This window comes from Microtus oregoni, unplaced genomic scaffold (genome assembly GCF_018167655.1).
Source record: "Microtus oregoni isolate MIOR12 unplaced genomic scaffold, Mior012 000002F_ref0000024, whole genome shotgun sequence".
Lineage (NCBI taxonomy): Eukaryota > Metazoa > Chordata > Mammalia > Rodentia > Cricetidae > Microtus > Microtus oregoni.
The window spans coordinates 3,620,013-3,692,101 of NW_024543061.1; positions in this window are offsets into that span (position 1 = coordinate 3,620,013).

The window sequence follows — 72,089 nt, forward strand, 5'->3', positions numbered from 1 at the left end:
ATTTGACAGTGAACCATAACCATCACAACCACGTTCCCCAACATCTTCAAAGTTAATTAGCTAAAGATATTTTTTTTCTCTCATCTGTTAAGTTCTATTTGGTGACACAGCAATGAATGCCACAGGCAAGACTCATGCGTGGTATGACATCTCCTACTTTAATGGAACTATAAGAACAATGTGCAAAATAGTGAATTTAAAGCACTGAATAGTATTGGATTTCAAAATTGATGACTGAATTGGGGATTCTGGAGAGAGATGTTGGTCACTACGGTGGTGAAATTTTAAATAGGAAGATCAACTCAGGAGACTCACTCCTTTAAGGAGGGTGAGACAGCATGAAGGCACAGGTAATTGAGGTAAGAGATCTCTGTTAAAAGAAAGAGATAAATGGTAAAAATCTGGATTCTTGTAAACCTTATGAGGACTCTTACATCTTGCTTAGGAAGGAGAGCAGTTAGTGGGGATGTTAGAACCATTAACAGGGGCAGGATCTTGCACAGGGTTCTATGGGGTGTATTCAGGGACAGGTGGAAAATATTCAAACAAGTAATGTAGAAATATGAATTAAGGCCAGGCGGTGGTGGCGCATGCCTTTAATCCCAGCACTCGGGAGGCAGAGGCAGGCGGATCTCTGTGAGTTCGAGACCAGCCTGGTCTACAAGAGCTAGTTCCAGGACAGGCTCCAAAGCCACAGAGAAACCCTGTCTCGAAAAACCAAAAAAAAAAGAAATATGAATTAAGATTTGGAACAATCACAATATTTGCTATGTATTGAGAACAGAAAACACTAGATTTGTGATTGGCTGGCTGTGGTGGTTTGAAGGATAAATGTGACACAAAGACTCAGACGTTTGAACACTTGGTCCACAGTGGCTGATAGTATTTCAGGAGGATTAGCCTGTACATTGTTATCAAAGGAAGTATGCCATTAGGGTCAGACATAGACAGTAGACACAATACCAGACTTTTTTTTTTTTTTAGTTCACCCTCTTTGCTTCACACTCGAATTTGAATATATATTCAATATATATATATTGAATTGAATTCAATATATATATATATATATATTGAATGAATATATATCTCCATATACATGAATATATGCTACTGCCTTGTCTGTCACTTGTTTTCCTATCTCTCCTCCTACAAAGACTCTTTCTGGAAGAGTCTTCTGGAAGCAAATCCAAATAAACTCTTTCTTACAGAAACTGCCTTGATCATCTCTTATTTTTAGATCAACAATGAAAATGTAACTAATACACTTGCAAAGAAGATACAATACCAATTCTTGTTGTTGTGTCTGCATATTTAAAATCGCAATCTATTTACTCTATGATATATTTTTTTCTTACATTGTGAGTTAAGGCTTGAGTCATATCTTTTATTATTCCACTGTTTCCTGAATTATTTGTACTCTCAACAACCATTTAGATCATTTGCTCAATGGCCAAATAGCAAAAAATCCTTACCTATTAGTGTCTATCACAATGCAGTTCATCCATTTCCTTAGCAGTTGGCACAAAGAAGATTTTATTCTGTCCCCGAGACCCTAAAACACTGACTTCTGTCTGTTCCTCCCTTAAAATACCTTATTCTAACATTAAAAATCCATACAGCTTTTGTGTTAAGTCAGCTGAACTGACCTTGACTTAGGATTCTAATTTTATCAGGATGCTAACATTTCCTAAACATGTAAAGTTCAGTATTAAGTACAATAGTATTACATCAAACACATTTTTAGTAACTTCTTTACCTACTAAGCATTGTTCTCTTGCTAATAAAGATCCTTCCCCTTCTATTCTTTTCTACTAACTCTTCCAGGATTATTATATATTTTGACTTCCTCATGAAGATCTCTGCAACTTTTGCAATAAAGAGATAATTTTTGTTTCTGTAAACATGAATAGTTTCTTAACATATTTAAATGAATAATAAATAGAATTTCTGTGTTATCCCAAATTTGGAAATCAAGATTTAATCAGTTATGTTAGAAACTAAAAGTTTGGAAGGAAAAACAGTATAGTACCATCATATTATTCAGAAACTTTCTATAGTTTAACAAGTTTCAAGAAGACAATTGCCCTAATAGGAGAGGAGTGATTTAGATAATTAAGTTGTGAATGAATGGATATATGCTGGCTTTTATTTATGTCAACTTGACACACAAACTAGATTTATCTCAAAAGAAGTGACGCTTCCATAAGATCCATCTGTAAGACATTTTCTTAATTAGTGATTAGTGGTGGTACCCACCCATTGCAGATGCTACAGTCACTGGGATTTTGTAAGAAAACAGGTCGATTTCATCCCATGCTTATTCAATCCCAGTCCCGCTGGCCTTGGTGATCAATAGATCAGTTCCACTATCACAGTGGGTGGGTGCACCCCTCGTGGTCCTGACTTCCTTGATCAAGTTCTCCCTCCTTCTGCTCCTCATTTGGATCTTAAGAGCTCAGTCCAGTACTCCAATTTGTGTCTCTGTCTCTATCCATCGCCAGATGAAGGTTCTAAGGTGATATGAAAGATACTCATCACTATGGCTATAGGATAGGGTCATTTCAGGTTCCCTCTCCTCAGCTGCTCAAGGTACTAGCTGGGGACATCTCCCTGGACACCTGTGTGCCCCTCTAGAGTCAAGTCTCTTGCCAACCCTAAGATGGCTCCCTTAATTAGGATATGTATTTCTCTGCTCCCGTGTCCACCCTTCCTTTATCCCAACCATCCCATTCCCCCAAGCTCCCCCCATTCTCCCCTTCTCATGTTTCTCACCCCATTTCCTCTTAGCCCCATGCCACCCGGACTTTCTGAACGTGGAGGACAATGAAGGCTGATGAGAAGCCAAGGACAATGGCAAGGGGTTTTGATCCTACTTCATGTCCTGGCTTTGTGGGAGCCTAGCCTGTTTGGATGCTCACCATCCTGGTCCTGGATAGAAGTGGGAGGACCATGGACTTCCCACAGGGCAGGGAATCTGGACTGCTCTTCATTCTCGAGAAGGAGGGGGAATGGAGTGGGGGGGAGGGGGAGAGGGGTAGGGGAGTAGGGGGAGGGGACGATGTGTGCGAGGAGGGGGAGGGAAATGGGAAACGGGGAGGAGGCAGAAAAATAATAAAATAAAATTTATTCTCAAAAAAAAAAAAAAAGAAAAGAAAACAGGTAGAGCAAGCTATGAGGGGTAAGCCAATAAGCAGCACTCCTTCTGGGCCTCTGCATCAGCTCCTGCCTCCTGTACTGTTTGAGTTCCTGTCCTGATTTCCTTTGATGATGAACAGTAATCTAGAAGTATATGGCCAATAAACCATTTCTTCTCCAACTTGTTTTTGGTCATGTTGTTTCATCACAGCAATAGAAATACTAAGGAAAACAATATATTTGTGTTTCTGAATTAGTTCTGTGTTTATCATACATCAGGCTTTTGGGTGGAGTCATTTTTTCCATCTTACTGATTTATTACTCCAAAGTTCTCTGTCTTTCAACATGCCTTGAAAAATATTTTCTCTCTTCTTCCCCCCATTTCACCCCCACAAGAAGAGGATTGGGGAGATCTTGGAGGAGTGGGATGGTTGAGATGTAGGAAGGGTGGATATGGGAGCAGGGAAGAAGATATCTTAATGAAGGGAGCCATTTTAGAGTTGGCAAGATGCTTGGCTTTAGAGGGCTTCCCAGGTGTCTACAGGGATGTTCCAAACTAGGTCCTGGGGCAGTAGAGGAGAGGGTGCCTGAACTGGCCTTGTCCCATAGTCAGATTGATGGATATCTTGAATATCACCATAGAACCTTCTTCCAGCAACAGATGGAGATAGATACAGAGACCCACATTGGAGCACTGAACTGAGCTCCCAAGGTCCAATTGAAGAGCAGAAGTAAGGAGATGAGCAAGGAAGTCAGGACCAAGAGGAGTTGGTCCACCCACTGAGACAGTGTGCCTGATCTAATGGGAGCTCACCAAAGCCAGCTGGAATGGGACTGAATGAGTATGTGATCAAACTGGACTCTCTGAATGGCTGACAATTGGGGCCTACTGAGAAGCCGTTGATAATGGCACTGGGATTTGTCTATACTGCATGTACTGGATTTTTGGGATCCTAGTATATTTGGATGCACACCTTCCTAAGCCTGGAGGGAGGGGGGAGGGCCTTGGACTTCCCACAGGGCAGGGTACCCTGCCCTCACTTAGGACTGGAAGGGGTGGGGAGAGGAAGAGGAGGAAGCAGGACGAAAATGGGAGGAGGGGAGTAAGGGAAAATTTTGAATGGTATTATTTATAAAGCAATAAAAATAAAATAACACATGAACAAAAATACATGAAAATACTTTCTCATTTTGTTTCTGTGGTGGTCAATTTCATGGCTCACTTTAGTTATGATGTTCCTCTTTCACTCCAATATCACAACAACTAAAAGAGATGCACATTGAGTGTTTGATAAATAATTTTAGGATAAATTTAAGTCATCTGTGTTGCAATTGAGTATATACCATTTAATATGTAGTATTTTATGCTGAGGATTTGCATTTTAGCTAGAAACTCAGCAATGTTAATTAAATAGTAAATATTGTCTACCTCCAGCTTCATACAGCCTGTACATGTTCACTACCAAAAGCAAAATTCTTTTTTTTCACAATACCAGTACATGAATAAAGGATAGAAAGCATGTGAAAAATGAACATTGCTGCAATGTAATTGATAATAGAAGAAAAAAACTAAATTTGAAGGTGGGAGACATCAATTGCCCTGTTAGATAAATTTGATAATTTTTGAAAAAATCCTAATATTAGAAGGTATAAAACAATCTGAAACATGCTGGGATATAATACTGATATAGAAATTATTTTGAAAATAATCTAAATAGTCTGTCTCTCCAGGGTTTACTTATATACTAAGCACATATGTCCTAAAATGGATTGTGATAAAAAGAAGCACAATGAGAAAAATTTGTCAATTTTTTCTTTCTATCATTTTTGTTGTGTTTTTAATATCTGGGTACTATATTTATAAAGAAAATGAAATGTTTTAGGCTAAGCCAGCATAGTTCTATAATGGTGGTTAATTATAAATCACAGTAGGTATTTGGATACTCACCAAGACCAGCTGGCCTGGGTCTGAAAAAGCATGGGATAAAACAGGACTCCCTGAACATAGTGGACAATGAGGACTTCTGAGAACTCAAGAACAATGGCAATGGGTTTTTGATCCCACTGCACATACTGGCTTTTTGGGAGCCTAGGCAGTTTGGATGCTCACCTTACTAGACCTGGATGGAGGTGGGTGGTCTTTGGACTTCCCATAGGGCAGGAAACCCTGATTGCCCTTTGGGCTGATGAGGGAGGGGGACTTGATTGCGGGAGGGGGAGGGAAATGGGAGGCGGCGATGGGGAAGAGACAGAAATCTTTAATAAATAAATAAATTTAAAAAATAATAATAATAAAGAAGAAAAATACATATAATAATACATATAATACCTATCAAGCTACCTGAGTTATTTAGGAAACCTTACACAATATTCATATACATTAAAATGTTCCCTGTATTATATAGGGTTATTTTATTCTCAGACCATGTACTTCATTTTAACTTCTTAGGCCCAGAAGTAAGCTTTGTCATCTTGTCTATGCCGTGTAATTCTAATAAAACACTCTACAAATTATCATTTCATCTATTCTTTTTGACATTTCTACCAGGTATGAAAATGTCTCACCCAATTTTCCCTTTAACTGATCAAGATTACTGTTATTTTGACAATTTTGTATAATATAAAATCAACATTTCTAGATTTTGTTTACAGACATCATAAAGCAGACTGAATTTTTGGATCAGCTGTAATATATCATTGAGATAACTCTGCAAAGGCATTTCCTATTATTTTCTCCAGTGTCATTTTCTTTCCTCTTTCCAGTGACTTTATATCAACCTACGAAGTTTTTCAGAGTGCAAATGCTGAACATATCTACTGCCACTCTGAATATTCTTCACAGCAAAACAAATTTATAATCCTATATTATTTATATTCCACACAGTAGTTATAATAAAATGTTATTAGATAAGCATTAAAAAATAATAATAAAGGATATGCTTTATTGTTTTGGAATATTTCTTTGATATTAAACTACATTTCCTAATAATGCTTTATGGTAGCTACCAATCTTTATAGGCTTTAAATTGAACAGGTTTACATTTTATATGTTTTATTATTTTTCCTGTTAATAATAAAGATTTTGAAACTTAAATCTTTATCAAGTCTACTTTTCCAAGAGATACGAAAGTTACTTTTATTGAATTTTATTCATCAAAATTTTGTTGAAATGTATGAAACCAAAACATATTCTTTCTGTGATGGAGGAAGGTCATTGGTTAAAAAAATAGAGAAACTGCTTGGCCCTGATAGGTAGAAAATTAGGTAGGCGGAGTAAACAGAAAAGAAATCTGGGAAGAAGAGTAAGTGAGTGCAGACTCGATAGCTCTGCTCTCTGGAGCAGATGCGATGATCCAGGATGGACGTAGGCTAGAATCTTCCTGGTAAGCGCACCTTGGGGTGCTACACACATTATTAGAAATGGGTTAGTCCCGGTGCGAGAGTTAGCCAAGAAGAGGCTAGATATAATGGGTCAAGCAGTGTTTAAAAGGATACAGTTTGTGTGTTGTTATTTCTGGTGTAAAGCTAGCCATATGGGAGCCGGGTGGGACGAAAAGCAGGCCCGCAGCTCCCACAACATTTCTGTATTCAAATAGCAATATTGTAGAAAAGAAATACATGAAACAATACCATGTAAAATAGTCTCAAAAATAAATTATAATAAATATAACTTAGGAAGATTATATAATAAAAAATTAAGACATGAAGAAATAAATTGAAAAGTTATCAGAAGATGGAAAACCTCCTATAGTCATTAATTGTTAGGGATAATATTGGGAAAGAGGAAATCCTACCAAAAGCAGTCTCAGATTCAATTCAATCACCATCAAAATTCTAATAAAATTCTTTATAGGAATTGGAAAAATATCTCTAAATATCATATTGAATCATGAAAATATTTAGGATAGCTAGAATAATGTTGAATAATTAAAGAACTGTTGATATATCAGGGTTCCTGATCTTAAGCTCTGCTACAGAGTGATAGTGGTGTAAATAGTATGTTCTCAACCTAAAAATTAAAAAAACATCAAATGAGGAACCCGGACTGCTCTGTGGACTGGAGAGGGAGGGGGAGAGGAGTGGGGGGAGGGGGAGAAGGGTGGGAGGAGGGGGAGAAGGGTGGGAGGAGGGGGAGAAGGGTGGGAGGAGGGGAAGGGAAATGGGAGGCTGGGAGGAGGTGGAAACTTGTTTTTTGTTTATGTTTTTTTTTCTTCTTTTTGCAATAAAAAAAAATCAAATGAATAAAACTGATGAATTATACATACATCCACATGTATGATTCTTTACAATGAAGTCAAAATTACATGTTGAAGAAAAGACAGTGTCTTTTTAAAAAAAAATGGTGTTGCCTATGCTAGGTAGCTGCATGTATAAGAATGAAAGTAGATCAATGCCTCATACCCTGAAATATATTCAACTCCAAATGTTTTAAGTTTATCAACATAAGACCAGCTACCCTGAATCTGATAGAGAAAAAAGTAGAGAAATCCCTTCATCATAGAGAAACAGGAAAGGACTTTCAAACAGGACTTATGTTAACAAGGGCCTTTGAGGTCCAGCCCTGAGTTCCTTTTCAGGGTTCAGATCAGACACTACAGGAAGTGAAGGAATTTAGAGTTTCTGAGGGTGAATGAGCTCTCTTACATGGTGCTGTTCCAAACAAGTCTCTTTATTCTTCTGTTTCTATTCTAATTCTTCTGTCCTAAATCTCATTTCTCTGAGTTTCTTCTCCTCAAAAAGAGCTTTTTTTTTTCCTACCACAAAAGCTCTTTTGTTCCAGGAGGCTTGAATGGAATGAAATATTAAAAGAGCTACCTCTTATTGGTCAAAAGCACTTTCTTAAGATAAGTCATAAGAAGCTGAGTCATTTACCATGGCAATAAAATGTTCCCAGGTTATAGGAGTAGACTGTGACCAGATTGGGGGAGGGGGACAACACAATACCCAGTGAAAAATGTTGGAACATAGGTCAATTGTCAGCAGATTTAGTAAATGAAGAATTGGCATGCTTTTCCTAGGGTGTTCTGTGAGCAACCTTGGTTGGACACATGTAACTCTGACTCTGTGCATAGTTGTAAAGTCTTAAACTTATGATCTATTTATAAAATGTCTTTGGTCTATTTTAAACTTTCCCTGAGGTGAGCTAATTGTGTGTTATAAAAAAACAGACTTAGTTGTCTACAGTCTTCATGAAACAATATATCTGGCTATAAAGCATATCCTAGTATATTTTCTATATATCAAAATTGTATAGATAAATAAAAGTCATCTCTCTGACGATCCACAGATATATGTGTCTCCAATAGATGAAATATTTTCATGAGATTAAACACACAAGCACTGGGAAGACACCTGAAACTGTTATTAAGGAAGAAGTAAAGTGGTACATAAGAGAAATTGCAGATACAGAAAACCAGTTTTCAGAGTCAGTGGTCTTGTAAGTCTTGCTAGACAGCATTGTCTCCTTCAGAGCCTGAAGGGTTGATACCTGAATTATCAATTATCATATGTTGTGTATTTCCTTGGCCTCTGAATTAACAGAATTCACAGTGACAAATAGAACAACATAAAACTAAAAAGGTCCTTACAGAAAAGGGTACCATTACTGAGTGAAGGAATAGTCTAAAGACTGGCAAAAAAAATCTTTGTCAAATGCACATCTGATAGAACACAGGTATCTGGAACACACAGAACTCAAAAACAACATTAATAAAACAATTAACACTACCTTTAGATTTCTTTATTCTTCTTTATCTTTGCTGTTGTTTTGGTTCAGGTGAGTGGGTTATTTCAAGGGTTTTGTTGAAATCTCAATAATCTTTCTTCTTGATCAAGTCACAAGCTAAAATTCTATAGTAATGGGTGGAAGATATGGCTCATGCTTGAAATAATGTATTTGCTCTTCTGAAGGACCTGGGTTTGAGTCCTAAAATCTAAATCACATAGATAACCACCTGTAACTTTATCTCCAGGGAAGTTTTAATGTCTAGGCCCCTACCTTCACAGATAGATCGAAACTGACACACAGACCCGTCATTAAAACATATAAAATAATCTTGCCATTAATATCTATTTCATACTAATATAATATCTAGCTATAATTTTTTGTTTTCTTTCCTTTGCAAATCTTCTCTCTTGATACCCTCATTTTGCTCAACTCCACGTTTTTATTTTGGTTTTATTTTAAAAATGTCAAATTATATGCTCTAAAACAAAAACCTACTAAGTGCTAGAAACATAATTTCAGTTCACTGTGTGAGTCAAAGTGTAAATTCTAATCACAAGTGTTATAATGAACACTTTGAATGAAAGTACAGAAATTAGAGCACGTTTTAACTAGATTAATAAACAGTAAACGTGAAATTTTTCTGAGAAAATTGGATGACCAAGTGTGCTTGATTTTAAATCACTGAGGCTACACTGCTTTGTATCCCTGAATTCATTAATTGAAAGCAGGTATTGAATTCCGAATGAAGTATGAGTGTGCATATCTGATTAAAATTAGGAATATGCATAACTAATTATGACTTGCACACATTTGAATAGATTAAAAGATAAGTGAAAGAGAAATCTTCCACATGATAAAATAACAAGTAAATTATGTATCTTTTTAATGTAAAATTTAAACCAAAAAAGAGAATTTGAAAATTAGTTACACTTCATAAGCCATGATACTTTTTGTTTCTTTCATTTTGTTTGAATTAAGAACAATATTGGTGATGACATCATCTTAAATGCAATCCCTAACCACATACACACTCGGCATTTAGATATTTGTTTGCACTGAGACAAATGTTACTCCATGGTGAAGATTAGAAAGGTCTTCTGGCTTCTTTAGTGATAAAGAAAAAAAACAAACAGAAATTATTAGAGTTGAAAAAATATCAAAGAATTTTCCAGAACCTGTGAATGAAGGCAAAATGCAAATACTGTTGCTACTGGAGAATATAATGTGGAAATTCTCCACTACTAGGAATGGAGGACAGTTAGCAACAAATGCTGAAAGAAATGGGTACATTCTAAATATATGTTTCTATGTTGTTTTTTTTTAAGACCATCTTTACAAGGTTGGACAAATTAAATGATCTAGTTGAAAATCTGTATTTGATAAAATGAAGACACTTATTTAATTTAGTGCTATTACACTGACACTTAGATTTAATTAATTTATATGTTACTTAGCAAAAGCTCACACTAATAATATTAGAACTGGACATAAGAAAACTTTATTCTGGGGTTGGAATTAAGAACATTGATAGTCCTTTTTAAGAGTACCAAGGTTTGATACCCAGCACCTACATGATGACACACAGCTGTCAGTAACTCCAGTTTCTGGGAACTGGTGCCTCTTCGAACCTCTGTGGAACACTCGACACAAAAAAAACATGTAGGAAAAACAGCCATACACAACATATTAATAAAACTATTTAAAAAACAAGAACAGTTTATTCTCATCACTGTGTATACTTTCCAAGTTCCACTATTTATTTCTTTATGTACTTTTTCTTTTGAGGACTTTATACGTGAAGTAAAATTGCATCAAGGAAAACATATGAAATAATGAAAATATGTTCTTGAAAAAGCTCTCTGTAATTATAATTTCCATTATCACAATTAAATGTTTCAGATTAAAGCGCCTACCATTAGAACATTAGGTACTATTTTGGTTACCCTGCAATGTTTCATTTATAATTTGAGAGTTTGAGATAAGTAACATAATGAAATATTAAAATGTATTTTTAGTTTTAACATATTTAAAACACATCAACATTTAACACAAATTGCATGACTCAGACTTTGTTCTGTCATCTAGAGGCTCTTTTGCAGCATGAATGGGGATACACATTACTGCAGTTAGCAAGAAATCTATGTGATTCATTCATTTCACACTATCACTCTAAACAAAGCAGATTAACTGGAAATACTATATGCATGCGGAGGCCCTTTATTTCCCTTATTCATATGTTCAGTACGTATTCATTCCTTTTTACTTCAAATGAATTCTGGTTCTTTAATTTTAATTTAATTTAATTTTGAATTCTGCTCAATGAATTCACAAAGTGAGTATTTAAAAATAGGCTTCATTTTAAAGTTTTAATGTTTCCTGTATCACTTATACTTTTTTTTTTTTTTTTGAAAACAATGTTTCTTCCTATCTCCTATTCCTTTATTTTAGTCTCTGTCAGTTGGTAACTTGATGTTAATTGTGTGGCTTTTCACACTCTCAATTGTTGTTGCATATTCAGAACATCTCTAATAATACATCTAAATAAGGAAGTCTCATCTCTTCTGCCCTTCAGATAAATAACTATAACAAATACATTCAAAAGAACAATAGGAGCAGTACACTGAAACCAATTTTATGATGGCATTGAAGAACGTTATACTTCTTAAAGAGTGTACTTTCAACAAATAGGAGTTTGTGTTTGGAACTGTAGCAACTTGATCAGATGAAATTGTGTTTCTGGGGCAAAATGAATATAGAAATATTTTGGCTTTTACCATTAGTTAAATACAAATTTCCATGGGTTGTTTTACAAACACCAGTCTAGGTGACACAAAATAACAGATTTTTTTTTTTTTCTCTCAGAGTGCTGAATGAAGTACCGAATCTGTTTTAAGTATATTAGTCATAATTCTTGAGAGGAACAGAACCAACAGAATGAATAGACAAATACTAAAATAATTTACTAAGTCAGTTTACACTGAAATAATAACAACAGTTGAATCACACCTAAGAATCTGAACCTGACAGTTGCCGGATCCTTGCAGGTGAATATCTCACAGTCAGAGTGGTTCCACGGTGGTTGTTTAACAATGAAGTTGTTACAAGTCAGCAATATCAATTTGTTATCCAAAAATGTAGACTGTTTCTGTAGAGCCTCTGGTCCTTAGTCAAGATGGAAACTGGTAGACGCTGTTTATGATATCAGGTAAGGAATCAGAAGCCACAGAAACAGGATAAATTTAACTCCTTGGAAAGGAAAAACAAGTGAACAAAGGTGAATGAGTGATCATTCTTTCACCTTGACTATTTTTACCTTTTCAGCTAGCTGAAGATAGAATGCATCTTCCCCCACTCATTAAGGCGTTTAAGAAAGCTCCTTCATTGAGTCTTCCTACACAAGTGATTCTAATTGGTGGCAAGTTGACATTAACAACACACATCTCATTATGATTATTTTTTTTCCTCTCATGCTGACTGAGATTGTCCTTGTTGCTGCTCTTTTAGATTCAGCAACCCACAGGATTTATATGCTCTTCATAGACACATCCCTCTGATCCTTGCTTCTATCATGATGATTAATTCCTCTCCATGTCTGCACTTCATATAGCCTTTTCCATAAGGACACTGACATTTCATTTAGAACACACCCAAATCCATTATGTACTTGTCATGACTAATGACATTTGCAAAGACATAGTTTCTAAAAACAGTTATATTCTGTAGCTTTCAGAGGACATGGGTTTTGAATAGACATTATTTTAAACTATTTTTTTAATGAGGTCCCATTTTTAATTTTTTTTATTAATTTATTTATTTATTAAGGATTTCTGCCTCGTCCCCACAACCGCTTCCCATTTCCCTCCCCCTCCCCCGAACTATTAGAAGCTAAACTCTTAAGGGATTTTTGAGGGTATTTTTAGTGTAAAACAGTTAAACATTAAATTACTAGCCTATAAGCATTTTATATATTAGTAAACCAATATTCAAATTTTTCTTATGAAGTATGTGGTTTGTGAATTATATGATAAAATAAAAAATAAAATTAAAAAGTAAGGATAACTTGCCTTTCAAAAATCTGTTATATTTCTAGGGTATAAAAATAGTCTATCCAGGATTTGACATTTTCTGTGGGAAACACTGAAAGATACAGTGCACTTTATATGATGATGAGAGTTCTTATATAAGTTTGTAACATGTGTTCAGTTATTATTTAAGAAATTCTCTGTCATTCAATGTCACATAGACAGGTGCCACTATGAATAGTAATAATGAGAAAGTCCATTACTACAACACAAACTCCTGGAGTTAACAGAGGGACTGTGACATATCTTGATTATTCTTGTAACCCTGGACTAAAATAGTACATGACCAACATAAAACTCGGTAATAGTTGCTTAATTAAGAATGAATATTTCAGCCATAATTCTTTTAAAAAATACAGGTAAAAGTATTCTAAACTTTGTGTTTTAAAAAATAGTTACAAATGCTTCATTCCAGTTTATGACAAATAACTTAAATTCTAAATTGATCACTTTCTGCTAAAGTATCCTTTATTCATTAGATGCAAAAAAGAAATTTAAAAAGTCTAATTTAAGTGAGTACAGAAATAATTTGATATTTTGGTTTTTATATCAATTATATATGGAGTTTTTAAATCAGAGCTCTATCATCTTAACGAAAGCAGATAACTTTCATATTCACAATTCAATCCATCATTTAAAAATAGGTATCTGCATGTTATTGAACTCCTCAGCACTTAGAAAGAGGAAACACTAGTAATATTTTCCAAAATGTCTGAGTAGTCAAGTCCCTTAACGTTTCACCAACAAAAGTAAGTACATGTTGAACAAATAATTTTAACCAAATGCATTGTTATATACTAACAGACACTAAATAGTACTGTAGTGAGTTCTTCTTAGGAACATTTTAGACATCAAAGCGCTTGCTCTATTTTCACTGTGCTATTTCTCATGTAAGAAAATACACCTTCACAAATTTCTATTTAGAATAGAAATGTGGAATATTATGTTACTTTTCATACAATTATTAAAAATATTAAATGGACTTTCTTAGAAACTGACATTCCCAAAGCTCATTTTCAACCTGCTCTAAACACTACGTTAATTGAATATTTCTATGTTTTGGAAGTAATGTTAGGTAACAAGTTAATTCATAATGATTTATTTATAATTGAAATTTGACCCAAATTAAATTCTCCCTTAGAAAGTGATTATTTTTGCAAACTTAGCTACACTTGGGATCAGTATCTGAAAACATAATAGATATTGGTTTTAAGAGCTTTGTACACCAATTCACATATTTTCTACATCACAAGAAATAAACTGGTTACAGATGTTTTAAGGTATAAAAATATATAAATATAAGTAATATATAGTATATATTTGAATATAATTACACCATTCCATCTATTAATGAAATAAATGTACAAGTTCATATAAACACAGCATAGGCTCAGAAATTCTAAATGTTCTTCCTTTCTCTGTGTTCTTTGTACTGGGAGCAGATCTCCTATGTGGTCCCTCACCTTGAAAGTGTAGACCTGAGACAGTGACAGGAGAGACTCCCAGCAGGTTGGCTGTTTCACAGGCCCTGACCTTACTCATCACTAGAGGACCTTCTGCACCAGCTCCATTTCAATGAACACTGACATACAGCTACTGGGGCTGCAGCTGCCAAAATTTGGTGGCTAGCTGTGGGTTTGGGATTGGGATTGTTGGAGGAACATTGTCATTGTTATGCCAGGACAACAGCTCTTCTGCTCTATTCTGGACATGCCTTACAATAGGTAATGGTGGTCCCCTTTCCTAGTGGCAGCCTTTCTAATCCTTTTCTCCATGTGGAGCAGCCATCTCTTTTACTTCACCTCACATACTTATTTCTCCCATGTTTGCAATGCCCTGTATGTTGCATTTCCCCTATTTCCACAAAAAGTCTAAGGGAAGTATTTGGCTGGGGGATTGACTGAGAGAAGACAAATAAATACATTTGTAATTAAAGATAATTACAAATACAATTATGGTGTGGGAGTTCCTTCTGCCTATGTGTTGCTTTTATTGGTTAAGGAATAAAGAAATTGTCTTGGTCTGTGGTAGGGTGGAGAAAACTAAAGTGAATCTGGGAGAAAGGAGGCAGAGGCAGAGAGACGCCATGTAGCCTCACAGGAGCCGGATGGAACTTTACCAGGTAAGCCACAGCCAAATGGCAATACACAGATTACTAGAAATGGATTAAATTAATATGTAAGAGTTATGTAATAAGAAGCTAAAGCTAATGGGCCAAGCAGTGATTTAATTAATACAGTATCTGTGTGGTTAGTTCCTAAGTGGCCAGGAACTAACAAGCAGCCTCCTCCTTAGTACAGAAGTATACATAATTTCATAATTTTAATTTCTAATTTTTCCATGATAAAGATATATCTGTTTCATTGATTCTGCTTTTATTTGAGAGAAAGCGTTTTTAATCAACATATGCACACATTGATACAATGGTTAGACAAGCAACATTGTCCTTCCAAAGATAATTATTGTGGGTTTCGTTTAAGCTCTTCGTTATGTCCAGGCCACAGCAATATGTAAGCCTGGTCACATAATAGAGTTTTCTTTGGTTATACTAGGCATGTAGGCCAAAGACAGATGCCCCAATGTTGCCAAGGAATTTTGGGTGATTGTCCAGAAAGCCAGGTGTTTCTGTCATTTCTCACAATTTATGGAAGTCACTTGCTTGCAGTTCCTGCCTACTCAGTATTATTTCCTTCTTGCATCTCTGAGGGAGTTGAATATTAGATAGTTATAGTTTACTAGACAGAGAGTCATGAGAGAAAGTAAATTATGTATAAGGCTTTGGACTTATCAAGATAGGATAGATATGGAGTATTTTCTCTAAATTTATTAAATGCAAATGGAATAGACATTGTTGATGTACTTATTTCCTGAATATATTGTATACAGTCATTGTACTCTTTGCATATAGTTTTTTATTAGTTATAGACTTTTCCTTTTGATATTAGATTAAAAGGGGGAAATGTAGCAATATTTCATTTGTATTTTTAATAAATAAAAATTGCCTGAAGTTCAGAGAGTAAAACAGTTGCACTGATCAGCCTTATAGACCAAGTAGTGGTGACACACACCTTTAATTCCAGTAGTCACACTACTTTGCCACAGAAACCAGGCATTAATTGTGTATGCCTTTAATCCCAGAACTAGAGAGGAATATAAGAGTAGGATACAACTTTTACATACAGTTTCATTCTGAGATTCCTGGAGGCAGGATTACTATTTTGACCTTAGGTAGAGGTAAGAACCAGTGGCTGGTTGTTTTGCTTTTTTGAGCTTCAGGTTAAACCCCAATATATTTTTATTAATCATACTACATTCAAGGCCATATTTTGGGCATTTGGATAATTAGTAAATGTTATACTCATAGTCTTGTAACCATAGAGTGTTAACTTTAGAATCTGACTTTGCTATTATTCTACAGTATAGTCCCACCTATCTTTTCCTTTAAACATCGATAGTCATGTTCTTCCATGCAATAGTGAATGTTTTGTTTTTAAGCTAGACTAGATTGAGAAGGGCCTAGGCTATTAGCAGAGCACACCCATCATATCTGTGAGGTGACATCCTCAAATAATTAACCGAGGGCAGATCTTTCATGAATATATACAGCACTAGTCCACAGATGGGGCACCAGGAGAGGAAAGGGGGACAATAAGGCCAGCCATGAGCACTGACATTCTGTCTCTTCTGCCACTCCTCTGCCGTGCCTTCAGTAGGCTGCACCACATGGTGTCACCATGAGTTTTTACATCCTGAGCCTTGTGTTGTTTATATTATTTTCAACTTGATACAAACTATAGTAACCAGAAACAAAGGAAACTTGATTGATTTTAAAAAAATCAAATAGACATGAAAGCAAGGTATTGTTTTGTGTGTGTGATTGATGGTTGAAATGGAGGAAACATTTCTCTAATAGAGAGAAGTGTTGAATATTTTACATATTTATTTTTTTAGACATTACATATTTCTTCATTTGAGTAAGTGTTAGTTCAATTCATTTGACAATTTCTAGAGTGACTGCTTTGGTTTATGTTTATTTATTAATTGTTTTAATGATCCTGGAATGCATATATTAATTTTCTGCCCAATTTATATTTGGCAAATGTGTTTTATCAATCTGTAAAATGTTTCCTTTCATTGCTCATTGTTTTCTCTGTTGTGTATGAGAATAAATTTTTGTTTATTTTGTTTTGTTTGTGAGGAAGAGGGAGATTTTGTGAATAGAGTTTTATTTTAAGAATTTTGAAAGAATATATTCTGCGCAAAAATATGTTTTGAAGTACTTTCCTCTGGAAATTGCACATTCAGGTCTCACTTTAGTTCTCTGAACTTTTGAGAATTGATTTTTTTCTACATCCATCCTTCTACATGTAGATATCCAATTATCCAAGCACTGTTGATGAACAGACTGTACTTTTAAAGTGAATACTTTGAACCAGTGTCAAAGATGGATTTAGGTGCCTTTATTTTAGGGTCAATTTTCTACTATATTTGCCTGTATGTCTGTGTTTATATCACTGCCATGCCATTACGTGTTACTGTGGTGTTACAATATAGAAAGATGAAATACTAAGACATGACATTCCAGCATTTCCCTTTTCACTAAAGATGACTTTGGCTGTTGCTCCTGTGTGTGTGTGCCCATCTATATATTTTTAAGAATTATAGAATTGTCTTTTTTCTGGCTCTGTAAAGATTACCATTGGAATCTTTATGGGTCTTACATTGAAACTGCATATAATTCTTACCATAAATTTCTATGCAGTAGGTAATTTTTTGTCAGTCATTGAAACTATAATACTAAACATGCCTAGCAATATGTTGAGATAAAATATTAAATTATAAAACCCACTTTTACTTTTATAAATATAATTTTTAAAAATAAAATTAAAAATAATCCTTTTAAAAGGTCAGGATACTGTAAAATGAAAAAAAAGATTTCTGAAAAATATATTAAAAATCTATACTTTGCTGTTTCCTTAAGTAAGAAAAGAAAGAGTGAAGGCATAAAATTAAGAAACAGTCATGAAGCAGAAGACTTGAGGCAGTAGGAAGTCACTTTCCAGCGATGTTTGTTGACCCAGTGAAATCCCCGCAGATATCCTGCATTGACTGGCAAACTAATGCTTACATAGCAGCTGTCACTAAGACTCTGGCACTGAGGTAAACATGAGCAAGTTAGTGGACTGCAATGGTGAGTTTAGAAAGGCACCTGGTTATAGAAAGGCTCAGTTTCTTTTGGATAAAACACAGAGGCACTCTTAAAAGAAATGAAGTACAATATTCCCTAAGTGTTGTTGAGTGGAAACAATATGCATCAACAACAACAAAATGAATGAACACTCATCCATACAGAACATTTTGTGTAAATACACAGAACTTCTTTATGAAATAAAGACAATAGAATTCTGATCTACATAATAAAAAAATTGACATGACTGAATTACTATCAAGAATCACACCAAGAAAATGAAACAATGCTTAGTTGATATACAGTACAACATCCCAACACTAATGAGCAGTGTATCTGAAGAAACATGTTGTGGGTTGTTGAATGACATGTATCCCCACAGACCCTAGGTCTTCAGCTGGTGATGCTGTTTAGGGCGACCTGGGAGGTGTGACCTAGGCTAATATATTACTGGAGGTTGGTTTTGAGACTTGAAAGCCTTGTGTCATTCCCAGTGTGCCTGCTCTGTGTCTCACTGTTTTCTTGTGATCCAGCATGTGAGCTTTCAGGTTGTCATCCTCTAATTGTGTCAAATGTTTTTGTCATACCTCCCATCAGGATGGACTCGAATCCCTCTAGAACTATAAGACCAAATAAATGGTTCTTTCTATAAGTTACCTTGGTCATGATTTTTTATCACAGCAATATAAGTGTAACTAATACACACATCATGAAGAGACAAAGGGCTGAAAATGTGGTCACAATGCTTAAAGACATTGGCAATACTTAGAATAGAGTCATTGGAAACCAAAGAGAGAGGGGAGAACAGGCATTCTCAAGTAGGAAGCTATGTGTGTACATAAATGTCACATTGCTAATTTAAATGCAAAATTAGAAAAGTTTTACAGATTTGCCATTATTTAAGCTTCTGTTCCAATAATTCTAGTCTACACTATTTACCAAAAATAAGCAAGAAAACAAGCACATACAGAGATTTTGATAGGCCAACTTACAGCAAACTGTTGTGCAATGTTGTCAAAATCCTTGCACAACTGGAAATATTTTGGTTAGGTAGTATTCAAGCTCTGCTGATAAATCATTTCAGAGGAATCATCACAGCGATGAAAAAGAATGGGTGAATGTTTATGAACTAATATAATAATCTTAACATCATTAGGCTGAGTTTATGGAGCAAGGCAAAAGAGTATAATCATTATGGGTTCATTTGTGAATAATTTAATAATATTCAAAATTACCTGTACTGAAAGGAAACTAGTGAATATTTTTCCAGCAATGCTTTCAATTTAAGAGAAAAGTGGGAGGAAGAAATTACAAAACAATACTTTTGGTTGTAATGGATACATTAATTATCTTGATTATAGTTTTGATTTTAAGTTATATACATACACAGAGCTTAGCAAATTGCATAATTTAAATAATAACCAGTTTATGTATCAGGTCTCAAGTTTTATTTTATATTTACATACCATTCCCTAACTTATAGTCTATTAATGTTATTTTTATAGCATAGCTTTTAAAAATATAAGTTTTATTCATATTATTATGGAATAATGAAATTAATCCATACAAATAAAGCATGCACCACTAATCATCTCTTTGGAATTAGCATAATAGAATGGTAGGGGAAATGGGTGAATTTGATTGGCAAGATTAAAGGAAATTAAGAAATATGTCATTTTCAGGAAAGCATGCCATTTATGTGTAATTAGATGAGTGAATAAATTAATGTATTTAAGTTACATATGCTACATGAGTCACTGAGTAATGTTTTCATTATTTTTTTTAGTATTCTTCTGTTTTATTATTAATTAAATTTATTCATTTATTTTAGCACCCTGACAGCAATTTCCCCTCCCTCCTTTCTCCCTTTCTCTTACCTTTCTTCCCTCCCCAATTCACTCCTTCTCTGTTTCTGTTCAGAAAGGGCAAGTCTCGCATGGGTGTCTGCAAAGCATGACATATTAAATTGAGGTAGGATTAAGCTTCTTCCTTTGTATTAAGGATGAACAAGGCAACACAAAGTGATGAATACGTTTCTGAAAGCCAGTCAAATCGGTAGGGACAGGTCCAGTTCCCACCACTAGGAGAGCCACAAGTAGAACAAGCTGCACAACTTTGTCACTTATGCAGAGGGCTTAGGTCAGTCCCGTGCGGGATCCTTAGCTGTCCATACAGCTATGAGCTCCAGTGAACCTTGGTTTTTGTTTCCCTTTTTTATTAAAATAAAACAAAAACTTTTATTTTTATTTTACTTACCACCCCTAGCTCCTACTGTAGTAATAGGGCGGCAGGGCTGTGTCCCCACCACCCCAGCCGCCTGCCCAGCTAGCTTATGCCCCGAAATAATTACACAGGCACTGTATTCTTTTAAGCACTGCTTGGCCCATTCTCTTCTAGGCTAATTCTCACATATTAATTTAGCTCATTTCTAATCATCTGTGTGTAGCACCCCAAGGTGCGCTTACCGGGGAGATTCTAGCCTATGTCCATCCTGGGTTGGAGCTTCATGCTGGGAGCGGGGCATGACGTCTCTGCTGAGGCATCTGCTCCTGAGAGCAGAGCTGTGGAGTCTCTGAGCTCACTTCCTCTTCCTCCCAGCGTTCTGTTCTGTTTACTCCTCCCACCTATTCTCTAACCAATAAAATGGGCCAGGGTAGTGCCTTTATTAGCCAATGACCTTCCTCCATCATCCTACTCCCACCTGTCCTCCCCTGCCCAACAATTTCACCCCCATCCCACTCCCCATCCACTCCCCAGAAAGGAGAAGGTACATTGCTTTGAGGAAGGACCAAGGACCTCCCCACTATATCTAGGCTGAGCCAGACATCCCTCAAAAAAAAAATGGGTTCCAAAACGCCAGTACAAGCAGTAGGGATAAATCTGGTTCCAGTACCAGTGGCCCTTCAGTCTGCCCAAGTCAAATAACTGTCACCCAAATTCAGAGGGATTAGTTTGTTCCTATGCTGGCTTATTCCCTGTCTGCCAGAGTTGGTGAGTTTCCCCATTAGCTCACGTGAGCTGTTACAGTGTGTATCCCCATCATGATCTTTACCTCTTTGCTCATTCTCTCACTCCTTCCACTCTTCAAATGGACTATGGAAGTTCAGCCCAGTGCTCCACTGTGGATCTCTTCCTTTGCTTCTATCAATTGTTGAATGAAGGTTCTATGGTGACATTTAAAATAGTCATTAATCTGACTACAGAGCAAGGCAAGTTCAGGCACTCTCTCCACTAGGGTCTTAGCTGGGGTCTTCCTTGTGGATTCCTGGGAATTTTTCTAGTGCCTGGTTTCTTGCTAGCCCTATAATGGCTTCCTCATTCAAAATATGTCTTACCTTGTTCTCTGTCTCTGTCGTTTCCCCATCTTAACTATATCATTCCCTCAATTTCTCCTCCCTCCTCCTTTGCCTCTCCTCTTCCCCTTCTACCCTCCCCCATGCTTCCAGGTTTTTTTTTTCAGGAGATATTGTCTATTTTCCCTTCCCTTTCTCTCCCTTTCCCTTCCCAGGTGTGTGTGTGTGTGTGTGTGTGTGTGTGTGTGTGTGTGTGTGTGTGGTGTTTCTCTTAGGGTTATCCTTGTTACTTAGCTTCTCTGGGTATTGGACTATAGGCTTGTTATCCTTTGCTTTACAGCTAGTATCCACTTATGAGTAAGTACATACAATGCTCATCTTTCTGAATCTGGGTTAACTCACTCTGAATGTTTTTTTTTCTAATTCCCTTCATCTGCATGCAAATTTCAAGATGTCATTGTTTTTAACCACTGTATAGCACTCCATTATGTAAATGTACCACATTTTCTTTAGCCATTCTTCAGCTGATGATCAACTAGGTTGAATCCATGTTCTGGCTTTTACAAATAATGCTGCTATGAATATAGATGAACACATGTCTTTGTGGTATTATTGAGCATCTTTTAGGTATATGCCCAAGAGTGGTATTGTTGGGTCTAAACATAGGTTGATTACCAATTTTCTGAGAAACCACCAGACTGATTTTCAGATGATTGTACAAGTTTACATTCCCACCAGCAATGGAGGAGTGCTCTCATTACTCCTCAGACTCTCCAGCATAAGTTTTCATTGGTGTTTTTGATCTTAGCCATTCTGACAGGTGTAAGATGGTATCTCAGAGTCATTTTGATTTTCCTTTCCCTGGTGGCTAAGGATGTTGATAATTTCCTTGTGTCTTTTGGCCTTTTGAGATTCTTCTGTTGAGAATTCATTCTTTAGATATTTACCACATTTTTTTAAATTAAACTATTTAGAATTTTGATGTCTAATTTCTTGAGTTATTTACATATTTGGGGGATCAGACCTCTGTCTGATATGGGGTTGGTGAAGATCTTTACCATTTAGTAGGCTGCCTTTTTTACTTATTGACTGTGTCCTTTGCTTTACAGAAGCTTCTCAGTTTCAGAAGATAACATTTACTTATTTTTGTTCTCAGTGTCCATGCTACTGGTGTTATATTTAGAAAGTGGTTTCTTGTGCCCATGCATTGGAGGCTACTTCCCAATTTCTCTTCTATCAGGTTCAGTGTGGTTGCATTTGTATTGTGGTTTTTAACCCATTTGACTTGAGTTTTGTGTGTGACAAAAGATATGGGTCTATTTTCATTCTTCTACATGTTGACATCCAGTTATGCCAGCAACATTTGTTGAAGATACCTTCTTTTTTCCATTGTATAATCTTAGCTTCTTTGTTTAAAATCAGGTTTTAATAGGTGTGTGAATTAATATCCAGATCTTCGATTCAATTCCATTGTTTAACCTGTCTGTTTTTATCCCAATACCAGGTTGTTTTCATTACTGTAATACTATAATAGAGCTTAATGTCAGGGATTGTTATCCTTAAAAAGTTCCTTTATTATACAGAATTGTTTTGACTATCCTGTTTTTTTTTCCATATGAATTTCATTATTGTTCTTTCAACGTCTGTGAATAATTGTGTTGGAATTTTGATGGTATTGCATTGAATCTATAGATTGCTTTGGTAGGATAGCCATTTTTATTATGTTGAGCCTACATTTCCAGGAGCATGGGAGATCTTTTCATTATTCTGGTGTCTTCTTCAATTTCTTTCTTCAAAGACTTAAAGTTCTTGTTTAACAGGTCTTTCATTTCTTTTATTAGTGTTGCCCCAAGATATTTTAAGTTATTTGTAGCTATTGTGAAGGGTGATGTTTCTTTGATTTCTTTCTCAGCTTTTTTAACAATCATTTGTATACAGGAAGAATACTGATATTTTTGAGATGATCTTGTATTCTGCAACAAACATTACTGAAGGTTTTTATCATCTGTAGGATTTCCATGATAGAGTTTTTGGGGTCACTTATGTATGCTATTATATAATCTGTAAAGAGTGAAAGTTTGGCTTTTTCCTTTCCATTAGTATATCCTGATCTCATTTTGTTCTCTTATTGCTCTAGATAAAATTTCAAAAACTACATTGAATGGATATGGACAGAGTGGACAGCTAGTTTTGTTCCTGGTTTTTGTGGAATCACTTTGAATTTTTTATCCATTTAATTTGATGTTGGCTGTCAGCTTGTTTTGTATTGCTTTTATTATGTTAGATATATTCCTTGTATCCCTCATCTCTCCAAGACCTTTATCATAAATGTCTTTTGCATTTTGTCAATTGCTTTTTCAGCATCTAATGAGATGATCATATTTTTTGTTTATTTTTATGGTGGATTACATTGATAGATTTTGAGTATGTTGAAACATCCCTGCATCTCTGGATGAAGCCAACTTAATCATGATGAATGACTTTCTTGATGTGTTCTTGGATTTGTTTTGCCAGTATTTTATTGAGTATTTTTACATCAATGCTTATGAGGGAGATTAGTCTGTTATTCTCCTTCTTGGTTGAGTCTCAGTCTGGTTTGGGTATCAGGGTAACTATAGCCTCATAAAAAAATAGGCTGGTGATGTTCCTTCTGTTTCTACTAAGTGAAACAATTTGGGGAGTATAGGTATTAGCTCTACTTTGGATTTCTGGCAAGTTTATGCACTGGGTTTTTGTTTTTGTTTGTTTGTTTGTTTGTTTTGGGGGGAGGCATTTGATGACCTCTTCTATTTCCTTGCAGGTTATAGATATATTTAAATTATTCACCTGGTCTTGATTTAATTTTGGGTATTTTGTACATATGTAGAAAATTGTCCATTTCTTTTAAATTTTCCAATTTTGTAGAGTATAAATATTTATAGTATGACCTAACAATTCTCTGAATTTTTTTCTTTTCTGTTGATATGTCCCCCTTTTCATTTTCTGATTTTTTTTTTAATTTGAAAGTGCTCTCTCTGCCTTTTGATTAGTTTGGATAAGAGTTTGTCTATCTTGTTGATTTTGTCAAAGAACCAATTCTTTGTTTCATTTATTCTTTGCATTGATTTCTTTGTTTTCATTTTTTGAATTCAGCTCTCAATTTGCTTATGTTTTATCATCTACTCCTCCTGGGTTTTCAGGTGTGCTGTTAAGTGGCTAGTATGAGATTTCTCCACTTTCCTTATGTAGGCACTTAGTGCTACAAACTTTCCTCTTAGGACTGCTTTCATAGTATTCCATAAGTTTGGGTACGTTCTGCCTTCATTTCTATTGATTTCTAGGAAGTCTTTAATTTCTTTATTTCTTCCTTGACTCAGGGGTGGTTCAGTTGAGCACTTTTCAATTTCCATGAGTTTGTAGGCTTTCTGAAAGTAGTGTTGTTGTTAAATTTTAACTTTAAACCTTGGTGATCTGTTTAACGTTAAACACGGATTTATTCCATTTTTTTGTATCTGTTGAGGTCCGCATTGTTTCTGAGTATGTGGTCAATTTTAGAGAAGGTTCCATGAGGTTCTGAGAAGAAAGTATTTCTGAGAATAAAGAGTGAGTACAAATCATTTTTGCCTTTCTAGGTCTGGGTTATCACACTCAGGATGATTTTTTTTTTCTAGTTCCATTGATTTGCCTTCAAATTTCCAGATGTCATTGTTTTTAACAGCTGAATACCACATGTTCTTTTATCTATTCTTTGGTTGAGAGTCATTTAGGTTGTTAGGATGTTTCTAGGTTCTGGTTATTACACATTATACTGCTATGAACATAATTTAGCAAGTTTACTTGTGGAATGATTGAGAAAAATTTGGGTTATCCATTCTTTGGTTGAGAGTCATTTAGGTTGTTAGGATGTTTCTAGGTTCTGGTTATTACAAATTATACTGCTATGAACATAATTTAGCAAGTTTACTTGTGGAATGATTGAGAAAAATTTGGGTATATGCTCAAGAGTAGTATATCTGGATCTTGAGGCATATTGATTCACATTTTTCTGAAAAGCTTCCATTTTGCTTTACAAAGTTGCTGTACAAATTCACATTTCTACCAGCAATGAAAGAGTGTTCCCATTGCCCCACATCGTTTCCATAGTAAGTTGTCAAAAGGATTTTGATCTTAGCCATTTTGACTGGTGTAAGATTGAATTTCAGTTTTGGTTTGACTTAAATTTTCCTGATGTTTAGTGATGTTAAACAGTTCTTTAAGTGACTCCTCAGCATTTGAGAATCTTCTCATGAGCATTCCCTTTTTAGATCTGTATCTCAATTTTCTAATGTATTATTTAGCATTTTAATATCTATTTTCCCGAATTTTTATTTACTTTGGAGGTAGGCCCTCTGTCAGATGTGAGGATTGTGAAAAACTTTTCTTATTCTGTAAGATATCATTTTGCATTATTGCAACATCCTTTTAATTACAAAAGTTCAATTTTGCTCATGAACATTGATTCAAAAATACTCATAAGCTGAATCTAAGAACACATCAAAAAGATAATATACAATGATAAAGTTGACTTCACCCAAGAGATACAAGAAGGATTCAATATATGAAAATCAGTATAATCTACCATATAAATAAAATGAAAGAAAAACAAAGCTATATTATTACCCTATTAGATGCTGGAAAAGCCTTTAATAAAATTCAACATGCCTTCTTGGAAAAAGTCTTGTTGAGATCTGGGATCCAAGGAACATATCTAAGCATAATAAAAGCAATATAGAGTAATCCAAAAGCCAACATCAAATTAACTGAAGAAAACTCAAAGCAATTCCACTAATATCAGGAATAATATAGGGCTGTACACTGTCTCCAAATCTATTCAATATAGTACTTGAGGTTCTAGCTAAAACAATAAGATAACAAGAGGAGATCAAGGGAATAGAAAAAGTAAAGGAAGAAGTCAAAGTTTCATTATTTTCAGATGTTTTGATAGTATAAGTAAATGACTTCAAAAATGCTACCACATAAATCCTTCAGCTGATAAACACCTTCAGTAAAGTAGTTCAATACAAGATTAACTCAAAAATGTCAATAGCCCCTATATATACATAAGATTAAAAGGTTGAGAAAAAATCAGGGAACCAACACTCTTCAGAATAGCCATAAATAATATCAAATATCTTGGGGTAACTCTATTCAAACAAGTAAAAGATCTATACAACAAGAACTTCAAGTCCTTGAAGAAAGAAATTAGAGAAGACATCAGAAGATGTCTCGGTAGGATTAAAATTATACAAAGCTGTCACGCTACCAAAATAAATCTGCAGATTCACTGAAATCCCCATCAAAATTCCAAAACAATTCTTCACAGACCTTGAAAGAATAATACTCAACTTCACATAGATAAATGAAAAACGCAGGATAGCTAAAACAATTCTGGACAATAAAAGAACTTCTGGAGGTAATACCATCCCTCATGTTAAGTTCTACTACCAAGCTATAATAATAAAAACATCATGGTATTGGTATAAAACAGTCAAGTAGAGCAATGGCATCTAATCAAAGACCCTGCCATAAATCCACACACCTATCAACACCTGATTTTTGACAAAGTCAAAACCGTACAACAACAACAACAACAACAAAATCATCTTCAAAAAATGGTGCTGACATAACTGGATATTTGTATGTAGAACAATACAAATAGATTCATATCTATGGCCCTGCCCAAAACCCAAGTCCAAATGGATCAAAAACCTCAACATAATTCAGCTATACCGAAGCTGACAGAAAAGAAAGTAGGAAGAAAGCTTGAATGCAATGGCACAGGAGACAAGTTCCTGATTAGAAGACCAGTAGCACAGACACTAAGAGCAGCAATTAATAAAGGGCCCCTCCTGAAATTGCAAAGATTCAATATTATTACATCAAACAAATGTTCAGAAAATACTTGTTGAATAAATATGTCATGGAACTTTGTTATGGGAGCACATTCCACTCCTTTAGCCAATAGCCTTTAAGACACCAGCCCACTTGGGCATGGTCTCTGATACTCTAAAAGCAGTTATAAAGCCTGTGCCTGCTCTCTTGCTTCCAGCTTTTCCTTCCAACTCTGTTCTTGTTCACACAGAGGACTGTTATCTAGGACAATGATCTGTAAGTTTTCCCTTAAATAAATAACACTTTTATTATTCATAATTATAAAATTGTGTGGGATTATTTTGTGACTTCCATCATCAGAACTTTATTTTATTTTATGAGAATACCTACTCAGCTCCTCCAGATTGTCTACCTTCTTGCCACCCAACTTCCAATTCTTCCTCTTCAAAAAATAGGCATTGGACCTGTCAAAGTGCTTCAGCATACCCAATGTCAATCTGTTGAAGAAAACTAACCTTTTCTCTCCCAACTATAATCAAACACCTATCTTCTTGACTGAGTGTCCAATCTCGTGCCAAACCCCCTTTAGATTGGGATTTTGTCTGCCTTGAGCTTTTGAAGTTCTTGTGTATGTTGACACAGTCACTGGGATTTCATATGTGCATCTGTCCTGTTGTGCCCCAAGAATTCTCTTCCTTTATGCAACCTATCCGTACTGCATCTTATAGTTTTTTCCACCCTGTCTTACAAAAGATTTTTGAGGTCTGAGGGAAGAGAGTGATTTAGACATCCCATTTAGTGCCAAGAATTCCAAAGTGGTTTGTTCTCTCTTAGCTCACAGGTCTCTAAGTTAACTGCAGTCTTCCTTAAAAAACTACTCCAATCAGGGTTGAGAGATGGCCTAATTACTATTTTTAAAATCACAATAAAATGTGTAATTAAGTTTTAAAACTTGGTACTAAATCCCTATTAGAACTAACCTTTGTATGTACATCAACATGTCGTAAACTACATTTTGGTCTACTTGTACTAGGATACCTTTTCCTCTTAAATGCGTATGATTTTTCATCTTCCCATGCAGAGTTGGTCTCTAATTGCATCTGAGCATTATATACTGTCGGTACGTCCTTCCCTTTCTGGGTTCTTTTCTGATTTCTTCACCCACCTTATGACTAAGAATTCCTTCATTTTTATCTAACTTAGACCTTCTCTCTCCAGGTTTTGGAACATTACTTCTTTTCTTACCATCTTTAACTATCTTGAGTGATTTATCCCCTCAGGAATTTTGGCTATCCATAAATATAAAATAAAAAAGGCATACCTCATTGCCTGACAGCTTGTGAAAATCAAGACAAATATATTTTAGAGATAGTAAAATGCTAGGGCATGTGGATAGAGCTGAGGTGGAGGAAAAGTTTGCTTTGGTGATATGAGGTAAGATCACTAATATTTTATGTGCACAGCTCCCTAACGGTAGTGTTTACTCATCAAAATAAAAATGTTTTAATTTGTGCTCTTGTATCATGTATTGTCTTACACTGTGCTTGAACTCTATCTGCAGGCATGGATTTTTCTCTAAATAATGGTTGATGTGGGATTCCCCTTTGTATGCTGTGAATATCATTGTTTAATAAAGATTCTGCTTTCAGCCAATGGCTTAACAATATATAGACAGGCTGGAAAAGATATACATAGAGAGGGTAGGCAGAGTAAAAGACACACCATGTAATTGCTGCAAGTGACAGATGCTGGATTCTGGATGGAACTTTACTGGTAGGCCACAACTACATGGTGATACACAAATTAATAGAAATGGGTTCATTTAAAATGTAAGAGCTAACTAGAAATATGCTAATCTATTGGGCAAACAACATTGAAAATAATAAACTTTCTGTGTGATTATTTCAGGTCTGGATGGTTGAGAAAATGAACAAACAGCCTCTGTCAACAGAATGGCATGCCAAAGTGTGCTGACTATATTCACATAAAACTTGAGAAAACTTAAAAGGACATTTTAGACACAAAAAAGAAGAGCATGGCACAACTTGCTGGTAGCCGCAGGTTTTTTTTTTTCCAGATGGATTCTGTTTGCTGGTGGCATGCAGGAGTGCCATGGTTTCTTTAAGAAAGGTCTTCCTGAATCAGCATTAGCAATAAAATATTGTGAAACTTCTTTAAGAAATTGTGTCTTCCTGGTTCATGCTAGTTGCAGGAACAGCTCTGGTCCTTTTAGGAGGCTGAGCTATAAATGGGCTTTAATAGTGACAGAGACCCACTGTGACTCTGGAACTGGGTCTCTTTGCATGTCTCTCAGAGTCAGTGAACATGCTTCTGTCATGTAGAACTGGGAAGAGCCAAAAGGCAAATCCACACAGTCAGTCCTAGCCATGCCTGCTTAGCATTTAAAAGAAAAAAAGTGTTCCTAGTCAAAAACATAATTACAGATACACATGCAATAAAGACAAATTCAGATGAAAAAGACCACTAAATGCATCAGAGTGTTGAATAAATATATGTAGGCTTGAGAGAGAGAGAAGAAAAAGAATATAGAGAGTTATAAAAGTCAGATAGTCATAGATTAAAGGAGTAAAGAAACTTGCCTAAAGGTGAGACGGTATTTCAAGGTACCTGCTTCATGAAAGAGTCTGCCAGATATTCCACAGGACACAGAAAAAAGTAACTAACAAACTGCCAACATAGGTGGAACTGTCTTTGAAATTTCCTGCTTCATGAAAAAGTCTGTCTGGTACTATGGGCCTACAGGCTGAAGACGGATGTCCCAATGTTACAGAAGAACTTTGGGTGACTGTTGAGGCAGTGAGATGTCTCTGTTAATTCTAGAATTTTGAAAGTTGTTTAAAATGCATTCCCTGTTTAGTTAGGTAATATTATAACTTTCTGGAGTTTTTGATGGTGTTGAAGAATAGATAGATATAATTTTCCTTAGTTATTATAAAAGATAAAATATATATAAATATTTTAACTATAATTTTTTCTTGATAACTGCTCTGTTGTATGTAATCTTGCTATGTCAAAGTTAAAACATTCCTTTTAGACAGAAAAGTAGAGGTGATGTGGCACTCCCCTCTGTATGCTGTGAAAAGCACTGGTTAATAAAGAATCTGTTTTCAGTTAATGGCTTAACAGAATATAGTCAGGCTGGAAAATATATATAGAGAAAGTAGGCAGAGTCAAAGAGATGCCATGTAGCTTCTGCAGGAAACAGATTCCATTTGGTGCATGGAACTTTTCTGGTAGGCCACAACCATGTGGTAATAAATAGATTAATAGAAATAGATTAATTTAGCTGTAAGACCTAGCTAGAAGTACGCTTAAGCTATTGGCAAAACAGTATTGTAATTAATATAGTTTCTGTGCTGTTATTTTGTGTCTGGATGGCTGTAAAAACAAACAAGCAGCCTCTATAAGCAAATGATAATAATTTTTTATAAAAAATCACAAGTAATGGCAGAATTTCTTATAAATTATCAAATTGTATTGTAATGACTTTATTTATTTTTCTTTGTTTCCAAATAATTGTGCTTGTTTTGTTTTGAGGCTGTTATATCTTCAAGTGACCATGTTATGTGGAACAAATGACTCACTGGAACCTATGTTAGCTGGGAAGTATGATGGCTGTCTCAAGAGTCCCTGTGGATGCTGTGCTGTATTGAAGTTCCTGAACATGAAACCTTATGAATATGAAGCATATGTTATATTCATTGAAAACAATATGATTATATTTTCTAGTATGAGATATTTTTGTCTGAAAGTTTGTATTTTAAACAATGTAAACTCTCACCCTCCTCTCATCATTTCATTATCACTATTTATAGAAGTGGCCATACATATAGTCCAGGAATGTGTATCAGCTTCAACAATGATATAAAAGCCATCTGTAATATCAAGCATTTTTTTCACTTGCATGGACCAACTTCTAAATCATAAGGTCTGTGGTGTTTTGAATGAGAATGGCCCCAAAGGCTGATTTTCTTAATGCTTCATTCCTATTGGTGGACTATTTAGTAAGGATTAGAAAAATGTGGCCTTGTTGGAGGAGGTGTGGCACTCTGTCTAAGGTTTGAGCTTTCAAAAGCCCAAGCCAGGTTCTCTTTCTCTCTTTCTGCCTCCTGCCTGTCAAACATGATGTAAGCACTCAGCTGCTGAGCTAGCACTAGGCCTGCCTGCCTGCCTGGTGCCACACTTCCTGCCATGAAACCTTCTGAACTAGAAGCAAGTCCCCAAATAAATGCTTCTTTTGTAAGTTTCCTAGGCCATGGTGTCTCATAACATCAGCAATAACTATAACTAAGACAAGATCTAAGCACTAAAGTTCCTAGACTCTCTCCTAAGAAATATGTTGTCAATTATAATAAAGTCTAAATGGTCGGTGACTGTTTTTATAGTACCTTATAATATTCTTCCCAGAAACATGATTTGGTTTATGTCCCATTTCTGTACTGCAGGAATGTTAACCTGAGTTTTCCATTGTTGCAACCTATCACAACCTCAAAGATTACTGTTATATTAGCCCCATATGGCCTCAGACTTCTTCTCTGTTCCTTTGGCACTATATAGTCAACTCACATCATGCTTTGTTTTACTTGAGATAGGATTCCAATTCTTAGGAACTGAAAATCTGCCTCTTGAAGAAATATGTGACTCTTCTGTTTCACTGATTATCACTGAGCAATAAAAGGGTTAGCCAGAAACTATGAAAAGACAGAGAGAAGCCTCACACGCAAGCTGATAGGTAAAAGGAACCAGCCGGAAAGCCACGTGATTTAAACTACATAAATTTCTGAAGACAAATTTATAGAAATAATAAAGAGTTCAATACCTGATGGAATAAAAGAGATAAAGGAGATTTTTAGAGCTCTTATGTGGTGTCCATCCAGACACAGGAACACAGATGACATTCTGAATTTGTTCAAAACAGCTTAACAACACAGTGAAGCATAGCTAGAATTACTATTCCTTTATTGACACAGTGAAGCAAGGTTGACTTCTTAATAGTAACTCCCTTGCCATTAGAAGATGCTCATGTGGGAGGAAGTAGTGCAAACGAAGAGTCCATGTGTGATGTGGGAGTCGTCTGTTTTGTGTTGATTTCATTGGTTAAATAAAGAAACTGCCTTGGCCCTTTAACAGGAGAGAAAATCAGGTAGGCGGAGTAGACAGAACAGAATACTGGAAGAAAGAAGCCGAGTTAGGCAGTCACTATAGCTCTACTCTTCAAGATGGATGCAGGTTAAGATCTTCCAGTAAGCCTCCACCTCGTGGTGCTACACACACTCATTAGAAATTGGTTAATCTAGATGTGAGTGTTAGCCAGTAAGAGGCTAGAACTAATGGGCCAAGCAGTGTTTAAAAGAATACAGTTTGTGTGTAATTATTTCTGGTATATAGCTAGCCTGTGGCAGGGAGCCCTCCTGGGGGGCGGGAAGTGGCCCGCTGCTCCTACAACACATGTGGAGCATGAATATCTATGTTATCTATCCAAACTGTCTCTGCTTAAAAATAAACACAGTGCTTTGCTTCAGAAAGAATGTTTGTTCTGAGTGTCCATTCAAATCCCATTTTTCCATCAATTAAGTGATTAAGAGTATTTGTCAAACAGGTGCTTTAATGAACTTACCTGATGTGTCCAACAATGTGTTTCCAAAGTATCTTAATATATAGCTTTCTTTTCTTCTCTCACTGAAAAAAAAAATGTATAAAAGTGTTTTCATGTTGAAACATGCAATTTGGAGTGACTTAGGTCTGTGTCCTTGGGCCATGGTTAATTATATTTGGCTCCAGAAGAATCTATGGCCATCCCTTCTGAAATGAGCCAGGCTTGCGCATCAATAAGAGTGATCAAAATAACAAAATAAGTGGAAGTATCTGCCAATCTCAACACTCATTAAAAAGTTTGTATGATCGTGAAAGGTCTTTTAACTAACACTTCTGTCTAGGTTAGCCTTCTAGACATATTAGCTTATTGCATATAGGTAGAACTAATTGATAGACTGAGACATATAAACTTCATCAGCAAAGGCAGCACTCAGGGATTAAGAGACTGTGTAAATAGACTATTTGATTAAGTTGTAGAGCCCTAGGGAATAGCCTGGACTCTGGCTATATAAATATACCAGATGGCTAAGCAAATGCTGTGTTGTACTAAGGCTAGGTTTAGTGTAGTAATCTATGTTTACATAGAGCTCTTAAGAGACAGAGTATCTAACTCCTCAAAGCCTAACCAGGTGTTGTCAACATTGGCCTGACATGGAAGTTATATGAAAACAGACAGAATTTTACAAATTAATATTCTAGAGAATATTTACCTGGTTAACTGTTCAAAATATTTTTGCAATGTTTTCATGTTTTCAAAAGTGTTATTTCCCTAGAAACTTATGAATTCCTGACCCCCATTCAGTTATTTTATGTGGTTCATGCTGCTTCCTCCAGGACAGAATTCATAAGTAATATTCACTGAAAAAATATAAATGAATATGCATTGAAATTAGACACTATTTTGCCGTTTTCACAAGTCTCTTTAATTATTATCAATTACCTTAGGTGTGGTCCCTTCCCTCTCAAGTGGGAGATATTACAGTTAAGAAAAAAAGGTTATATCAAGAAATAAATTCTTGAGACAGCAATACAAAAATGAATAGAAACAAAAGGCTTGAGCAGACTATCCACTGAAACATCTCTTTGATAAGGTTTTAACAGTTGAAAATGATTGTCTTTTAGCTTCTTCTGAAAAATGCAAAACTATTAGGAAAAATTTGTAAGACACACACACCAACACCCACACACACATATATAGTATGATTAACTTCTTTATTTTTATTAAGAAGTCAGGTATTTAAGAATGCTGTAGGATTATCCAACCACTGGGGCATGGCTTCTTATACTATTTAAGGCGATGTATAGCATGTATCCTCTCTCCTTTTGGCTGCTGGATTTGGTTTTTGTTCTCTATTCAAGCAGAGGATTCTGATTTGCGAGTTTACCCCTAAATAAAGAACCATCTATTTCTCAATTCTGAGCTAGTGTGGGATTTCTTTTAAGCAACCTTTCACATTTGGTGCCCATGTGGATTCAGACTCCACAACTACTGTGTGGACGGCCTAACGGCCTAACTGGTCAATGGCCCAGACAGTCTCCCAACGCTGCCCACCTGGCTTGCTTTTACCTAAGCAGTTTTTGGTAGAATCCCTGCCACAAAGGAGTTTACTGCGTGTGGCAACTTGAAATTTCCCCATAAGGGCGATGTTCTTTCTATGGGATCTTGTAAAAAGTAAAATGATGGTTAAGTTTCAAGATTACTGTCTGGTATAATTGCAAATCGTCTCTGAGTATTTGGTAGGGTTTTATGAGCTTACTATTTGGAGGTCAGGCCAGAATGTTGTAAAAAAAAAAAACACTATTTCAGCTAACCAATTTGGGACCATCTTGAGCAGCTGGTACCCAAAACAGGTCTTGTAGTAGCGCTATCAGCATCATGATGTTATATCAACAAGGTGGACTTGTTGTTGTGGGACCCCATCTTCTTTTTCTACTTCCAATGTAGATTAAATCCATGAATGTGTCTCTTAGTGTACTTCTTGTTTTCCAGGTTCTCTGAGATTATTAATTATAGGCTGGTTTTCCTTGCTTTAAGTTTAAAAATCACTTATGAGTGAATACATATAATATTTGTCTTTTTGGGTCTGGGTTACCTCACTCAATATGATGTTTTCTAGTTACAGCCATTTGCCCACAAATTTCAATATGTAATTATTTTTTCAGCTGTGTTGTACTTCATTGTGTAAATGTACCACATTTTACTTATCCATTCTTCAACAGAAGGACATTTAGGTTGTTTCCAGGTTATGGTTATGACAAAAAAAATGCTGCTATGAACATAGTTAAGCACAGGTCCTTTTGGTATGATTGAGCACCCTTTGGGTATATACCCAAAAGTGGTTTGCTGGGTCTTGAGGAAGATTGTTTCCTAATTTTTCTGAGAAATCACCATACTGACATCAAAAGGGGCTGTACCAGTTTGCACTCCCACGAGCAATTCAGGAGTGTACCCTTTACCCCACATCCTCTCCAGCCTAAATTGTCATCAGTGTTTTTGATCTTACCCATTCTTACAGGTGTAAGATGGAATCTCAAAATTATTTTGATTTGTATTTCTCTGATGGCTAAAAATATTGAGCATTCCCTTAATACCTTTTAAAATTATTTTTATTTATTTGACTACGAATGTGATTGCATGAGTATGTGCCTGCATAAATATTTGTTTACCATGACCATGCAATATATACAGATGACCCTAGAAGACATAGTGCATGCAATTCTATGGAACTGGAGTTATAGGGGCTATTGTGAGCCAAATAATGAGTGCTGAGAACTAAATCAAGCTTCACTGTAAGAGCAGTTAAGTGAGTTCAACTAAGACATTTCTGTAGAACTTTACACACACACACACACGCACACACACACACACACACACACACACATATATATATATATATATATATATATACATATATACATCCACTGTAACATGAGTAACCTACCAGTGACCACACATGCAGCATAAAATAACTTCCCTTCTCCTACAGCTGCCAATTGCCAAAAGGTCCTCAAGGTTGGGCTTTTTCTGTCCCTTTTCCATGAGTATTGGAATGTTCACTATTGATCATCTGTAGATCCTATCAGATAAAAACATGAACGCCATCCCAAAAGTATGGTTATCCTTATTGAGACTAGTATGTGCAATGTAGTACATAAGTAGATACCTCTCGCAGTATTAGATCAGTACAACAAAATGTATCATCCTGTGGTCATTCACTCTACTACACACCTAAGTACTGAATAGGGTTGAAAATGGCTTCAGATACACTGAGCCTATAAATCTAAGGCAGTTTTCTGCATATTATCTGGTGACGGGTTTATCTTTTTGCCAAAAAGAGATTGCTTAATTATAGTCTCATGAATAGAGTCCAACTTGTTCGGGAAGACCGTACACCACATTCAGAATAAACATGACCCATGACTGTGACTAAGAATGTGTGAACAAGCTTTACTGATCACATTTATAGATAAAAAAATATACAGCAAAATTACTTTAAATGAGTTCATTTTGCCATAAGAAATTATTAGAGACAAAACATTATTTAAAGAGTATGACGGATATTGAATCAAATTAAAATGTTATTTAATAGCTATAAATAATTGTGCTGTTCAAGTTTTAACAATTTACTTTAACTTTATAATGTTCTCCTCTTAATCTACTTGTAAGATTCCTACAGAAATAACTACCCTTTCACCTTTCACGATAGCCACAAACAGCATAAAATATCTTAGGGTAACTCTAACCATGTCCTGTTTGAAAGGGCTGCGAAAGCATTTTTGGTATTCGGCATAGGCATGCCCTTGAGTGATTACTTTTTAAAGAGCCTTTCTGTGGGAGCTTGAAAGATAAGACTGCTGAGTGAAATGCAGATGCTAGAGAAATAGCCTGTGAAGCCTCAGACGAAGGTTTTGAGAATCCCTCAAAGACTACCAGGGCCCTTTGTCCAGGGACAAACTGGAGAGGAAAAATTATAATTATTTTAAGAGGAAATTCTTCTTTTTTATTGTTTTTTTTTATTTAAAATTTCCGCCTCCTCCCCACCTCCCCTTTCCCTCCCCCTCCCCCCATTCCCCATGCCCCACTCCCCTTCCCCTCTGTCTTCAGTCCATAGAGCCTTCAGGGTTCTCTGCCGTGTGGGCAATCCAAGGTCCTCTCCCCTTCATTCTTATTTGAAAATAAGAATCTGTGATTTCTATTCTTCTAGGGCTGGAAAGTCAGCTAGGATTAGCAAGAGACCAGCACCACTGAAACATTAAGCTTTGTTTTGCTGTGACAATTGGTCTGAGTAATCAGCTATGATTAACAAGAGACCAGCATTGCTAAAGAAAAATCATCTGGAAAGACTCTCCTCAGAGACAGCACTCAGAAGCTGTGGTCCAGAGGGTGCAAGACTGCATCTCAAGTTGGTGGCAATGCTTGGTAATACATATGAGAATCTCACTGGCATTTGTTTTGAGCTCACTAAGGAATGATGTAAAAGAGCTGAGGTTTGGCAGTATAAGGCAGCTTTGGAGTCCCTGAAAATAGGCCAGAAGACCATTGTTGAAACTGCATCCTCAGCTGAAGTGAAGCCTCCAGAATAGATTGAGTCATGGGAGAAACAGTTATGTTACCATGTAGCGTAGACAGAGTTCCTTAGAGAGGCCATGAAACCATTAGTGACAGCACCAGTTGCAGTGGAGCAACAGTAGATAAAAGGACTGTGATTTATCTGCCAAGGAAAAGAGGAGATGTGGAACATATCTGGCCTGACCCTATGACACCAGTTGCATGTTTTGCTTGTGACACAGGCAGAGACATGGAGCTAGGAAAGTCTTTAGGAGCCAAGAAGAACATTAGAATAACACAAAGACATTGGGATTTTATATTACAGGACTTTGGAATTGCTTTGATCTGATTGTACTTCTGTCCTGGGTCTTGGAATCAGAAGTATATAACTTGTTTTCCATTTTACAAGGGACCAAAATAGAGAGACTTTAGACATCAAAAGAAACATACGATATTTTAAAGAAGCTAAAATTTTAAGGTGTCTAAATTTTTTAAGAAATGTGGGACTTTTAAGATAGACTATACTTTATATTGCAATAATAATATTTTGTGGACAAACTGGAGAGGAAAAATTATAATTATTTTAAGAGGAAATTCTTCTTTTTTATTGTTTTTTTATTTAAAATTTCCGCCTCCTCCCCACCTCCCCTTTCCCTCCCCCTCCCCCCATTCCCCACGCCCCACTCCCCTTCCCCTCTGTCTTCAGTCCATAGAGCCTTCAGGGTTCTCTGCCGTGTGGGCAATCCAAGGTCCTCTCCCCTTCATCCAGGTCTAGGAAGGTGAGCATCCAAACCGGCTAGGCTCCCACAAAGCCAGTACATGCAGTAGGGTCAAAACTCAGTGCCATTGTCCTTGGTTTCTCAGCAGCCCTCATTGTCCACCATATTCAGTGAGTCCGGTTTTATCCCATGCATTTTCAGTCCCACTCCAGCTGGCCTTGGTGATCTCCTAATAGATCAGCCCCACCGTCTCAGTGGGTGGGTGCCCCCTTTGTGGTCTTGACTTCCTTGCTCATGTTCTCCCTCCTTCTTTTCCTCATTTCACCAACCCCACAACAAAGGTCTGATCTCCAAAATATATAAAGAACTCAAGAAACTAGATGTTAAAATGCTAATTAACTCAATTAAAAAATGGGGCACTGAACTGAACAGAGAATTCTCAACAAAAGAAGTTCAAATGGCCAAAAGACACTTAAAGCCATGCTCAACCATTTTAGTGATTAAGGAAATGCAAATCAAAACAACTTTGAGATACCACCTTACACCTGTCAGAATGGCTGAAATCAAAACACCAATGACAGCCTTTGCTGGAGAGGATGTAGAGTAAGGGGTACACTCATCCATTGCTGGTGGGAATGCAAACTTGTGCAACCACTTTGGAAAGCAGTGTGGCGGTTTCTCAGGAAATTTGGGATCAACCTACCCCAGGACCCAGCAATACCACTCTTGGGAATATACCTAAGAGATGCCCTATCATGCTACAAAAGTATTTGTTCAACTATGTTCAAAGCAGCATTATTTGTAATAGCCAGAACCTGGAAACAACCTAGATGCCCCTCAATAGAGAAGATAAATAAGAAGATGAGCCCAAAGAAAAACATATAGTTATCCTCCTGGATATTGGAAGTAGTCAAGATTGCTGGGCAAAAATTTGGAGACTGGGTGGTGGGGTGGGATGGGGGAAAGGGGAGAAAGGGAGAGAAAAGTGAGAAGGGGAGGATAGGGAGAACTTGGGGGAATAGGATGGTTGGGGTAATGGAAGGATGGATGTGGGAGCAGGTATGTATATATCTTAATTAAGGGAGCCATTCTAGTGTTGGCAAGAGCCTTGACTCTAGAGGGGTTCCCAGGGGTTCAGAGAGATGTACCCAACTAGGTCCTTTGGGCAGCTGAGGAGAAAAAGCCTGAAATGGCCTGATTCTATAGCCATACTAACGAATATCTTGCATATCACCATAGAACCTTCATCTGGCGATGGATGGAGATAGAGACAGAGACCTGCATTGGAGCAATGGACTGAGCTTCCAAGAAAAATTATAATTTAATAGTGATGAATTTGTATGCCAAGTTGCAAGACATAAATTGTGATGTTTTTCTGTCAATTTGATACAAGCTCATGTCATCTGGGAAAAGATAACCTAAATTAAATACATTTCCATAATACTAGACTATGTGCAGATAGTGGTGCATTTAATTGATTAATAATGGGTGTAGAAAGGCCCATTCCACTGTATGTGGTACCACCAATGTGCATGTGGTCCTGGATTGTAAAGAAGAGACACTGAGCAAGGCATGGAGAACAAACCAATAAGTAGCACCCCTCCTTGTCTTTGACTTAGTTCCTGCCCCCAGAAACTGCTAGAGATTCTGTTGTAACTTCCCTTACTGATTGACTATGATATAAAAATGGAAGATGAAATCAACTCCCCCAAGCTGTCTTTGGCAATGGTGTTTATCAAAGCAATGGAAAGTTAACTAGGGAAATCTCTAAGTCTTCTCTAGTTTTGGAGAGATCTGTAACAATAAATTGCCTCCAACATGAAGAAAATTGACAAAAAAAAACAGGCCTTGTCTAATTCACACTACATAGTCAGCAACTGGTGTGGTTATTTATAAGAATCATTTTAATAGTCAAGGAGCAGTGTATTAATTAGTGTTAAGTCTAGCACTGTGGGAACAGTAGCATGTTTGGTTTCTTTAGGAAACATGTCTTGAGCAAACTTTAGTATATTAATTAGATTTTAGCAATACAAACAGTAAACAAATTCATTAGTTTGTGATAAATGATGTAATTTTCCATTTTTATGATTAATTTATGTGTTTGCCAACAGATACAAACCTTAATTCTCTAATATAAAAGAGAAAAATAAGTTTGTAATAGGACAGTGTGTTAAGTTTCTTCTGCTGTTAACATGCCATACCAAAAGCAAATGTCCCACTCACAGAAAAGAAAACAAACAAGCAACAAAAGCAGGCAAACCACTAAAAAGTAATAAACAAGTAAAACAAGTGGGGAATGCACCATCTAAAACTAACATTTCTTGGTGCCGAGGGGTATTAATTTTTCTACCAGAGAGTATAATAAAGCCTAATCTTTGATGCATGCCAAGTCAGATTTTAATCTTAACAATAGTAAGTGTCAAAGGAAGGATTTTCCTCGGATGCCTAATTGACCCAGAATATCATGAAGAAATAGAATGCTTACTACAAGTGGAAATATGGAAGAGTCTGATGCAAGCTGGGAGAATTTATTGGGGTTTCTCTTTATTGACACATGATTAGAATGGCACACAAACTTGGAGCATTGTGGCAGTCATAGCTAGGTAGGAGACCATGAGCAAGGCTGAAATTGCTGAGAGAAGAAGTATCAGCCTAAGGTTCTATAAATCAGAGCAGAGAATAGAGGATTCTAAAACAGATGTGAGAGAAGAGAGGACATCTATCAATCAGCTGCAACCTTGCAAAAAGACTATATATATATTTAATTTCAAGTTGTCTGAATTGTTTAAAAACTTTGGGACTAAAAATAAACTATACTTCATATTGCAAAATTAACATCATCTTAGGGACAAACAAGCATTAAATTATAATTTAATAGTGATGCAATTGTGAGTCAAGCTGGAAGGCATAAATTGTGATAGTTGTCGTCTGCATGTATGTTTTGGCTGTTAGCTTGGTGTTTTTTTGGATACCCCCCAATAGTGGAAGTGAGTGCATCTCTGATTCTTTTCCCTGCCCTTGAGACTATTCTCTTCCTGTTGGGTTTCCTTGTTCATCCTCTATAAAGGGCTTTTGCCTGCTTTTCTTTCTTTCTTTTTATTAAGAAAACAAGCCCAGTTCCTGCTCCTTCCCCTCCTCCCATTCCCTCCACCTTTCCTCCCGCCCCACCCCCTTTCCACTCCTAGGAGAGGGTAAGACACATTGCTTTAGAAAAGGTCCAATGACTTCCTGCTATATCTAGGCTGAGCAAGGTATCCATCCAGAGAGAATGAGTTCACAAATTACCAGTACAAGCACTAGGGATAAATCCTGTTGCTACTACTACCACTGCCCCCCCCACCCCAGTCTGCCCCAGCCATGCAACTGTCACGCACATTCAGAGGGTCCAGTTTGTTCTCATGCTATTTCTTTCCCTGTCTAGCAGGATCTGGTGAACTCCAATTAGTACAGGTAAACTGTTTCTGTGGGTGTCCCCCATCATCATCTTGACCTGTTAGCTCATATTTCTACTCCTCCCACTCTTCAAATGAACTTTGTGAGCTCATCCCAGAGCTCAGTTGTGGGTCTCTGCCTTTATTTCCATAAGTTTCCTTGTTGAAGGAGCTATGGGCCACTTCCCACCGCCCAGCTCCCAGCTGCCTGGCTAGCTTATGCCTCAAAATAATGACACTGAAACTGTATTCTTTTAAACACTGCTTGGCCCAATTATATCTAGCCTCTTCTTGGCTAACTCTCACACCTCGACTAACCCATTTCTAATAATTTTTGTAGCGTCACGAGGCAGTAGCTTACCAGGAAGATTCTAGCCTACGTCCATCTTGGGTTGGAGTTTCATCGTGTCTGCCCTGGAGAGGAGCAGCATGGCATCTGGTTCACTTCCCTTCTTCCCAGCATTCTGTTCTGTCTACTCCACCTACCTAATTTTCTGACCTATCAGGCCAAGCAGTTTTCTTTATTGATTAACTAATGAAACAACAGATTGACCATGACTTTCACACATCATTTCCTGATGAAGTTCTAAGGTGATATTTAAGAGAATCATTAGTCTAACTATAGGCAAGACCAGTTCAGGCATCCTCTCCATTATTGCTTAGGGTCTTTGCTAGGGTCATCCTTGTGGACTTATGAGAATTTCTCTAGTACCAGGTTTCTTGCCAGCCCTACAATTGCTCTATCAATCAAAATATCTTTCGTTGCTCTCCATCTCTGTCCACAACCTGGCAGGACACCCCACTCTCTAGGCCTTCCTTCCATTCAGAGGCAAAATCCTAAGACCATCCCCCACCTGCATAATGGATAATGGTCAGAAAAAAAGCCAAACAAAGGAAATTGTATTAAAGTTTCTTGTTCTGAAAAAAAAAAAAGGGCCAGGTGGTGGTGGTGCATGCCTTTATTCCCTGCACTTGGGAGGCAGAAGTAAGCAGATCTCTGCCTGGTTTACACAGCAAGTTCAAGAATGGGCTTCATAGCTACTGAGAAAAACGGTCTCAAAAATTCAAAGAGAGAGAGAGAGAGAGAGAGAGAGAGAGAGAGAGAGGAAAAAGAAAGGAAAAGCAAAAAGGAAATTAAATATGAAAAATTAGAAAGGTGGATTATTGAATCTACTCTGAAGAGAAAAAGGGAGAATGTAAATATGATAAGATAGAAAGGTTATTTAACTTGCATTTAAAAACAACTATTCATTTTAAATCTTTTACATTGGTTTTACTTTTGTTTAGTCTACACAAATTTTGTATATTGATACAAATTTAGGATTAATTTTGTTAAAACATTGTATATACATTTCTAATCTTGTTCAGGGTATTGTACCTATACGGTTCATTTAACAATGTAATGTAAATTTTTAGCCCTTGAAAATTTTTATTATCAACTATTTAGGATAATAAAAAATATAGGTTAGTAGTTAATCACCTAGTATAATCAAACTTTAGTCACATTAGGTATGTTTTCAACGTCAAAAAAAGATATAATTTAGATAGATAGGTCATCTTCAAACACTTTAGAGATCTACATAATATGGCATTTAAGATATTTTACTAACCTAGCTTCTTCTTTCTTTTTTATGACAATGAGAAATGTCTCCTCCTGGCAGCACCAATCTACTCCAGAGAAGATAATGGGCATCAAACAAACTCTACAGGGAGTTGACTTTCTTTGTGCCAACAGTAAGCCACTGGCAACAAAAAAAAAAAAAAGGCCCTGCATTGATTGCTGACATTATGCTGTCCTAATTAGACAAGCAGGACACAAAATATCTTGCCTCACAGAAAAGTCTGTCAAATATGCTAGGCCTGTAGGCCAAAGATGGATGCTCCAACATTGCAGAGGAACTTTGAGTGATTTTCCAGGCAGCCACCTGTTTCTGTCATTTTTCATAGTCTTTAGAAGTCACTTGCTTGCACTTCCTGCTTAGTCAGTTAATATTATTTCCTTCTTGGGTCTCTGAGGAAGTTGAAATCAGATAGCCAAAGTTATAGTTTACCAGACATAGAAAGCAAGCTATGATGCAGAGTAAATTAGGTATAAAACTTTGGACTCACCAAGATAGGGTAGATATAATATATTTTCTCTGAATTTGTCATATGCAATTTGAATTTGTCATAGGCATTGTTGATGTAATATTACCTATATATATTGCATATAGCATATTGTGCTTATTGTATATAGTTTTCTTATATTAATTATAGCCTTCGTTTTTATTTTAGACACAAAGAGGAAATGCACACACCTTTAATCCCAGTAGCTACACTAGTTGCCATAGAATTTGGGTGCTATTTGTCTTTAATCCTAGCCCTCAAAAGAATTTAAAAAAAGGGGGAAGAACAGATCTCAAAGCAGTCTCATTATGAGATTTCTAGAGGCAGGATCAACATTTAGAACTGAGATCGAAGTCAAGGTAAGAATCAGTGGCTGGTTGTTTTGCTTTTCAGATCTTCAGGTTGAACCCTAATCTCTGACCATGACCTTTTATTAATCATGCCTCAATGAGAGACTCTTGATTTGCTGATTTTATGTACTTTATAACCAAAAACAAAACTTTGGTTAAGATAATAAAATCACAAAAACTGAAGTGGAGCCAAAGCTGAATTACAAATATTTTAGTGTGACATAATGTATTTAATGCACCATTTTGTAACCTGCATATTATCTCCTTCTATAACAACCACATACATAAGGTAATTTATTTTGCTGAAGTAATGGAGTAAAATACAATATATGCACATTTTATTCTTCCTGAAGTGAGCTATTGATCAGACTCTAGACCATTTTAGCCCTCACAGAATATGGCAGTCTGAATCATGACTTTTAGTAGCAGTTATATAGGCTTACATATAAACTTCTCCCTCGATAATTGTTCCGTGGCAGCAAATATCTTGTGCAAGCACTTACCACCTTCCCATGTCACCTGTAACCTTCTCTCCAGGTTTCTGGGTTAAGTACTAAAATCTACAGTGATAAAATCATAATTTCTATCACTCTGTCAAACTCTGCTGGCAGAACCTGTACTTTAAAGTTGCTTTTAACTCTAATAATGAACTGTGTGAGCAAGAAAAATATGATTCAATATCCAATTTATTTGGTTAACTAACTCACCTCACAAGAGTATCATTATGTTGGCTTTATAAATCTGGATAAAGGAAGACAGTAAAAATAATGGTCTATAGAACTGTTCTACTTAAGTCTAACAGAACAATAATTTTTATATAAATCCTATTTCTCCATAAAGTAATTCAGATTGATTACAATTCGGTTCTCTGACAACATGATTCTTCTTTGAAAAGTAGTATTTTCTGTATTACTTCTTTCTGTTGGCATTAGTTTGGTGATTTGTACATGCCCAGACATAAAATATTTTCTGCACTGTGAAATGTTCTATAGGTACACTTAGAAAAAAAAAACCAACAAAAGCTCTTTTTAATGTGCACTTATGGGCTATATCAGCTGAAGTATTGATTCAATACAGGATTCATAATGCCTATCAGCATTCAGAGTTTGCAGAACAGAGCCAAGTGCTATGTATCCACAGTCATTCTCAGCTAGAGCATCAGTCTTGACTGCAAGAGTAAACAGACTGTCACACAGTGCTACTATGAGATCCCTGATGCACCACTACTTAAGGTTCTAGGAAAGACTTTTGATATGACCTCAGGTTGTCCCTTATCAGATGACCAGATGACTGTAGGCACACATAAGAATATAAAACAGAGTCCTACTCCAACAGGGATATTGTGCTTCAATAGACATAAAGACTGCAGTGACTATAAGTGGCATCAAGTTAGCATCATATTAGTATTAAATCATTATTTATTGATAGATTTTTTAAATTGTATTAAAACAATTTTCAACTAAGGTCTAAAAACCTGTTATGAGAAATATGGAGGACGCATGCAAAGAGAAAAAGTGGAAATCTGTTTCATCAGTCTGCAATACAGAGCATATCCCATTGCTATGGGTTTGCATGCCTAAGCCTTGGGGGTAATCATATAAGCAGGTCCTTTAAATGTGACCTGGGTGAGTTACAGAGGACTTAGTTTAATATAACTACATACAGTATTGTGACTTGGTTAGTTTAACTTTAACTGCTTATTGTTATTCTATTAAATAAAATCATTATGTAATGATAATGATATCTTTAGCATTATGTAACGCTAAATAGTAATCATATTTTTATTATTCTGGTTGCTTTTCTTCATTGCCTAAAATATATCCCATGTATTTTCATCAAATACCAAGTATATTCTAAAAGAAAAATATTCTTAAGTTATATATAAAATCTTGAGATAACCATTACGATGTATTAAATAAAGAATGTGGTATCAGAAGCTTTTAGTACTGAGAGAAATTACTTTTACTGATATATAAAGTTATAACATAAAAATAAAAAACCTGTAAATTTTAATACCGTATATAATTTTTCAAGTCTCATGACACGTAAATGGTTTAAAAGATAAAACTGTACTCTTTGTTGAGGCTGAAAAACCATGTCTGTCTTTAGAAAGGATAAACTTTGTGGAACCATGTTATCAAGCCTGCTTAGAAACTCAGGCAGGCATATCTCCTGAGCCACTGTTTATAAAAGTCTACTGTCAGATTCTAGCCGAAAGAGAGGTGGTGACAGATGTGTGAGCCACACAGATGATAAGAATCATTACACTTCTGAACCAAATCATTGCATTGCTTAACTTTGATTCAGCCAAGCTGTCAATACAATATTTAACAGAAAATGGCAAGGTTTTTCCTATATGCTTGTGTGTGTGTGTGTGTGTGTGTGTGTGTGTGCATTGATATGCTGGATTTGCGGATATACATGCCCCATAGCATACCTCCCACAGACCAAGCATGGAGGTAAAAAGAAATATTCCAGGAATTCGTCCTTACCTTCCACATTTTGGAAGGAGAGTCTGTCTTGTTTCTATTGATGCATTAGGTAAGCCCCAATTCTCAAGAGATTCCAGCTAGTTCTCCTGTCTCTTCCTCCCATCTGGCAGTAGGAATTTTAGGGTTTTGGTGTGCAACACCACTTTCAGGTGCTTTCATTGGTTCTAGAGATCAAACTTGAGTCCATAATACTACACAGTAGGTGCTTCTGCCTGCTGAAACACTCTCTGGCTTAAGCTATGGAGTTTTTGTACTTTTCCCCTGTCTGGAATAGTTTAGAACTATTCACATGAATTCGTGTGCATTATCAACTTTGTGGAGAGTTGATAAATACTATAGCAGAAATTATGGTTGCTATTCATACATTCTTACTTATCATTTTCTCTTAGAAATTGAAGATTGATTAAAGTTGTTAAGGCCTGGTCGATAAATATTGCATGTAAATTTTTGATAGATAAAGTATAGAAAGCAATTTTAAGTCCTACCTGAGGACTTACTCTGGGGATGTCATTTTAGTATTGCTGTTCTCTGCAAAAATGCTATAAAATACCATAAAGTATTTGTTATTACCAAATACTAATGAAACAATATTAAGAAAAGGTAGAGGTTTTTGAGATGCAAACTTGTTTTATACTTTGTTAAATCTAGCATTTTATTATTGTAAAGTACCAGTCTAAAGAACAATATGACTAATATCTATATAGCATCTCATGTATTTTAGAATAAACTAGTACTATAAAATTTTTATCTATATTACTTAAAAGATGGAATAAAATTGTACCTCATTTAAAGGAAACAAATGAAATAATAAGGAGGAGGGAGGAAAATAAGAAGTGTTGGTAAATTATCTGCTTCAAGTGTAGTGGGTACTTCTAAGATCTCCCTTTAGAAGAGTCTCTAGGTGACAGCTTGAACCAGCTCAGCCTTCTGAGCATGTCATGCGTGAGCTGCCAGGGCACCCACTCTGGAATGTGACAGAGCCATGGTAGTGTCCCTAGAGTGAACATGCTATCTGTGCTCTTTAGTGTTCATTCTTGTCCTGTGACCATTTCTTGGCCACAGAGAGATGACTCCAGAGCTTTACTCAACACAAGCTTCTCTGTATTCCTTTCTTCTTTTTGTCCACAAGTTTTGTACCATCTGCAAAGTTGTTGGCTGCCCAAGGCTCACCTTCTATCTATCTCTTTTTACATAGGCATTTCTCCAAATAAACCTTTACAAGTCAAACCCTGGCCTGCCTGTCATTAGGATAATTAGTATCCTAATTTATTTTGTAAGTCTAAAATTGGGTTACCAGTGGTAGGTTGATGGTAGAAGATACAAAATAATCCCACACTAGTTCAGAATTATTTTCAATAAAGGATTATATATTTAGGGGAAACTCACAGATCACTGTCCTAGATCACAGTACTCTTCACGAATGGGGAGAAGGAACAGAGTGTAGCAGCCAGAAGCAATGTCAGAAGCAAGAGAGCTAGCATACACTTTATAGCTGCATGTATAGTATAAGAGACCATGCCCATGTGGACTGGTATCTTAAAGTCTAGTGGATAAAACAGCTCATGTAGCACCTCCCCCTTTTGTTTAAATAAGAGAGCTCCAAACCCAATACAAAACTATGTATACTTGGAAAATATATCAAGTATAAAGTTAAAATTAAAACCAGCATAGATAATATTAAGCAATGAACATATGCTAAATGTTTTAACAAACATTGTATCCTAAGGAGTCTAAGTCTTGTATTGGAAATGGCTTTGCTTGATCATAAGAGAATGATAACTATGACTATCTAGTCTTCAACCCCATTGAAGGCCTGAAAAAGAATATAATATTATTTGAGTAGGCAGGAAGCTCAGTCAAGGAGCTTCCAAATTGTACAGTAGATGGCAAAAACAACTGGCTGCTTGAGCAATCACCCAAAGTCTCATTTGCATTGTAGAAGCAACCAACTTTGGCTAAGGCCTAGAGTAACAAACAGACAATTTTCAGAGTTAGGAACATTTTCAGAACCATATTACCCTCACTTGTCAAGGTTTGGCAGTCTTTTTTCTTGTATCCTGTTTGTCCTGTCCAGACATTGTGCACTTTGTCAGTGGTCAAAGCATGGGCAATTCCTTGCCCAAAAGGCCAGTTGTGCCAAGACGAAAACAAACTCCAAATGGAGTGACTTTGGTGCTCAACACTCACTTGGGAATAGATCAGTGCTGCCAGGAGCAAATGTGTCTCACATCAACAGAATCCTAAGTTATTTAAATGCCATGTTCTACAGATCTTTGAAGTGGTTGAAGTTTACCTATCTATGAAGAATACAATCTCTATATAACTAAAGAACCTAACTGGTCTGACTAAAAGTATAGTAAACATGAATGACTATTGGCCTATAATATTTAGTACCTATATAGCTTAAAGAATAAGACTTCATATCAGAATATTAAACAATCTTTAAACAACTTTTCAGTAAAGAGGACAATGACTTCAAAATATAAACAATGTATAAATATCTTGATCAGAGGTAGAAATATATAATGCAATATGATAAATATATCCTAAACTTGTATCAATATAAAAAATGTCTTAAACATATGTAGAAACATGCAGCTGACAAAATAACTTTGTATAGGTGTACAAACATTGTAAACAGAAATAAGAGCATATTCAATATAACAAATATAATTTGAACTTGTATCAATATACAAAACTGTAACAATGAAAATTGTCCATAAATAATAGTTTACAAATATTCACTCTATTAATCACTATTATTATTATTATTATTATTAATAAGTTCACACTAAATTTTCTATTACCCCATTCAATATTCCCTCTTTTTTAAAAAAAATCTCTGGACCTCTTAATCTCAAGGTCTTGGGTTCATGTCCCATGTTTGGTGCCAGATGTTGGCAAAAGATACAAAATAATCTCACGCTAGTTCAGAATTACATATAATAAAGGGTTATTTATTTAGAAGAGACTCACAGATCACTGTCCTAGAACACAGTACTCTGCACGAATGTGGCAACAGAACAAATCTAGCAGCCAGAAACAAGAGCCAGAAGCAAGAGAGCAAGTGCACATTTTAGAGCTGCATTTATAGTAGAAGAGACCACACCTAAGTGAACTGATATGTTAAAGACTATTGGCCAATGGAGCTCCCATAGTAGTAAGTTAGTAGTAATCGAGAAATATTATCTGGAAAAATTATTAAATACTTTTTTATTTGCATGTGTAATGCAGAAAAACTCTGTCTGCTGAAAAAAGTGAAGAAACATACCCACAAACAAATTGTAGTAAACAGCCATGAAAATTGCACATATTTTAAAGAAAACATCTATTTAAAGATAATTTAAAAAGTATTTGAAAAACAAATATTTTTAATGACTATTACAAAACATAAGAAATAGAAAACCTAAGTTTGATGTTCTGCATGTTTCTGAAACATTTCAATCTTGCAAACAGAAAGCAACAATGGACTAAAGATTATAATATACCCTTACAAACGAATGACTCAATTTTCAAGAAAAAAATCTGGTTTTACAAATAGCACAAAGATCAATCACCACTTATTTTAAACTGGGATGAAAAGATGATATTAAATTTAGACAAACTATGTAAATGGAATCTCTTTACTGACTGTAAGTTGAACACAGGCCTAACATGATGCTTCACACAAAAAAAAGATTTAAAAATTGACTATTATAGTGCGCAGAAGACTTTTCAACATATATTAGGTACAAAAATGACTTCTAAATATATAAATAAGATATAAAGTGAGTATAAACTGATACGCAACATTTTTAGAAGCAACTTTTATTTCTAGTATGTTATTGTTTTTTTTATAATTTTTTTTATTAAGAAAAGAAGAAAAAAAAACATAAACAAAAAACAAGTTTCCACCTCCTCCTAGCCTCCCATTTCCCTCCCCCTCCTCCCACCCTTCTCCCCCACCTCCCACCCTTCTCCCCCTCCCCCCACTCCTCTCCCCCTCCCTCTCCAGTCCACAGAGCAGTCCGGGTTCCCTGCCCTGTGGTAAGCCCTAGGTCCTCCCCCCTCCGTCCATATCTAGGAAGGTGAACATCCAAACTGGCTAGGCTTCCACAAAGCCAGCACATTAAGTAGGATCAAAACCCCGTGCCATTGTCCTTGGCATCTCATATGTTATTGTTTTACATAAGCTTCCTCTTTATCTCTCTGTGTGTCTCTTTGTCTTGTCCTTAAACTCTCTCTCTCTCTCTCTCTCTCTCTCTCTCTCTCTCTCTCTCTCTTTCACACACACACACACACACACACACACACACACACACACACACACACCTTTCAATCAGCTCTCAGGATTTACCAACAAAGTGTAATCAGCATAGAGTACAAACTGTAGCATGCAGCTGTGTTTTTTATTTGAGAACAATTGTTTTAAAATTTTTGCTAAACCTAATCTAAACCCCAGCATCAGAAGTTTTCAGCAGTGGCATCATAAAATTTAGCATATCAAATATTTTATTTCTATCTTGAATACTTGAATGGACAGTTTTCATTATATAAACTTAGTATACACTATCAACTATTTATTTGCTAGAGAAATACATAAATTCTTACTTAATTTGGAGCTAGAATCATCTGAAAAATTTACTCTAGTATTCTATAATCATCTGTACTCTATGTGGGATAGTTTGTACATTTTTAAGTATAAGAAATATGCAAATGTTATGAGGCTTTCAACCTTATAATATCTGACTTCCATGGAATCACTCACATTATAATATTGATTTGATAATGTCTGATTTATTTAGAATGCTCCATTCTAATTGCAATGTAGCAGAAAGTAGAAGGCATTTTTTTCACTTTTAAAATGCCATAAACTATTCATACTGTATTGTTTTATAATTATCCTAGTAAATTGGTATTAAAATACCTCAGTTATACCAATGACACATAAAGAACTTGTATAATTAAATAGTTTAAAAGTCTAGTCATTAAACATTAATTAGTGATTGTATATTTGGTCTTGGCCTACCATGCTAAACATTACTTTATTGAGTAGTGATCCTAGACTGTAATAAACATTTCCCTAGAATAAAAGCTAATTATTTGTGTTGTTATTAACTGTATAAATACCATCTGTACAGATGCTCCATTTTACTCTAAGCCAACATCCAAATGCCTTACAGATTTTCAGAAGTAATGGTTTGACTTTCTACATGTCTGGAAAGCTGAATAATATTTCTTAGCTTCTTGGCACTGATTTTGTAGCCTTCTGGACCAGTTTGGATTTCAAATCACCCAGGCACTTCATAGCTTATAAATGTTTGCACTGGGACAAAAATGGAGATGCAAACAAGTTTTGAAGGAAAACATCAATTTGCACACAGCTCTGGACAATACACAGGAGCTGGAGTTTCAGTTTTTACTGTTAGTTTTACTCTCCCTGTAGTCAGAGCTAAGTCCTCAAACTGTTGTAGGAAATCTAGACAAACAGTTGTTGATATAATTCACAGTATGGAAGAAGTTGAAAGTATTTATAAGCATAAATTTTTTGCAACTTATTCACTTCCCAAGGCATCTGTGTATGCCACAGATAGATGTCTCCCCTGTAATCTCCAGTGTGGCCGTGCAACCTAATTTATGAACAGGAAGGCAACAATTTAGCAGAGGCCTGAAGGTTACTTCAGTGCTGGGATTTGCACTCTTTGAAATCTCCTCAAGACCATCTGTTCCATGACTAAAAGCAAAGACCCATCACTCCCATAACCCCAACTAACAAATAATCTCAACTCTGACATGTTAAGGTCAGGTCAACAGCTCCAGATTATCTGGAAGTCAAGTGCTATAGCCTTGGAAACACAGTAGAGCAGTGCAGATAACAGACCACACCTCAACTGTCTAGTCAATAGACAAAGAAGAACAAATTGTGTTTGTCGTAGTTTTAAAAAATGGGGTTTTAAAATGGGTGATATATATATATATATATATATATATATATATAGCAATTAACAATGATGAAAACACAGACTGATCAGTATAAACTGATTTCCTCATTAAAATGGTTTCCAAAGTACATGCTTACTATGTTTCTAAAATAGTGTTACTCTGGGGATGGATGCATATACATACAGAGAAGTATTTTTGGTTGTTTGAGAAGTAACTATTTTGGATATTTAGGTAAAATCCTTCACTTAACATTATGTTCTATGTTTGAAGTTTGTGGTGTCTTCAGCAACAGACTCACACTGTCAAGTTCTGGGAGGGAAATCAAAAGCATTGGCAATGATTTGTAATGCTTTGGGAATATGAGAACTTACTTGCCAAAAGTCTGAAACAGGTGTTTTGAATATATCTTTTAAAAAAAAATACTTATATGAGAAATTTATCTGTGTTTTCTAATAAAAAGAGAACGATAAATGTTGAACATGAAATTTTGAAGCCTTGAGTTAACATTTATAAGGATTAGTAGTATATTAAAACTTACAAATGTTTAAAAAAACGTGCTGCAACCTGTCTGCAGTCCTCACAAATCATCAGTGGATATTATTAAAACATGTATAGACTTACATTTATAAGCATCCATTGAGATTTTAAAATTATGCTGCTTATGGAAAATCTGTAAATAATTAAAACAAAGGAAATGTGTTAATAAAAAACATTAATGAACTAGTAGACTCATGTTTTATGGAAAAATTAATTCTATGACGTACTTTGATTATCTAAAACGAATGTGTTACCACGGTATTAATGGCAAAACTTCGTGAATAACTGAAGTTGAATTTAGTAGACACAAGTGTCTCTTACTTAGATCTTGTGCTTTCTATAGGATCATTCTATTAATTCTATGCACGGAATGAGGCATATTCCAAGGGGATAGCCACTATAGCACAAAGTAAGAGCTATATCTTGAGTATTTGTGCTAAGAAAAATTCATTTGTGGCAGATTAAATGAATCCTACACAACTTCCCATGAAGAACACCCAACCTTTGATCAAAAGAGAAATGGGTTACACAATCAATGTCTGCCTCTTTTCAGGGGTCAAAAAACCTGTGTCAATGTGTGAGAGGTATGAAAACCTCTGACAACATACACTTTGGGTCCAATGGGGAGAATACACGGCTATTTTGTTAAACAGGTATAGTATAGTATTTAACAGGTTTTTAATGACCTGACCTTATACCTACAGATTAGCACCTCCCTCAATTCTCAGTAAAGTTTCTTTTTGCCATATATAATGATTAACACAGAGAATAATAACTTATCAAAGCCAAAATGCTCAACCCTAAATAGAACATCTATATCACACCTGCCCTCAGGGTTCATGGATCATTGTGGAAGAAGAGGAAGAAAAATTTTAAGATGCATATGTGGTGGATGACTACTACGAAAGAGTGATTTGGGGAGATTGTAGGTCAGTTGGGCATATGAAGTCACAGCATTAAAGACAGCATGTGCCAGAACTGTCAAAGCTCAAGCTGGACAAAATCCCAGCTTGAAGAGGTGAGGTGAGTGTGCTGTCCACCCCTAACTGTGTACCTACTGTAAATGATAGTTGCTGGAAGAAGATTTTCTAAGAGTTTGATCTCCGGTAGGTCAACTTTACTCCTGTGAATGTGTACACAGCTAAAACTATACAGTCAGCAGAAATTTGGATTTAATAGGCTTTAAACTAATGAGGATATACTTTTCGGGGTAGGGATGGAAGAATGGATCTGGCAAAAGTTGAATATGAGAAGTGAAAATAATTAAAATACAGTATACGTCATTCTTAATAACAAAATTTACAAAAAGTAAGTTTTTGTTTTAATTCTTTATTTAATTGTATATTTTGATTGATAATTTCTTCTAACGTCCTATGCACTATTTTTTTAAATTTTGTTCTTACTTATGCTATCAAAGGCAAAATGGCCAGAACATTTCTATATTAGTTACACTAGAATTTCTATATTTATACACTAAAATGGAAAAACTTAAATTCCTAAAACTAAAACAAAAGCAAGAAAGCTGTCGGTCTTTAGTTCTACCGTATATTTATTTGACACATAAATTTGATGTGGTTTTTAAAATTTATGAGCAGCACAATCTAATTTATTGTTAAATAAAGGAAATAAATCAATTCAATTTAATGAATACTTTTGGAAGAATTGTACGAGGTGAAACCTTTCATCATGTTCTAAACTCACAAGTTTCTGGTTTTGGAACTCTTTAGTCAAAGAAGGAAAACTTTTGACATTTACTACAAAATGTGAAGTTAAAAAGTCCAAATGATGTGTTTTATTCCAATGAGATTGTTTTCTTGCAGGGAGATTGTTTTCTCTCTAAAAGTCTCTAAGACTGTGACTACTGACCTGCCATAAGAAAAAAGGTGCCGAGCAGTGCATTGTAACCGTGTTCTAGCAGAAGGTCCTTCGTGGCAAGTGCTGAACTGCTTAAGCTAGAGGCAGAAGTCATTATTGCTTCTGAGATTTGACATGTGAGCAATGATGTAAACACCCTATACTCATGTTCTTCCACATGGACACAATTGTTTTCCTGTCAAAATTTTTCAACAAGATTCATTGTGTACTTTCCAAGGGAGACTGAAGCTTGACCTTGTCCTATCAGTTCTTGAACAGTTTTACTGCAAGACTCACAAAATGAATGGTTCTTTAGTATCCCAATTCCAAAATTTAACAGACACCACTGCTGTCCTATTGTTACTGAAAAAATACATACGATGACCTTGGACATATAACACAACATGGCCAAGATCTCATTTTGAAATATTACTTTACTCATTGTGAAAACTGCAACAATAAGCACACTCCTTAAAAGTCACAGGTGGGCATGCAGAAAGAAGACTCCCAACATTCAGGAAACTGTAGTTCAAATACTACTCCCCCTACTTAAGCAAACAATTAGAATTTCAAATTCAGTTTATCTAGTTTGGATATACTAGTATGTAATGGAAAGACTCTTTGTTAAAATTGCTTTTTCATTGATTATTTGGGAATCTTGCGTCATGCACCCCAATCACAGTTTTTCCATATCTGTCCCCCTTCCCTACGGCCTCCACTCCCAAATTAATTTTCTTTTGTCTGGAGATAGCTAATAGTCCAAGTGACCTCTATGCTACCTGTATAACCCAGACCAGGCCAGACTCTAGGATTCTTAAGCTAGCACAGATAACACACACACACACACACACACACACACACACACACACACACACACATATATATATCATCTTCTTGGAAGAAACGGCATGTGCACTGAGCTGATTTTCAATTTAATTATGCTTCCTACTCCAACAGGGATTGTATTACACCAGGAAACTTTTTTTTTCCTAATAATACTTAGCTTAAATACATTGGAAATAAACTGCCTGCTATTAGACTCCTCAAAGTCTGATCCAAATTTATTAAATCAATCTGGACTGGGTTTTCATTCTTATTTATTTGTATTTCTTCCCTGTATGACACCTACAGGGACACCCTTGTTGGTGTATTTATAGCCTTTTGCTAGGAAGGAAGGGTACACCTAGGAGGACTGGAAAGCAAGTTTGAGGAACACATTGTGTGAAATTTCCTAATAATCAAAAAAATATTATTGTGATAGTTTGAACAAAATATTCCCCCACAGGCCCATAGGTAGTGAAACTATTAGGAAGTATAACCTTCTTGGATTAGTTGTGGACATTTGGAGGAAGTGTGCCCTTGTTGGAGTAAGTGTAGCTTTGTTGAAGTAGGTGTGTCTCTAGTGGGTGAACTTTGGGGTCTCAGAAGTTCAAGCCTGACCAGTGTGTCACTGTCACCTCTTGCTGTCTGTAAATCCAGATGAAAGTTCTCAGATATATACATATTTGTTGATGAATCTCCTATGTTTTGCAAATATTTCATTACTTTCTATGTTATGATCGCTTCAACTCATGGTGCTGTTTGATATGGATGATCTTGATTTTAGTAGAATCTCATTTATGTTGGTTTGAAGAACTTGCTTTTATAGCCTACTTAACATTCTTGCTTTTCGGTTTTAATTATGTTTTGTGAATTGTGGCACTAGCTTTACTTGTGTTGGGCTCTGAAGGTTTCCCCCCTTGGAAAAATATATATATATATGCAAAACCTCCAATTATTCAACACACTCTGGTCTTCAGTATAGCTCAGTGCTTCATTTCTTCACAACAGTCTGTGATATATATATATATATATATATATATATATATATAGAGAGAGAGAGAGAGAGAGAGAGAGACTTAAATGCCTGCATCTTTGCAGTTATTACTGCAATTACATGTATTTGACATTTATTTGAACTTGTCTTTAACTTTATAATTCATTGATTTATTTCTCTCTTTTCAGAATTACTGTATTGTTACCTTGATTCTTATTTTATTTTTTTTTATTTACAAATTTAACTTACTATAAATTTAGAATTTATTTTCTACCTTTATTTCTACGTTTTCCTCCTTATCTTCAGAAGCCATTTGTCTCTTTCCACATCTATATAATTTTGCCATCTCATGAATATTAAATTAAAAGGCTCAAACAGCTTTTAGCTTTTTGGTATTGATATTTCATTCAATTGCCATAATTACCTCAGAAAAATTGTCCCATCCATAATTGTCTCTTCTCTTCATAGATAGGTTTCTACTGTGTTAACAATATCTATTTGTTAAAATTGTCATCAACAAAGATGAATGAACAATAGCTTTGTTGATTCAGAAAGGTATGTTGTTGTATAGCTTATATTTCTAATAAGCAGACATTTGAGAAAAGCTTTTACAAAATCTCAGAAGTGTAGAAGACTCACATATTTCTTTTCAACTATCCTTAAATGTCACCCTTGTTAAGATTTTGTATTACAGTTATTTAGTAATTATAAGAATTGGCCAAAAATTATAAAAATTTTTGAGTGAACATATATGTGTATAAAATAAAGGCTAAATTATACATTACAAATATTAACTAGAGAAGTTTAGTTACACATAATCATTTATTTTAGTTCCTTCATGCTTTTTAAAGAATATCCAGTGATTTCTACACTTTTAACTCCCCCTTCCTTTTCTTCCTGCAATCCCCCCTTCAATCCCTCTAATGGTCTCCCCTCCATTTCAAATTGACATTTGTCTATGATAGTTATTCACACACACATACACACGTACTGTATATATTGTCTGTCTGTATGTAAAAATCTATAAATACAATCTTCTGTGTCCATTTTTGTTGTTTTTGTGTGTTCATGGATTTAGGGTGGACCATTTCTATCAATAAGTCAGAAGATTTATGACTGGGAGAGGCTAATTCTTCCTTTCCCAGAAGTTATTAGTCCTCTATAGTTCTTGGTTTAGGTATGGGACCCTATCACATCCCCTCCCTTCTATGTTAATATGTATACTGATAGCATTGCTCATGTCTTGTCTCTTTAATCCTTTCTAAGAGAGGCAGTCACATCAGACTTCATGGTAGATTAGCAATTATAATTCCGTGTCCTTGTCTATACAATGTTCCCTAAGCTATAGACACAGAAGTTATACCGCAGTTGTTTGCACTGGGGATAGTCGCCTACAGTTTATCCATCTTTTGAGTTTTCTTGACTTGTCCTCATATGCTGTATAAAGAAACTTCTTTGATGAAGGGTACTAATTACACTATGAATATAACTGTAAGATTTAGAATGTAGTTAAGGAATTATGCTGGTCTAATGAGGTGATGATAGTAGCTTCTCTTCTAAGATTTAGGACCACACTAGTTCTAGTAAGTAAGCTAGATTTCTAGTACCAGGCATGATTCCTCTCCTGCTAAGTGGGCCTTAAGTTGCTGTCAACATGTGAGTGCCACTCTTGCATATTTGTATATATCTTGTCATTCTGGTCATTGTTGTGGTTCATACATATGACAGCTGGGAGGACTCTTAATTATTTCCTTTCTTTGTGGCCTACATCACAATTTATCATGCATTATTGGTCTCCATAGTTCTGTTGAAAAATGAACTGGATCATTGTCCTATAGATGCTGCAGAGTCTTTTGTGGTCTTTATTTTTAGATGCTTATCTATGATACATCTTTCTATAGATTTGTTTGAGCTTATCTTCGCTGGAGTTTCCTTCAAAATATCTTTATATTATTTCTTCTGAGAAGTTTGTGGAGTTCTCATCCACAATTTCTGCTACTTCAAGTAGTTTTTTTTTTTTTTTCTGCCTGAGAAACTTTCAGCTCTCCTTTTGGGAAATGATAACGTAAGTAAGTAAATCCTTGATTGTAATCTCAGGAGTTATTTTAAACTCAGTTTTTTTTTTTGTCTCTCCAGCTTGAAGATCAGACAAATTCAATAGTTCTGTGCTCTGTCCATTGATTATTTTCAGTCCCCACTCCATACTCTTGCTTGACCAATCTACTGAGCTTCCTCTTCATATCCAAAAATTCCCTTCAATTGTGTTCTATTTGTTTACTAATTCTGTATTTATTCAAGACTGATTATTTTAATATGGTATAAATATCTGTTGCTTCTTTTTTTACTTTAAGGTAATTTTTATTTAAAAAATTTCATCTTGCATACCCAAGTTCCCCTCCCTCCCTTTCTCCCACATACCTGCCCCCCATACCATCCACAATCCTCTCCTCACAAGGCTGCTTTTTTAAAGGGAGAGAGACCACACCCCAATGGGCTGGTATCTCAGCTTCTATTGGCTGAAGGAGCGGAAGGAGCTAATGCAAAAACTCCCCCTTTTGTTTAACTATGAGAGTCCTAAACCTACTATGAAATTATGTACAATAAGTACAAATATCCTATTCTAACTAGCTTAAGTCTTATATAATAAATAGCTTGGCCAAGTCATGTGTGTAAAATAACTACATTTATATAGTCTTCAACCCCATCAAAGATCTGAGAAGGGAAATAATGTTACATGACTAATTAGGAAGTGCAATCAAACAACTTCCAAAACATGCAACAAATCACAGAGACAACTAGCTACCTGGACAATCACCCAAGGTCGCGTTTGCAGCGTTGAAGCAACCAACTTTGGCTAAGGCCTAACATAACTGACATACCATTTTCAAAGGCAAGAAACTTGTCAAAACTATCTTACCCTGTCTTGGCAGGATATCACAGTCCTGTTTTTTTCCATTTACGGATACCTTGTATCTCTGTCAGTGGTTGAGGTATGGGCATTTCTTTCCCCAAAGGCGAGTTCAGCCAAAAAGAAAGGGATACAAAATTGAGGCAGAACCAAGCCTGTTTGCCTCTATACCAAGGTTGAACAAGTATCCAACCATAAGGAATAGGCTCCAAAAAGCCAGTTCATGTAGCCAAGGTACGTCTAGGTCCTACTACCATGGGTCCCACAAGCATATCCGGCCACTGAACTGTCTGTCACCCATACACTCATATTCAGAGGTCCTAGTTTGGTTCCATGAAGCTTCCCCAGCTGACATTACAGAGTCCATGAGTTCCTACTAGCTCTGGTCAGTTGTCTTTCTGGTTTTCTCCATTTCCCCCTTGCTCATACAAACCCTTCTCACTCTCTTCAACTTAAATCTAGATGCTTAGCCCAGTGCTTGGCTGTGCATTGCTGCATCTGCTTCCATCAGTTACTGGATGAAGGTTCTATGATGGCAGGGTAATCACTAAACTGATTGCAGGGGCAGGGCAATTCAGGCACCCTCTCCACTATTGCTAGGAATCTTAGCTGGGGTCATCCTTGTGGATTCCTGGGATGTTCCCTAGAATCAGGCTTTTATTCCATAATGGCTCCTTCTATCAGGATATGTCTTTCATTGGTCTCCCTCTCCATTCCCTCCCCCAACTTGGCCATCTTTATCCCTCGTGTTCCCATATGCCTCCTCTCCCTTCTACCCACATCCCAGTTTAACAAGAAGACCTTAACTATTTCCGCTTCTTGGAGCCCTCCATGCATATCCCTCTTAGGGTCCTCCTTTTTATTGAGCTTCTTTTTGGGTTGTGGATTTTACCCTAGTTATATTTTGCTTTGTGTCTAATAATCCACTATGAGTGAATACAGACCATGTTTGTCTTTCTGGTTCTGGTTTGCCTCACTCAGGATTATAATTTTTTTCTAGTTTCTTCAGTTTGTCTACCAATTTTATGATGTCACAGTTTTTTATACCACTGAGTAATACTCTGTTGTGTAAATTACCACATTTTTTTTATTCATTCTTCAGTTGAGGAGAATCCAGGTTGTTTTCAGGTTCTGGCTATATGATAATGCTATGAACCTAGTTGAGCAAGTGTCCAGTATGATTGAGTCCAATTGTGGCTTTGTTGGGTCCTTAGCTAGGTTGTTTCCAAATTTTCTGATAAACTGCCATATGGATTTCCAGAGTGGCTATATAATGCATTACCATCAGCAATGGAGGAGTGTTCCCCAATTCCAAATCCTTTCCGACATAAGCTATCATCAGTGTTATCAATCTTTTTTTTTTATTTTTTCTTGGAAAAAGAAATTTCCGCCTCCTCCCATCCTCCCATTTCCCTCCCCTTCCTCCCACTCCACTCCCCCTCACCCCACTCCTTTCCCCTCTCTCTCCAGACCGAAGAGCAGTCAGGTGGAAAGTCCAAGGTCCTCCCCACTCCATCTAGGTCTAGGAAGGTGAGCATCCAAACTGGCTAGGCTCCCACAAAGCCAGAACATGAAGTAGGATCAAACCCCAGTGCCATTGTCTTTGGCTTCTCATCAGTCCTCATTGTTCAGAGAGTCCGGTTTTATCCCATGCTTTTTCAGTTCCAGTCCAGCTGGCCTTGGTGAGCTCCCAATAGATCAGTCCCTCTGTCTCAGTGGGTGGGTGTACCCCTCATGGTCCTGACTTCCTTGCTCATGTTCTCCCTCCGTTTGCTCCTCATTGGGACCTTGGGAGCTTATTCCGGTGCTCCAATATGGGTCTCTGTCTCTATCTCCATCCATCGCCAGATGAAGGTTCTATGGTGATATGCAAGATATTCATCAGTGTGGTTATAGGATAGGGCCATTTCAGGTTCCTTATCCTCAGCTGCCCAAGGCACTAATCGGGGACATCCCGCTGGGCACCTGGGAGCCCCTCTAGGTTCAGGTCTCTTGCCCACCCTAAGCTGGATCCCTTAATTAAGATATATGCTTCCCTGCTCCCATATCCATCCTTCCTTTATCCCAACCATCCCAATTCCCCAAGTTCCCCCATCCTCCCCTTCTTACATTTCTCTCCTCATCTCCCCTTACCCCTATCCCACCCCACCCCCAAGATCCCAATATTTGCTCGGCAATCTTGTCTACTTCCCATATCCAGGAGGATAACTATATGTGTTTCTTTGGGTTCACCTTCTTATTTTGCTTCTTTAGGATCACAAATTATAGACTCGATGTCATTTATTTATGACTAGAAACGAATTATGAGTGAGTACATCCCATGTTCATCTTTTTGGGTCTGGGACACCACACTCAGGATAGTGTTTTCTATTTCCATCCATTTGCATGCAAAATCGAGTGTTATCAATCTTAGTCATTCTGACTGGTTTAAGATGGTATCTCATTGTCATTTTGATTTGCATTTACCTGATGGCTAAGGATGTCGAGCAATTCCTTGAATGTCTTTCTGCCATTTGAGTTTCTCTTTTTGAGAATTATCTGTTAAGATCTGTATCCCACTTTTAATTGGATTATTTGTTCCAATTTCTTGAGTTATTTCTATATTTTGTAGATCAGCCCTCTTTCTGATGTGAGGTTGTTGAAGATCTTTTTCCATTCTGTAAGTTGTTGTTTTGTCTTGTTAACCACGTCCTTTGCTTTACAGAAGCTTCTCAGTTTCTAGCGGTTTCATTTATTAATTGTTGTACTCAGTGTCTGTGCTACTGGTGTTATTCTGTGACAATGTATTCAAAGCTACTTCCCACTTCCTCTTCTATCAAGTTCAGTGTAAATGAATTCATATTGATGTCTTTGATCCATTTGAATTTGAGTTTTGTGCACAGCTATAGATATGGATCTATTTACATTCTTCTACATCCTGCTACCCAATTGTAGTAGCACCATTTGTTGAAAATGCTTCCTTTTTCCATTGTACCATTTTGGCTCCTTTGCCAAAAATCAGGTCTTTATAGGTACGTGGATAATGTCAGGGTCTTCAGTTTGATTACATTAGCCTTTGCATCTGGTTTCAGGCCAATACCAAACTATTTTTATTATTAGAACTCTATAGTAAAATCTGAAGTCAGGGATGACTCTGGAAGTTCCTTTTTGTACTGGATTGTTTTGATTATTCATAGTTATTAGTTATTCCATATGAAGTTGAGTATTGTTTATTTGATGTCTGTGAAAAAATGTGTTTGAGTTTTGAAGGGGATTGCGGTGAATCTGTAGATTGCTTTGGCTAAGACTGTCATTTTCACAATGTTGATCCTACCTATCCAAGAACAAGAGATCTTTCCATTTTCTGATACTTTCTTCAATTTCTTTTTTCAAAGTCTCAATGTTCTTATTTTACATGTCTTTGACTTGTTGGGAGAGGCTGCTCAGTCATTTTTGGCTGCACAGACTAGAAATAACCACACAGAAACTGTATTAATTAAATCACTGCTTCAACTATTAGCTTATGCATATTTCTAGCTAGTTCATACATTTTAAGTTGACCCATTTCTATTAATCTGTGTATTGCCACGTGGTTGTGATTTATCAGCAAGTTTGTCTGGTACGTTTGTCTCATACAGGTGACTATATGGCTTCTCTCTGATTCTGCCTGCTTTCTCCCAGCATTCAGTTTAGTTTTCCCACATAGCTCTATTCCGTCCTATTATAGACCAAAGCAGCTTCTTTATTCATTAACCACTGAAAGCAACACATTTACAACAGAAGGACTTTCCATATCATTCACTTGTTTGGTTAGAGTTACTCCAAGATATTTTATGGTTTTTTTTTTTTTTTGTGGCTACTATAAAAGGTCTTGTTCCTCTGATATCACTATCAGCCCCTTTACCATTTGTATAAAGAAGGGCTGCTAATTTTTTTGAGTTAATCTTGTGTCTTGCCACATTAATATAGATATTTATCAGTTAGAGAAGTTCCCTGGTAGAATTTTTGGGATCACTAATGAATAGTATGAAAGCTTTCCTGGGATATAGTTGTCTGGATGGGCTGGAATTAAATTGTCTCTTAATATCAGCAGAACATCTGTCCAACACCTTTTGGCTGTCAGAGTTTCCACTGAGAAGTCAGGTACAGTTCTGACTGGTCTGTCTTTATATGTTATTTGACTTTTTTCCTTTGCAGCTCTTAATACTCCTTCTTTATTTTTTATGCTTAGTGTTGTGATAATTATGTGGTAAGAGGATTTTGGTGGGGGGGAATCCAATCTATTTGGTGTTCTGAAAGCTTCATGCACCTTCATGTCATGTCCTTCTTTAGGCTGGAAATGTTTTCCTCTATATTTCTTGAATATATTTTCCATGCTTGAGTTGAAATTCTCATTAACCTACTGCAGATCCAGCAATCTGACAGATAGAAAGAGGGATATAGAATGTCCTCTGGGGGGTGGGGCTTAGGGGTCTAGAGAGAGGGGCTGTCAAGATGGGAGCTCAGATACTCTCCCTTTTTCCTCCAATCGGTGTAGGTGTTGTTGCTATTTATAGGACTAATTTTATCATTTTTTTTCTCCTAACTATTGTTGTCTCTCCATTTTGCCATCTATTGTCCCCTAAAATTGATTAAACTATGTAAAAATCATGGTTTATTATTTTAATTTCATTACAATATACTCTAGGGTAAATTCAGGAAATATAATAACTTTTCAATTTAGTTCCTCACTTGTGTAAGTTTACTGATTAAAGGCAAGGCAAGCTGTGAGGTAGGGAGCTGTATTCACTGAATATTTTCATGAAGCACTATTTAGTATGTTTTGTATTTTGATAAATTTATTGAGTCTTCCAAGATTCATACTTTAAGGCAAAATGTAATGCACACTCCTGTTTTGATTATCAAATAGCAACCACTGAGCAAGAGAAGAAAAATAATTGTTCTTAATCAAGATACCAATTGAAAAGGTTAAAGTTATTATAAATACACAAAATTATCCCAAACATTACTGCTTGATCTTATAAGTTCAATTACTAGATGGGTGAGTATTGGGATACAAATGAATGGGCAGTATCTTGGTGTAAATGGTTCATTTCTTTACAAGGAACTAAACTCTAGACTTATGTGCTTTCTCAAGAAAATCAGTACATTTACCCTACCAGATCAATTTCTTTTATAAGATAGGAATCATTATAGGTACTTTGAAATAAGCAATGTGGAGTTTGTTAAAATTTGTTTGGATGTTTTTACTGGAGGAGCATATTACATTATCTCAATTTTATTACTTATGCATTCATACCCCATAACTTCAAAAATATTAATTTTATCAACAGGAAACATTTGTTTGATTTATCCCTGTATTATTTGAATAACCATTGTAGCTTTGGAACAATTTAATGTCTTCTTGATTACTTGAATTCTGAGAAATAAGAATGTATTTTATATATATTTTTTAAATTTTTTATTGAGAAAAAGAAAAAAAAGTTTCCACCTCCTCTCAGCCTCCCATTTCCCTCCCCCTCTTCCCACCCTTCTCCCCCTCTCCCCACTCCTCTCGCCTTCCCTCTTCAGTCCAAAGAGCAGTCAGGGTTCCCTGCCCTGTGGAAAGTTCAAGGTCCTCCAGAAAAACATATAGTTATCCTCCTGACTATGGGAAATAGACAATATTTTATATATTTTTAAAACAGAAGACATGCTATCTTCCATGCCTCTCCACATTTTAATGTTTTGACATTAATCATTATGATTCAGTCATTTAGAACTCTATCTCATAGAAGGAACATGATTTCCATATTCCTGATATTTTCTTTCTGGCTACCATGGGCAGCAAATACCATTGACAAATATTAGGCTAAGCTGCTTTCATTGAACAATAATCAAAGCAAACAGAGTTGAAAATTTTAAAAAAGATTTTTACGTTCTGTCTTGAAAATATCATTTTATTGTTCATTTTTTTCAAGAATTCTCAGGGAAGTTTTAGAGTTTGTATTATTCAAGATCATACACACACACACACACACACACACACACACACACACACACACATATATATATATATATATATATATATATATGACTTGATTAACAGTCTATTTTCCCTAATATAAATCGGGGTATTGTGAATGTTGGAGGATTTTGGTTACTGTTGTTGAAGCAGAACTTTAATCTGTCAATCCTGTCCGTGTCCAGGCCGGGTGAGGTTTCCCGTGTTGAGTCAAATTAAGCCGCAGGCTCCACTCCTGGTGGTGCCCTTCCGTCAATTCCTTTAAGTTTCAGCTTTACAACCATACTCCCCCCGGAACCCAAAGACTTTAGTAATTCTACAGATTTTCTTTCCCAACTGTAAAAACACAAGTAGAAGGAAGAAGCTGCACATGCACACACTTTATTAAATTGTATGTAACCTCAAAACACAAGGTTGTGACGTGATTTCTTAAAGCAAAACTGTAGTATGGAGGAGTGGGCCACATCCCGCCACCCAGATAGCTTACACCTGAAATAACCACACAGAAACTGTATTCATTAAATTACTACCTGGCCCATCAGCTCTAGTCTCTTACTGGCTAACTCTCACATCTTGATTTAACCCATTTCTAATAATCTGTATGTCACCATTAGGTCATGGCTTATTGGAAAAGATTCAGCATGTCTTATCTGGCTGCTTCATGGCAGCTCTCTCTGACTCTACTTTCTTCCTCCCAGAATTCAGTTCTGTCTCTTTGCCTGTATAAGTTCTGCCCTATCACCAGGCCCAAAGCAGTTTCTTTATTAACCAATGAAAGCAACACAAATACAGAAGGACCTCCTACACCACAAAACCAAAACAAGAGAGCTCTTAAATATCAATATAAAACAATTGTTTTAGCTGATAGCCACTGAATCTAACCCAGTTTTCCCATAATGAAATAATAGTCTTTCCTTGCTCCTTTATATCACAAAATTCTAATAATAATATTTCAAACATATAGCAAGTTTAATATTTTCTGTTATTAATTATGCCACCTTTCTAATTTAATACCACACACTGCTTTGATAAGATAAGCGAAATGAAAGAAAAAAACCCTCTGTTTGACAGTACCCACATTTTTGCCAGGGCCTACATTTAAACCTTGTCTTATATAAAACAAGGCATTTGGTCAAACAACACATATTCACTGAACACAAGCTTTAAAAACTTTTTTTTTTAAATTCTAGATCATTGTATTTTTGAGAAGCGAGCTCTCACTATGTTCTGTCAATCACTGCAAAGGAATATACTAAATCCACTTAAATATATATATATATATATATATATATATATATATATATCTGCAATAATTTATTGATAATCGTTGTTCTGTTCATAGCACAGCTCCTTTATTCAGAGCTGTTAATATAAGGAATCCCTACAAGACACATGAATTAAATATATCAAAAAATAATGCAATATTGAGACCAATATTTGAACAATATGATTGAAGTGTTAATAGAGGTGCAAAGCAATTAAACTGTATCTCTAGCGCATTCTGTTAAGTGGCAACATTAGGTACCAGCTGTAGTATCAGTATGTGATACATTTACAGCAGCTCTGGGGCTCTGCTTGTGGCAGAACCCACATGGTAGCTGACAGCAACAGCCATGTTAGAAACTGAAGTAGTTTTTCTAAGTTCACTTTAATATGTATAGCAGAGACATTTGTTTTGTTTAGAAAATTGCCCTATACTGGGTAAGTTTTCTCTCTTTTCTTTCTCTTTTATTTTGAAATTTTGTTTATATGTCTTAATTGGTAAATGTACGAAGCATTTTGGAATATACTACCTTGTTAAACATTTTAAATTAATTGTCAGGAGTGTTGTTGGGATAAATATGTTAATAAATCATGTCGTAAGAAATTAATGTGTCCACTTTTTCTGTAGTTTCTACTGTACTCTAATTACTACCACTTGGACATTTACTGAGAATTAATTGGCTTGCCAAAGGAATGAAAAACAGTCAACTAGATAATTAACTGAAAAACTTTAAACTTTTTGATATAAATATACAAAATATTAGATAAGAAAGTCTCACAAATGTGACTAGTTCATTTTTTTAACATTTATATGAAATTTCATATGTGAAACCTTTGAGGGTAATGTATTAGATGTAGTCTTGTGGACAACTGAAGTGATGCTTTCTTAGTGTACATTGTTTCCTTTGTTTTGATGCCCATGCATGTCTGGGTGGTTTACTCCTTTGTTTAAAAGGCCAAACAGGTAGAATTCTTTCATAGAAACCTGTTAAATCTCTCAATTTTCTAAAACATGCCTCCCTTATAGGTGCACATTTTTAACATCTTCCTTCCTTCCTTCCTTTGACTCACAATGGTTGTGTATATTCACTGTGTTCTCATAGCTTCCTTGTAGGTAATATATGTGTTTCAACTGACGAAGTAGAATTTGAACTTGTGTCTTCTTTTGATGCTCCTGAGAGACTAGTGCTAAATACTTGAGGATAGACTCCTTCCTGCTCCTCACTCCACTCCCCCACCACATCAATCCTGTAAAAAAAAAAAAAAGGAAGAGCAAACTAATACCAGAGTAAATTGTGTCTTTAAGAACAGTGAAAAGGTAAGCAGTTTTCATAGAAGTTTCTATTGCTTATTCATTGACAAAGAAGTCCCTATAGACAGAGCACACCTCATTTGATGATGTCATCCCTGTTACTTTACTACTTGTTTTTTACTTTGAAGCCCAGACCAAGGCAAAATGTGGTAATCATGGAACTCATTGAAATTCCCATTGGTTACTTTAATGAGGCTCTCATAGTTAATTTTTGCTGGGTGTTCCACATTCTTGACCTTGTGATATTTTCCCATCAATCTATCTACTCCTACTTGCTGTTCATTATTATACTTTGAGTTGCTGTGTACTTACTATCAGCTGCAGATCATTGTCCAGACAATATAGAAGACCATAGTGGCACACTCTTGAAAATACAGCAATCAAAATGCAGAGATAGGAAGGAGATCAGCATACTCAAGACCAGCCTTGATTTCAAAATGATTTCAAGGAGAGATACACATAGAGATCTTGTCTCAAAATATTGGCAACTGAATGTAACTATGTAGTTGAGCATTTTTGCATCATGTGCATCAGAATTTTATTAAAATTCCAATAAGATATTGTAGGAGGGTACTCAGGGGGTGATTGAAGGTAACCACTTATACATGGTTCCCAAGAATCTAAACTTGTATTGCCACCATTAGAACTGCTTCTCAGAAAAGTTAGAATAAAACCGCATAACCCAGCTATAACACTACTGAGTATATTCCCAAAAGACTAAATCAGGCTACAGAGAGTGCTTTGTATCCACATCTGTTGCTATTCTTCTCACAATAGCTAGAGGGTGGAAACCACCTTAATTTAAAGATGGTAAATACATACAATGGAACATTACTCATCATTAAAAAGTGATATTTGTTGGAAAATGATTGGAACTTGAAGGTATTATAATGACGAAGGTAGCTCAGCTACCAGATGACAAGTTCTGTATATTCTATATCATTGGAAGAGGTTTTAAATTTCAGTATTGAATTTCAAGTGACTAGCCTTGGAGTCCAGGAAGAGTAGAGAGACAGTTTTTCCAGTCTTAATCCTGCTGCTATTTCCATGTCATGTGTCTAACTATTCACATGTTACTCCTCTCCTTATGGCTTCTGTTACAGGAGGGGGATCTGTGGTTGGTATGTAAAGTGAATACAGAAATTTTAAAAAGAGTGGAAGTTTAAAAGGGGCGAGGAGAAAATTGTGGACTGTTGAGGATATAGTGGTATACAAAAAGTAATTTAGAATATACTACTTTCTAAGAAAAAATTAAATATTTAAATTTTTCTCAAAAGTGCATAATAGTATACTGTATTTGCATTACCCATCCTCGTCCTCCAACTCCTCCTGCGTCCTGGCCACTCCTCCTCAAATTCATCTGTCCTCAAGTCTGTGGCCTCTTTCCCAAATTCCAGAGCCAAGTGTGACAGCCGCTATAATACTTTCACAAGGAAGTCTCCAAAGTCCTCCTAAACTATGGAGGCTATAATTATTTACAGTTCTTACCATTCAGAAATAGAGAGAAAATTCCGAGTGGTGTAGACAGCATACACTTTAATAGAGAACACTGAGAAGGCAAGCAGGAACTGAGCTAGGAGGTTGTACCTTCTGCTAGCTCCCACCGAGCTGGAAAGAGTCACTCAAGATCAAACTAGTGTAGCCCAGAGTGGCCTTGAAGTATCTATCTGTCTCTGCCTCCCAAGTGTTGGGATTAAAGGTGTGAGCCACTACTGTATGGTCTCTTGGATAACTAGTGTCACCACGCTGATTCACAGGCAAATTTTGTTAGAGCACAAACAAAATGTCATCACATTCTTAAGGTTTTAGCCTAAACTGCACAAGTATATTACCCACTTTGATCTACAAGGGGCATTGCAGAAGAGAGGTTGTAAGACTTTGAGAGCCAAAGCATGCTGTGAAATCCTGTTTTCTGGGTAAAGCAAAGTAACCGTTAACTTCCAGCATTTGTGGCCACCTGCAGAAACTCAGTAAAAAAGAAAAGATGGTAGTAAAGGCGAATAGGAACATAAAACTATTTGGCTCTGAACAGGGGATCAATTTGAACAGGTAGTAAAAAATACAATAATATGAATGACAGAATGAATGAGGATAAGTAAGGAAATTGCCAAAATGTTAAAATAAATAAATTTTAAAATTGAAAGATACAGTAGATGTGATCCTACAATAATAAGCTCAGAAAAATCAGTGAAAGGTTGCAGGTGATGATATCAAATTGATTTCAGTGGCAGGCAAATCACATAAAGGAATAAAATCACCAAATAGGTTTCTTGTAAGACTCTAATCATCAACTTTAGAGAATTACACTTAAATTTTTACACTGAGAATGTTGTTCAGGTCAAACTCCACTACTTTAGAGATCCGCACATTCATTCACAATAATGTAGCATCTTCTCTTGTTCCAAGAGTTTCACGTTTCCTGCCACAACATAAACAGTAACATTGTTCTTGTTCCTTTGTCTCTCAACAGCCATGGAGATGGTTATTGGATGACAGGAACACAATCAATGTTATTAAGTGAAACATCAAGAACCTCGGTGTCCACATTAGCCAGGCGAATCAGTAGAGGAAGCCATCACATCGCCTTCACACCGTTTAGAGCTTCCATTTTGTTTGCACATGAGTAGATGACCAACCAAATATAAAGCATAGTTAGAAATTGGCCCAAAAGTGTTCGGGAAAAATTTGGTTCTCAGCTCTAAAGCTGAGAGTTTATAGGAACCTGAGCTAGAGGAGAACCTGGATGTTTAATGGAACGAAGTAACATAATTTATATGAATCAACGATTTAAGTGTTATAATGTCATAATATCTGTGGTATTTTGGATGAAAATGGCCCCACATAGACTCATATACATGCTCATGTACCTACCTCACTGCTAAATAGCTTGGAAAGAACGTGGAGGTTGGGCCCTTCTTAGAGAAGGTGTATCAACTTTTGAAACCTCAAAGCTCTCTCCTGGCGCAGTCTCAGTTTCTATCTGTCTGTCTGTCTCCTTTTCTGACTGTGGCCTGAGGAAAAGGATGTAAAACTCTCAGCTGCTTCTCAGCACCACAGCTGCCTGAATGTTGCTATGCTCCCTGCCATGATGATAATGGATCAACCCTCTGAAACTGTAAGCAAGCCCCCAATTAAATGCTTTCCTTTCAAGAGTTGCTTTGGTCCTGCTGTCTCTCCACAGCAATAGAACACCAACTAAGACAGTAGCATGGAGTTTCTGTGTTAGGAAACAAAATAACACATTAAAAAGTGATTTAAAAAATGTTAGAAATAGCTGGGCATGATAGTGCACTCCGTTAGTTTCAGAACTCAGGATGCAATGTCTTGTAGGTCTCTATGGGTTTAAAGTCATCCTGTTTTACATACAAGTTCCAGGGCAGCCAAGACTACATGGGGATACCTTGTCTCAAAATATCAAGAAAAACAACACAAATAACAGTTATTTCAGTGTAAAAAAAGAACTATAGCCAGAGCATAAACAGCATTAGTAACTTTAGTTTGAGCATATGATCAAACACACAAGTTCTTCTTGTTATACTCCATCTTCTCAGACTGGCTATCCTATAAAGTTCAGGAAGTATGGGCTCCATGAGAAGGAATGCATTGACTTAGTTGCCTAGGAAGCTGGGGGTTGCTTCTCCTCATATCAGTCTTTGTTCGGTTGTGATTTCCTGTGAAGCCATACTATCTCCCACTCCTTAGGACTGGGTTAAATGACAGGACAAATCTCTAGAAACACATGTAAACCTATTGTATCTCATTAATCCTTCTTCATCAAATGACAGTATTTCAGGAATACTAGGAAACTATCTCAAAACCCACCAGCCTGAACTAAATTATTTGTCTTCTCTGTCACCAAGAGCCCTACATTCTTGTTGAGAATATGTACCCATGTATGACACCTTTCTCTATCCAGTCTCCTGAGTACATCCTCCTCTGTCTGCTAACCAAATAC